The 65,339-nt window shown below is 34.2% G+C and overlaps 6 protein-coding genes across 10 annotated transcripts; 3 read left to right on the forward strand and 3 right to left on the reverse strand.

The window, feature by feature from the left end:
* The first annotated feature begins 7,354 nt into the window (after positions 1-7,354).
* On the forward strand, positions 7,355-8,791 carry LOC114293472 (putative histone H2A.1). The gene is made up of 2 exons (XM_028237547.2): positions 7,355-7,872; positions 8,356-8,791. Exons 1-2 carry the CDS (start codon positions 7,684-7,686, stop codon positions 8,569-8,571), a joined length of 405 nt encoding a protein of 134 aa, XP_028093348.1. The 5' UTR covers positions 7,355-7,683; the 3' UTR covers positions 8,572-8,791.
* A 985-nt stretch (positions 8,792-9,776) lies between these two features.
* Positions 9,777-19,329, reverse strand: LOC114293465 (formin-like protein 5). Of its 3 annotated transcripts, none has more exons than XM_082880085.1 (7): positions 18,475-19,329; positions 14,953-15,568; positions 14,141-14,846; positions 13,841-14,043; positions 11,947-12,182; positions 10,461-11,324; positions 9,777-10,322 (listed from the first exon to the last, which is right to left on the reverse strand). In XM_082880085.1, the coding sequence occupies exons 1-6, from the start codon at positions 18,622-18,624 to the stop codon at positions 10,476-10,478; spliced, it is 2,760 nt and encodes a 919-aa protein (XP_082736211.1). In that variant the 5' UTR covers positions 18,625-19,329; the 3' UTR covers positions 9,777-10,322; positions 10,461-10,475. The 3 variants fall into 3 exon arrangements, with proteins under 3 accessions (XP_082736211.1, XP_082736210.1, XP_028093342.2); XM_082880084.1 differs by having other exon boundaries at positions 14,941-15,568; XM_028237541.2 differs by having other exon boundaries at positions 14,935-15,568; positions 18,475-19,326.
* Positions 19,330-22,957: 3,628 nt separating this feature from the next.
* On the forward strand, positions 22,958-24,850 carry LOC114293471 (21.7 kDa class VI heat shock protein). The gene is made up of 2 exons (XM_028237545.2): positions 22,958-24,003; positions 24,373-24,850. Exons 1-2 carry the CDS (start codon positions 23,697-23,699, stop codon positions 24,651-24,653), a joined length of 588 nt encoding a protein of 195 aa, XP_028093346.2. The 5' UTR covers positions 22,958-23,696; the 3' UTR covers positions 24,654-24,850.
* A 6,916-nt stretch (positions 24,851-31,766) lies between these two features.
* Positions 31,767-44,926, forward strand: LOC114293454 (kinesin-like protein KIN-14N). Of its 3 annotated transcripts, none has more exons than XM_082880086.1 (18): positions 31,990-32,394; positions 32,499-32,750; positions 32,928-33,072; positions 33,163-33,272; positions 33,380-33,499; positions 33,634-33,837; positions 34,079-34,288; positions 34,372-34,446; positions 34,618-34,764; positions 34,875-35,013; positions 35,132-35,250; positions 42,574-42,735; positions 42,845-43,062; positions 43,193-43,274; positions 43,457-43,561; positions 43,655-43,759; positions 43,851-44,046; positions 44,449-44,926. In XM_082880086.1, exons 1-17 carry the CDS (start codon positions 32,329-32,331, stop codon positions 44,028-44,030), a joined length of 2,439 nt encoding a protein of 812 aa, XP_082736212.1. In that variant the 5' UTR covers positions 31,990-32,328; the 3' UTR covers positions 44,031-44,046; positions 44,449-44,926. The 3 variants fall into 3 exon arrangements, with proteins under 3 accessions (XP_082736214.1, XP_082736212.1, XP_082736213.1); XM_082880087.1 differs by lacking the exon at positions 44,449-44,926 and adding an exon at positions 44,156-44,287; XM_082880088.1 differs by lacking the exon at positions 44,449-44,926 and having other exon boundaries at positions 31,767-32,399; positions 43,851-44,287.
* LOC145795494 (uncharacterized) lies at positions 39,323-40,614 on the reverse strand. Its single transcript, XM_082880089.1, has 2 exons — positions 39,678-40,614; positions 39,323-39,570 (listed from the first exon to the last, which is right to left on the reverse strand). The coding sequence occupies exons 1-2, from the start codon at positions 40,483-40,485 to the stop codon at positions 39,542-39,544; spliced, it is 837 nt and encodes a 278-aa protein (XP_082736215.1). The 5' UTR covers positions 40,486-40,614; the 3' UTR covers positions 39,323-39,541.
* PNSL3 (PsbQ-like 1) lies at positions 44,319-46,407 on the reverse strand. The gene is made up of 3 exons (XM_028241493.2): positions 45,569-46,407; positions 44,601-44,887; positions 44,319-44,517 (listed from the first exon to the last, which is right to left on the reverse strand). Exons 1-3 carry the CDS (start codon positions 45,846-45,848, stop codon positions 44,419-44,421), a joined length of 666 nt encoding a protein of 221 aa, XP_028097294.1. The 5' UTR covers positions 45,849-46,407; the 3' UTR covers positions 44,319-44,418.
* Positions 46,408-65,339: the final 18,932 nt, after the last annotated feature.

The raw sequence follows: 65,339 nt of genomic DNA on the forward strand, positions 1-65,339 counted from the left end.
TTCATATTCGCATGTCCTCCAAATCTAAGGTGCTTTATCCGTATCCTTGTTCTTGCCATCTATGCTCAATAGTGTCCCAACCAGATTGTCACATATATTTTTCTCTATCTGCATGACATCAAGGTTGTGTTGAAGCTTCAGCGTTTTCCAATAGGGTAGGTCGAACATAATGCTTTTTTTTTTGTCTAATTGTAAGTTGGATTTTCATTCCTTTGTCTTTTTCGGTTGTATGGATGCTTTCCATACGGCCTGTATGTCTCGGAATCAATTTGCTGCAGTATTTGTTCTCCCGATAACTCCACAGGTTTGGAACGATTCTCAATTTGACTATTAAAGAGCTTACTCCTTTGCCAAGGATAGTTCTCGAGCAAGTAGCGGTGGGTACCCATATACCCTATCTTACTTTGCAAACTCTGAGATAATGCATCCATGTTATAATTAGGGCAAGCCAAGTAACCTTTGTAGTCCAACCAGACATGGTACCATATGCGGGGAAGTCATTGATGGTCTACATGACTGCTGCTTGCATTGTAAATATTTGACTGTTTGAGGCATCATATGTTTACACATCATTCTTCCACAAATTCATTAACTCCTCTACTAATGGTAACAAGTAAACATCGATGTCTCTTCCAGGTGCGGATGGACCGAGAGTAAGCAATGACATCATCATAAATGGCTCTTTCATACATTTCCACGGGAGAAGATTGTAAGGCATTAAGATTACGAGCTACATGCTGTACGGCGTGCTCATATTTCCAAACGGATTGAAACCATCTGTGGCAAGCCCTAACCTTACATTCCGAGGTTTCATAGAAAACGTAGGATGCTGCATATCAAAGTCCTTTCATGCCTGACTATCGGTTGGATGCCTTAATATTCCATTATCTACACGCTTGTCTTTGTGCCATCTCATATTTGCGGCGATTGTTTTCGACATGTACAATCTTTTTAACCTCGGTGTCAAAAGAAAGTACCTCAATATTTTGTGAGGAATCTTTTTACCACTCTCATTGTTCAACTTGTATCTAGACTCCTTACATGTGCGGCAATTCTCCAGTTTTGCGTTGTCTTTCCAAAATAAAATACAATCATTCTTGTATGCATGAATGTTCTCGTATCTTAAACCCAATGCACGTAAGAACTTTTTCACTTCATAAAGGGTCCATGGAATAGTTTCATCACATTTTGGTAGAATGTCTTTGAAAACTTGCATAACCATATCGAAAGATTTGTTCCTCCATTTATTGTACACCTTAACGTGACGTATCTTAATAACGAAGGATAACACGGAGAACTTTTCACACTCCGGGTAAACTTTGCGTCGAGAATCATCAAACAACCTAATGAACTTCAATAAGTCCTCTCTCTCCGAGCTATTAGGTTCTTTGTCGATATGATCATCCATGAAGCCACTCATGTAAATCTCTTCCAGCATAATAGGCAACTCACCCAAATTATCGTCATTGTCAAAATTTGCAGTCTATCTCTTTGACCATCATCGTTTGACACACTCGGTTGAGCATGACACATTGGAACATGTTCCCCGTGGTGCACACAAGTTTTATAAGAACGCGCAATTCTTCTTCGAATCAAGTACAATCATATAACTTGTCGACTATGTTTTGTGCCATTCAAGCAATTGACACACGGACAACGAATGTCATCGCGTGGGCCTAAATTCCACATAGCAAAATCAATAAATGACTTAACACCTTGTTGATACTTTTTACTTTTCAACCTATCTTTTATCATCATCAAACTCTTGCCTATCTTTTGAACCCTACAAATCAAGCAAAGATTAACATAGAAATGGACAACAAATAAACAAAAATACTACTAGCATCATTGGAACTCCTCTCTACTTGAATCAGCCTACTTTTAAAAAAAGCAAACTTACTTTTGTTATAGTATGTATTGAAATGCCAACAAATAGAAAAAAATCTTGAGTCTTCCAAAATATATGTACAGATTATAGTGATTCGTATGAGATTAGAGTTAAGGTAAAATCCTAAGTCTTCAAAAATAAATCTAGATTATGGTGATACATATGAGATTAGAGTTGAGGTTCCATGGAAACCACAAAAGTGTGATGTTTGCAAGGGTTTGATCTCATAAGCAAAAGACATTTAATCCTCTCTCTTATACAAGCCATAGTGGAGAGTGAAGAAGACTAAAACACAAAATCCAACAAAGTAGAAAGTGGTGAAGAAGAAAAAGAGGAAAGCTGGTATGCAAGTTTCTTTAACAAGTATAAACGAGGAAAGGGCACAAGGTCCTTCGCCACTTCGTAGAGAGGTGAAGAGACAAAATCCGACAAAGTGGGAAGTGGTGAAGGAAAAAAAAAACAAAAACAAAGAGATAATGTGCAAGTTTCAATAACTGATATTAACTAAGATAGGGGGACAAGATCCTCCACTTCTTCTATATCTATTGTCTTTGAAGTCCTCAAATCTTGTGAAATGAGAGATTTTGGTAATAGCAAATTCACTTCTAATCAAGAGTTGCCATGCCAAAAGAATGTTCTAAATTATTTTCAAAAAATAATAGAGGGAGCTGCTCTGTAAGTGAGATGGTGGAGAAGGTTGATACCACTAATAAAGGGAGGGCTACTAAGAAGGGAAATAGAAGAAATCTAAAAGAGACATTTCAAAATCTGACAAAAGCTAAAGAAAAACATGATTGAATCCTTCTTTTTATCAACTAACCTATGAAGTTGTGAGAGATTTTTATTTGTTCACCAAAAAAAGGTGCCAAATAAAGTATTAAAAAAATTTAACTGAAACCTATAGTCAATAAATTGTTCTCCAAATTACACTCATATGTCAAAGTCCATTCTATATCACCAAAGCCAAATCCGGAAAAGAAACTAACGAAATAGCATTTTCAATGCTTTATCATTCTAATTTTTTTAGTAGTCAACCAAGCAAAAATAAGAGCGTGATTGTTAAGAGTGTAATATGAAGTTTGGTTGTAGAGGTGATGGACTACGAATCTGTTGCAAGTTTATCAAAGAAAACCCAAGACTAAGAATGATTAACACGATTATTCTCTTCTTTATTTTTTACTAAATACTACAAATACTTAAAACCACCCCTAAAAATGCAAGTAAAGAAAAACAAAAGTCAATAGAATTAAAACCAACAATAGATGCAATTAAGTTGCCCACAATAGATGCAATATTGTCTTCATGATAAAAAAAAACACAAAAAACCAGATATAAACAAAAGTATTAGTTTAAAAAATGAACAATAAGAGAACGAATTTAGAATGCATAATAAAATTACTGAAGAAAGAAGATGAAAACTAGCCCTTAATATAAAATAAATAAACAATAACCTGCTATGTAGCAATCAAATTAACGCAAGGCAAAATTGGGAACATGACATTGAGAAGAAAATCTACAACTCAAGGCTAGGAATTTTATAATTTGAAAAGTATCCATAGAAATTGAGCTACATCAAATCTTTTGGTTGTATAGTTCTGATGTTTGCACAATCCACTAATGTCATAATTCTAGGAAACATTCAAAATTTTGTAATTATTGTAAAATCAAGTCGAATTCATATTTTAGCAACTGGGTAAACACCAATCATACTATACAATTTTATGCAACAAAGCAACATCAAGCATTTATATCCAATGATCACACTGGGGGTAGCATCACATAAGTTAATAGTTATTTGCCATCACCAAACCTATAAAAGAGCATAAAAAGATAATAAATAATATTAAAACAAAATATACCCACTTCATAAAAAATTTCAAGATACAACCTCGGTACCTTATGTAGTGTAGATTGAATGATCCACCTGCTGTTGAGTGACAATAATTATAGTGCTTGATTCACCTGCATATGTAGACAGAGCATTATACACACACTGGAGCTCCCTTGCGACAAGTATGTAGTATGGCTGATAGGCTAGTTGGAGAAAGGATTGGGGGAGTTCCAATAGTTATTCTTTTGGGCATGGACATTGTGGGTAGGTGAGAAAAACATTCTTAACATAGAAACGGAAAGAGGCTTGGCGAGGCATTTTGTAGTGGTAAACAATAAACTCACACCAACCATACAAGGCCTTCCTATTAGTTAAAAAAACCCGATGTGAATGGTGTGAGTGGGGGGCTCTGTATTAATATTACCAACGCCTCCCCTCTCGCTGATCTGGGCCGTCTATTGTTGTACTTATGGACACGTATATGGATGGAGTTAAAAGGAAGTCACACCCGAGCCCAAGTGTGAGTGGTGTAAGTACTTTTGATTCCCTTGCTAGATAATGCTACACATACATATTAAACATCATCTTTGAAATTTTTAATAAATTACAGCCACATACATTAAATTTTGAATAAATCCTAAACAATAATGTCAAAAAAGAGGGAAATAGAGAGAGAGAGAGAGAGAGAGAGAGAGAGAGAGGCCTGTAATACGTGTACAAAGCATTATATATACACCTCCACACACATATATTAAACATCATCTTTGAAATTTTTAATAAATTATAGGCACATACATTAAAATTTCAATAAACCCTAAACCAACAATGCTAGAAAAAGGGGAAACAGAGAGAGAGAGAGAGAACCTGTGATGTGCGGCTATGACGGTGTTGATTTGTGCCGATGGCTGTGGTAGTCGCAATGTCGTCCATACGGTAGGCTACGGTGAGGGGGACGATTTTTGTGAGGTTTAGTGAAGGATGGTGTGTATGTGATGTAAAAGTGTGCAGGTGTGTTGTCTAACAGAGAGAGGGCCGCGCGCGAAAATAAGGGAATTGGCGCGCGTTGAAAATTCAACCTTCAGCGACTAATTTCTTTATTTGTCAGTAAAGGAATATATATGCCGACTAAATCCTTTTGTAGCCAAATATAAGTCAACAACGACAAATATTTTTGTTGCCAAAAGTCCTATTTTGCGACTAATTTTCATTTTAGTCAGGAAAAAACAATATTGCCAATTAATTTTATTTTTTGTAGCCTAAAATGTGGACTAACAGTGACCAATATCCTTTTTAGTCGCTAAAAGTGGAATTTTGCCGACTAAATTTAAGTTTAGGCCCCAATAAGTAATAGTTATCGATTAAAATATTTTAGTAGCTATATCTTGAACCAACGCCAACAAAGTTAATTTTTAGTCACCAAAAATTGTACTGTCGGTGACTAAATAATTTTTAGTTGTCCAAAGTGTGATTTGTTGTAGTGCAAAGGGAACCCACTGAAAATCCAACCACTATTCGCACCTCCCAGGATTTGAACCTAGGTCACATCTGTGGAGAGAACTGCTTTCTCTACTAAACCACTACCCCAAGTAGTTAATTAAATCCCTTTTGGACCATTTTACCGTTGATTTTTTTTTTCAATTTCTTAATGAATCTTAGCAATTGAATTAAATTGATACGAGGTTGAAATTTATAGGACAAAATTGAAACTACATTAATCAAAATGAGAAACACAGATGCAATTTCTAGATTCTTGCTGTCTTCATGTTCTTCATTTGGGTTGCAACAGAGTTTCCACTTCTGTGTCGTACAATCAAAGCCCATTACCTCTTAAAAGCCCATCCCCGCGTGATTTAGAAACCCATTCAAACCAGCCCAAGAAAGTGTATGAAAAGGAGACCATTATTATGGACAGGGAGACCAACGAGCCCAAGAAGGTGAAGTGGATCATAATTGGTTTGGCCTAACCAATTACCCAATTCCACCTCAAAAAAAAAAAAAGAGAAGTTAAAAACCCATTCAAACCAGCCCAAAAAAGTGAAATTGGTCATAATCGGGTAGCCTGAACCAAACTCCCAATTCCAACTATAAGAAGTCACCCATCCAAATTTTTAAGTACATGAAATCCAATTACAGAATCAAATACAATTCTTTTACTTGAATTTAAAATTGTATCCGTTTCTTATTGGGTGGTGTGAATCCAAATAAGGATTGGACACTAATCACATGACCTGAATTTTGGAATTAGGCTATTTTTTTATATTTATGTATTTGTGATCTGAATTCTAAAGTAAGAATAATTTTTATTTTATTTTATTTTATTTTTTTGCACTTGCATCATTTTTTCTTAATTTTTTGTGCATTTATAATTGAAAGAACTATGTCTTGTAACTTGTTTTTGTAGTAAATTTCTACAATTGCCACTATCCGAAAATGAAAGAAAAGATATGTTACTAGGTGTCCTCAATAGGTCTCTTTCCCTTTTATCTAGTTGTAACGGATCTTCTTTTCTTCTTGTTTTAGTAGGAAAAATTCATGTTTCCTTGAGCTAATTTTGATTATTACCAAGATGGGAAAATTTATTTCTATCACAATTCCTTTTTAATCTTTTGCTACTTTAAGAACATATCTTAAAAAGGGCACCAATGGGGGTTGGTCCAAATGGAAAGGGATTTGGGTCGCTTAAGCAAAGGTCTCGAGTTCGAGCATTTGTGGATGCAGCAAATCCCCTTGGGAGAGGACCCCGCATATGCGCCCGGTAACTTCCTCGGCGGATTAGTCCTGGATCCAAAAAAACCTGGGGATACCGTGGGAGACCTAAAAAAAATTCTTAAAAAGAGTCAAATTATTATAGTAAAAGTAAATATGTCCTAAAACACAACACTAATATAAAGTCATTTGCTCATCAGTGTATAACATATTTATAGAGAGATGGGTTATAGTGAGTTTATCCCTTTTTTTTTTTTTTTTTTTTTTCAAAAATAATTCTTCCACACTTTTACCATGCATTTCACTACATCAAAGTACACCCTCTTCACAATCCGAGGATAAAAGGGTGAGAAAGAGAGATTGCAATGGAAGGGATGGGTAAAGTAAGAATTGAGGGCGAGGATAAAAGGGTGAGAAAGAGAGATTGCAATGGAAGGGATGGGTAAAGTAAGAATTGAGGGCGAGTGAGGGGTTATGATGGTAGGTAAGGGATGGTGAGAGAGAGATGTGAAGAAAGGCATGGCTAAAAGTGAGACAGTTGGCCGACAGTAGTCGTGACTGTTAGAGTTGCAAAAAATGAAAAGAGAAGAGAAAGAGGAAGAGGAAAAATGGTATTTCTAGCTTATTAATTAATGCTGCCTTTTTAATCACTATCATCTTTCTCCAATTTCCCTCTATGTTTTCTTGTATGGAAAATTGTAAATTAATGGTGACTTTACAAAATATTTATAAATTTTAATTATTGAAATTAATAAAATTTATTATCAATTTAAATATGTTTTTCCAAACTTTCATTGAAATGCAACTTTTCTTTTCAATGAGAAATATTACGATTTCAAAAAATATACCTAAAATTTATTTAAAATATTAATATTTAATTCAAATTCATTTTATACATAAATTCACGATACATAATTTTGATCTCTACCATATAATCTATTATTGGCCAAAATGTGGGTCCTTCACATTCTCTGTTTGTCAATTGGATGTAAAACAGACCTCGATTCCCTCGTCCCACACTTCGATCAAGCACTGACACAGATCCAAACCACTAATATATCCTCAATCCAACGGCTTACAACTTCGATCCGCGTACTTCTTCGTAATTGGTCGAATTTCAAAACCTCCAACTACTATATATACACACAGAGACCGACTCTCTCTGCTCCAGCACCCACCTCTCTCTCTGTCTCTCTAAAGTTCCGATCTTTATCTCTCTACAAATACAAATCCCTATTCTTTGAAACCATCATCATCAATGGCCGGCCGAGGCAAAACCCTAGGATCTGGAGCCGCCAAGAAGGCCACATCGAGGAGCAGCAAGGCCGGTCTGCAATTCCCGGTCGGCCGTATCGCCAGGTTCTTGAAAGCCGGCAAGTACGCCGAGCGAGTCGGCGCCGGAGCTCCGGTATACCTCGCCGCCGTCCTCGAGTACCTCGCCGCTGAGGTACGCCCTCTCTCTCTCACATCTTCTAATAGGTTTGGATTTCACAACTGAAGCTAGGGTTTCGAATTTCGGTCTCATTTTTCTCTCTTTTTATGATTGAATTGAGGTAGGGTTTGCAATTATATGGTTTCGAATTTGGGTCTCATTTAATTTGTTTAATTAAAATCAGGGTTTTTAATTCTAGGGTTTCGAATTTGGGTCTCATGTAGTTTTTTAATTAAAGCCAGTGTTTTTCAATTCTAGGGTTTCGAATTTGGGTCTCATTTCTCTCTCTATTATCTTCTAATCGGCTTGAAATTCAGCTAGGGTTTCGTATTTGGGTCTCACTTTTCTCTCTTTTATCTTCTAATCGGTTTGAATTTGAGCTAGAGTTTTTAATTGTAGGTTTTGAATTTGGGTCTCATTTAATTTCTTAATTAAAGCTAGGGTTTTCAATTCTTGGGTTTCGAATTTAGGTCTAATTGGTTAATTGTGTGTTTATAGGTGCTTGAATTGGCTGGAAATGCTGCGAGGGACAACAAGAAGACTCGGATTGTGCCTCGGCACATCCAGCTTGCTGTGAGGAATGACGAAGAACTCAGTAAGCTTCTTGGAGATGTGACCATTGCGAATGGTGGTGTTATGCCAAACATTCACAACCTTTTGCTTCCGAAGAAGACTGGTGGGTCGTCGAAGCCCTCTGCTGATGATGACAGTTGAATTGTGAAGAACTGGGTTGGGTTTGATTCAGAGTTTCCCACAGTCTTTATTAGTATTTTAGGTTTAAATTAGGGTTTGAGATGTATTGTTGTTTTAGTGGTTAGTAGGTAGTAGCGTTTGGTAATGTGAATATCAATCAACCTTCTGTTTTCTCAACAGATGGAATTACATTGATGGATTATTGAATGAATGAATGTCAACTGTGGTTCACTTCTCTTGATCCTTTGTTTATGATTTGAAATTTGAAAATTGGGTTTCAATGATCTTGTTGCTTGAAATTTGAAAATTGGGTTGCAATGATCTTCTTGTTTGAAGAGTTTGTTGGCTGTGAAATTGGTTGTTGAGGAATGGGTATTTCTTGATTGCTCAATTGATGCTGTGTAGGTTGAGTAAGGGACAGGCTTGTGTTGAAATTGCTGTTGATTTTATACTAAGTTTCAACTCTGGTGACTTTCTATTGGTACTATCTAGGGATGGATGCTTTTGGTAATTTTTTGGATTGATACCAATTCAAAACTTGTTGGTACTCTGTGTGGGATTGATCTTTTAGGTTATTTATGGTTTAGTAATATTGGATTGGCTTTCTTCATCTGTTGAGTCATTGAAAATGACTTTTTTTGGTGGAGCTTGTTTGATGTGTTGTTGGGTTGTCTCTTCGGTAGGGGATGTTTGCCTAGCATTATGAGTTGTGGGAAAATGCTTTCAACCTCACCAAAGACTGACAAAGATAGGTGAGAATCTTACCCCCAAGAATCCTCGTCTCTCTTTTGTAGAAATTTGTAATTGGGGAAATTTTAATAGAGTACTATATACTGTATGTTCTAGTTATGAATAATATATTTTGTGGTCATATTTATGAATTATGTGGGATTTATAATAATGTTATGGTAATTATAGTAACAAGTGGTGAGAGTTGCTACATTAGTAGTAAACATTGACATATAAGATGGTGAACAAATTGTGGTAAGAAAAAATGTTTTATCTTAAGATTATTGCGTGTTTGATTGTGATTGTCATATTTGTGGTAAACTTGATTGTGTTTTTTTTTTTTTTAATTGTTGAGTTATTTGATGTTGTTGGGTTTCTTTTCTTTGATGGTTGAGTTCTTTGTTTTGTTGTTGGTTTCTTTTTCTTTTCACTACATAAATTTCAATAAAAATTTAAGAAGATTGTTCTTCCATACTATCAAACGTGACAATAAAAAATGATAACATTCTGCTCAACGTAGATACCATAGAAGGCATTTTATTAAGAACCAAAAGAATCAGCCACTTTACATAACAACAGAAATTTGATAGTTTTCTCTAAACATAACAATGACGACAAGATAGTAATCCCTATACTTTGAAAGAATTTACTAACTACACCTTTAATTCACAACCATTTAAAAAATTATTAACAAAATTGCAAATATACAGGTATGAACATGAATAAAAAATACACACAAGACATTCTAACCCATCATGCACTGGTGGAGCTCTGCGAAGGCAGAATCAACATTCAAAGCACAGAACATATGTCCAGTTGGGCCTCCATATAACACCAAAGGTTGAAGTGTCAAATAATATCGTGTTGTTAGCTTCTTCAATTGGGTGTATATTCACTGAAATTTGCCAGAAAAGTGCGAACACTGCCACAGGTTCAACAGCCTTCTAACCGATCTTGTAGCTTGGAGCAACTACAGATTATACTGACAGAGGAATCAACATTGTATCAATCTCGTTGGCGCATCCATTGAAACTCTGAGCCACCTGAGTACATTTCCAAGACGGGAAAAGTAATTTTATTAGATTTACTTCTTTTAACCAAATACTTAAAGGGTAACGGGAAAAACCACACACACCAAAAAAAGAAAAAGAAAGAAAAGTTTCTTCACAAGTCAGCTATACCTGTTCCTAACAAATCTACAAGTCATCATCTGAACTAGAATAATCCATTCGTCGGTCTTTGATAGCTGGGAATAAGCGCTGACGAAGATCAGGAGATTGGTGGGGATCTGGAGAAGGTGGTACTGTCGAGCCCTCCCTCTTTGGTGTCCTATTTGGCTTCTTTGGCAAATCTTTAATGTCTTTACACGCCTTATCTAACATTATCAGAAAATCCCGAACAATAATAAACAATCGCAAACCCTCATCCTTCCCTGCATTCCCATGGAAGTAATCTGCTGTGCTCTGGACCAGTGTCATTATTCTATTCTCATCCTCGAGCAAAGACATGATATCAATCTCTGCGTTCTGCACAAAATTCTTTAGAACTTGGTTGAATCCACTTCCTTCGTCTATGTTTTTCATATCTGAGTTCAAAAAATCCCGGGCTTTCACAAGTTGATGACCGAGTTTCGCAACATTTCCTGTTAAGATATCGCCATCCAAAACTGCAGCTTTCTTGACATTCTTGAGCTCGCTGCTCAAGCCTGAAATCACTTGAAGACCGAGGCTACGGAATTCATCTTCTGAATTGTGTAAAGCATCCTCGAGGAGATCCTCAGACCTGATGCTGGACATACTCTGGCTCTCTCTGGCAACACGGGCAGCCCTTACACCTTCTGATCGGATTATTTCCTGCACAACAAAGTGCAGAAGAGTAGTTTTTCCATCTGTTCCTTTCACATCTGATAATTTCAAAAGCGTGTCGAGTTTAAATGCATGTGCACCGCCACGGAATGTTCCATCATTCATGCGATTGCCAGTTTTAAGAACGGCTTCGAGGAGCTTGAGGAATAACCGACTCTTCTTAAGTTCTGTGCAAGCAGCCTGCAGTGTAAAACAGATATACCACCTAAATTAGACATCTTTATGTATAATTCATACACATGAACGAGAAAACACATCAACATGACAAGTGGACATCTTTTCAAACTATTCAATCTTAATTTTATTTATTAATACATTCCTAAGCGCACACGCACACGCACATATTTATATATACATATATGTACATGCATATATGGAAAAAGGAAAAAAGAGATAATTTACTCCATTCCACTATGCTAGTTCTATTTATCAGTGATGGTTTAAATAGATATCCAACTAGTAATATAATCTACCCAGTACAGAGAATTTGACTATTAAGCGTAGTGTTATTTATTCATCACATCACAACAAGGGAACCAACTTAATCAAGTCCTAGGTCCAACACTTAACAAACATATGATTCCTTTAGAGCCAAAAATTAATCACAATCCAAATTTTCCAATTCCCAACTGACCTTGCGATACAAATCAAGAAATGTATACTTTTCCTCAAAATTTTCATTGAAAGGTCAAATTATATTGCTCTGGACAGTCAAACTACCATTACGTACCTGAAAAAATTGAGGAAAACACTACAACCAGAGAGATGTAGAAACAAATAAATGATGCATTCCTGATCTCACCTCAAAGGTTGTAAAGGACTCTTTAATTATTGTAGCATCCTCCTGAAGGGTACACATAAAAAGCAAAGTTTCCAGCCTTCTAAACGCAAATGGGACGTCGACCAAGGCTTTTAGGAACCGGTCAGCAGGTCCAAGTCGAGAAAGTTCACCACTGAAAAGCCTAAGTTTCAGTTCTTCTTCTGATGTTGGTGCCATCTTTAACAAAGTCTGAAGGAGCTCTGACGGAAGCTCATTTCCTGATTAAACTAACAAGGTTAGACATTGTTGTTGATGTACTAAAATATGCACACAAGTGTGAATGAAATCCATATATATATATATATATATGGGTCTTCCTAACAAATGTCCCTGGGGCACAAGAAAAGACAAAAAAAAAAGAACATTAGGCGCTTTTTTTCATTTAATTTAAAACACTTTTCTTTAACTTCATAATTTTTTTAACCTTTTCACTTAATTCCAAAGTACTTTTTCCAATATTAAGCAATGCCCCAGGACAATTGTTAGCATTTGCTTTTATAAATATATATATATATATATATATAAATTTGAAATTGAAATGGTATGCCACCATTTAAGCATATTCAATTCAGTAATGCATATTGACAAGTTTAAGTTAGGAATGGGGCCCAACAATGATATCAAGTTCTCCAACAATATCATATCTACCCACTATCTATCCTACAACGCATTTCCTGAGGTCTGACTATAGGATGTAGAGGTAGTTGGGATACCCCCATTGAACCAAGGGGATCAAGCCACTTATCCTAGGCTGTGCTAGCCTCCCCATGGTTCAGTGACCACTAGAAGGAAGCCTCCATGCACGCAGTGAAGAAATCTCATCTGAGCCTCCTACTCCTCCGACTATACACAAAGTTACCACCCTCTCTCTCCTAAGATTGCCGTCGGTCTTTCCTCCACCTCTAGTGGTCTCCAACTAGCTTAGTGCTTACATCTTTCCAAAGGGCTCCCCTCAGCCACATCACCATCCACCATCCACAAAGGGTAAATTGGTCATCTATGAAGCATGGGCACTTCGAAAAACATGTCGTACCCGTACCGGGTACTTACCGCTGTATGGTACTTCTGCATACATACCGGGTACACGAAACACGTACTCAAATTTTTTCTTTTTAATTTTTGACGTACTCAAACGTACCAAGTATATACCCAAGTTGTACTTCAGTCGAAATAATTTTTTTTTTTACTACAGAGATAAAATTCCTTTAACTAGACTTCTTTTTTATTTTTAGTTTTATACTTAGCATGATTTTAAAATTAAGCTATAGTTTGTAAGTTATTTAATATAATGACATTTAATTTTAGTTTATACCTTTACTTTTAGCACTACAAGTTAATTGCAGGTTGGATCTTAATAAATTGAACCATTTAATCAATTTTTACATTAAACAAATATTTTTTTACAAACGTACCAAGATGTACCCGTACCATACTTTTTTTAAATTTTACCGTATCGACGTACCCGTATCGTACCAGTACCAGTAGTCATACCCGTGCTTCATAGTTGGTCATTTAATGAAATATACTGTATGACATTAGCAAAATTTGTTTCTTTACTGACAGCTATTTAACGGCATGGGCCAACTTGTTATGCAAATTTAAAAACTTCATGGAGGCTGGTGTAATTTTGTCAAACTAAGGAGGCACAAATTGAAATCCTTGGGAGGCCAGTGACAAAAAATCACCACAGTTATGATACGTTCAGTACATAAAAATATCCAGCCAATTTACACAAGGCAACCCTTGTTAAGTTCTCAATTTCTCAAATTCATTATCATGATCCATTTATGCTTTACAAGTTATGATCTATTATGCTAAATACACAACATATTTTTAACTGATGCGTCAAAAGCAAAAAAAAAGAGAAGAAAATTACCTTCTTGAAGTGCATCACAAACTTCTTCTGTTGTCACATTCAAGGCTCGTAAAAGAATTGATAAATTTTGAGCCTTCTTTGATTCAATAAGTTGAATATACTGCATTGCAGGGTGTTTGGATGATGCCTCTTTCTTGGGATCGTTTTTGTTTTTCTCAGGAGGGGCATACCCAAATAGAGTTTCTATCATCTCTTCATTGAACCTGTAAGTTAGTAGAAACATATTTACTGCATTTTCGGCAGCTACAAATATTTACGAATACGTAAGTAAACATCAAAGAAGTACCGAAATCGACTTACTGGAATGACCCTGATTTAAGCTCATGCCAAACCATTGAATGATCGGGGTTGGTTAGAACCTTGTCCCAGAAGAATGGCTTTAGCTTAGTTTTGGTAGAATCAGCTTCACCTCCTTCACCAGCAGTACCTGATGGATGATTTGATCCAAGAGGCGAAAGCTTTAAGCCGATGGTGGGTGGCCGAGGAGGAGGGACACCACTTTTTGGAGGTGGCGGTGGGCGAGGACCAGTCTTTATGCCAGAGGGTATAGGTGGAGGTGGTGGTGGTCGAGGGCCAATCTTTATGCTAGAAGGTATAGGTGGAGGTGGTGGTCCTGTAGGAGGAGGAGCCTGTGGACTACCAGGAGGCGGCTGCAAGGGAGGAGCTGCCTTGCCAGGAGGAGGCTTCAGAGGAGGTGGTTCGGGAGTCGAGTGATCCACCCTGCCAGGTGGAGGCTTTAGAGGAGGTAGTCCAGGAGGGGGCTTAGGAGAAGAAGGTGAGATATGTGCAGAAGCCTCTGCCGATATTTTCGCAGCATCAGCTATGGTTCCCAATGACTGGGTATCAGCTTTTGAAGCATTGAGAATATCAGACTCTAAAACATAAAATTTGTCATCCAGAGATGAAGCCATTTTATTGTTGTTTAAGCTGGTATTGAATGACTGATTATTGAGCTCTCCTTTGTTAATAGAACTCCCAAAAGCAGATGATGATTTATGCGAAGAACCTGAAAAGCCAAAGTTCAAAATTACGTCAGCACATCAAAATGCAATTGAAGTTTTTACAATAACAAGACAAAGAAACTGTGAATCTACTGCCACCAGAATAGTCACTTAAGCTTAAGCTGAGAAGAGGCTTTTCATTGTTCCTTCCAAGTCCAGAGTGACTCCTATAATAGCAGGAAAAGACCAATGCAGCGAAAACAAATGTCACTGCTGCAGTTACAACAACAGCAATAACAACTGCTTGGTGGATGCTATCTTGCTTATTTGACTGTGTAATTGTAGCAGAATTGAGAGTTGCAGAAGAACGCACAGAATCAGGAACCTTAGATATTGAAGATACTGGTTTAAGTTTAGGAGATTCAACGGTTGGGGCTGAAGCAGGGGCTGGTGCAAAACTCTGAAGCAATTGACGTTGTCTATGAGCATCGGTTCTAGCAAACAAGAACTCCAGATACTTGGTGTACCAATTCTTTGTGTGACTCTCTTCTCCAGAAACAAGGTACGGGATATTATTCTTTCTTAAACAATCCAAAAGAGTTCGCTTTCCCTGAGGATGCAAAACGAGGATAGCCTTCTGTATGTCTTCTTTTGCCAACAATGTACTGCTTGAAATGATTCCATTATTGATACCATACTTTTCCTCTGGTACATATAATTCAAGATCTTCAACAGCTTCCTCTGCATTGAGCAGCTCTACCTTGCAATGGACCCATAATTGCACTGCCTGCAGTAACATAATTTCATCTGATATCAGCATCTGCTTACACATTTGAAGTGGAATGAGTACAAATACAACCAATACTTTAAAATCCATGCAAGGCTTGACTTCCTTAGAGCCTAAAAGCACAAGCTACATTACTAGAAAAAAGACGCATAAACACCAATAATAATTGACAAGTATATAAATATACTCGATCTATGGTATGTGACTATAACAAATATGTGGTCAATGATTTCTTTCTTGGTACTGGAAGGGAATACCAGTCATGATATCTGCATTCCTTTCTTTTTTTCTTAAAAAGCTTACAAGGAAAAGAAAGAAAAAATACGTGGTCAAATTAACTATAATATTACAATGGGCACACGCCCATATTTTGTATAAGGATTGATTGTAAGCATGTCGAAGGAAACGTATTAGACTAGCCCAACTCAACATGCCCCAACATGTATGTACTACAAATGATTCTAAAAGACAAGAAGAAAGCCTAGTTCCAATAAAGTAAGAAAATAATTTATAAATTCACATACAAGTGGTAATAAAACTTGAAAACAGTAAAAAAAGCAGTGCAATAGTAACCTCTATTGACAAAGGAATTATTTCACTAGACTTGGAGAAGGAAAAATGCAGGAGCTGTATGAGGACTCCTTTTCACTGTATGAGGACTTCTTGTCCTCCAAACTTTCTTCTTTAATAAATTTTGTTGTTGATTTTCAAAAAATAAAAAAATGCAGGAGCACAGCATTATAGTAGCCAGCCTAGTTTTTTGGGTTAATAGCACTTTATTCCTGTGGTTTGCCCCAAAAACAAATTATCACCTTATAGTTTAGAAATGTACACATAAACCTCTGTAGTCTGGAGTGAAGTGGAAAACAGACAGATTCTGACAGATTTAACCATTGCATGAGCCACACATGTTGTTTTAAGCATGTATGTGTTGTTGGAACAAATGCTTTGGCAAAAATGGGCCGGGCAATGGCCATGTTGCCCCTTTAGTGCCCAATAACACCACCACCAACCTTTCTCTTTTACCTCTTTGCCTAAAAAACACACAGCACACTTCTCCCAGCTAAAGAAAAACGCAACAAAGGCGACGGCATCCTCGCAAGGCTCCCACTATGTTACTATGGCCATAGATCTCCGGTGAGAACAGCTTGAACAAATGCAAACATGGGAAGCTATTCCACAGTAATCCCTCAACCCCTTTGCCTTTCTCCTTTGTAGTAGCATGGTTTGTTGCACCCCTTTGAATGATCTCAGATCCCATTATCCTTGATGCCACGCATCATCTTCTTCCATTGCACTATCATTCCCCCTAATTTCCATTGTAGCTTCAGCATAAGATGCAGCTAGTACTGAAGGTGTTTAATGACCAATTAGCGATATTTTTGGACCAACTATGACGTCTTCATTTGGACCCAAGACCCATGGGGGCTCATAACCTTTCTCTACATATAAAGGTACAACATATCCATTACATCCCTGTCTATTAATCTTTCTAAGAACATTATCCAACATTTCCCCCCAGAATACTGTAATGCAAATGGCTAGTATAGGGATAACCATGCTCGATGTACAAATTTTGTATGTCAAAGAAACCTACCCCATTTGGGTCACAATAGTGGAATACTCTGATCTACCTAAAAGAAAAAGAGGGTATGCCTACTGTTGGTTTGCTTATCCACAAACATTTTGTCACCTTCTGATCTACCTATAATGCATTTTCTGATTGCACACATTCAGCTTCTTGCATGGTTCCATTCAAATTCATGTACATACGTCTACTTAAAAAAGCATGTTTATATTCTAGCTAAAGCTTCAATAATACATTGTGTTCATATGTGCATTCCACTATTCCCCTGATCATATCATTTGATCACATATGTCGAATATTTCTTAATCATCTTGCTTAGTTGAGTATAAGAACCATTCTGAATCTTTTCGGAATTTACTTTGTGTTCATGTATGCTCAAGAAAATCTTCTGTATGCAGTGATATTTTACAAGAATCTGTTGTTAGATGTCCTGTTTGGGATGCTGGCTTTTTGGCTAAAAAAAGTCAAACAGCCAAAAAGCCAAAATGTGTTTGGCATTCACCCAAAAAAGCTAGGGAAACTTTGAACCAGTTTGCAAAGATCAAATTACCCTCATAAGTGCATAGGTGTTTTTACACCTTTGGAAGGGTAAAACGGGAAATTCAAGCAAAAAACAAAACTATGACATCATCCATTCACATTTTCCCATACAACTAAAAGAGCCATTCCCAAAAACATTATAAAAAAATTCTCCTAAAAAAAACAAAAAATCCACTAAAAAAGCTAATCAAACACCCACTAAACATTAAATCCAGCAACTACCAGAAATAAGAGATGACAAACTACCAACATACTACACGAGTCAGATAAAAAAAAAATGTATCACATTAAGAAATTATGTTTAATGTTTGTTATACATAATTATTTTTATTGTTCCCTAAGGGCATGCCTGTTGACCTCCTTTTGAGGCATTAACAACTGAGCCCCTCACTAAAATAAAGCAATAAGCATTCACAAGAAAGAATGCCCTTCCAACAGTTTATGAACTCAAAATCCTTGGGAAATTTAAGTAGCAATAAAATTGAAAACTAAGGGGAAATTGCGAGAGCAACTATATTAGTACTTGTTGAAAATGTGCATTATTGTTTTGCAGCAAATTTCATGGTATTTTAACACACCAATAAGAACTAAGGGAAGCACTCAGCCAATCTTCATACAACTTACCTGACTAAGCAACAATATTGCTATAGTGCGATCAAACATGCATTTCATGTAAAACACAAGCATAGGAGAAAAAAGAAACACAAACATATATGGGAAATGAAGCAAGTGGGATAAGTAAATAATTAACAGTGATTTAGAAGCAATAGTGTACTACCAGGTCATCATTTAACCCGCCAAAAGCCGAGTAGAGTTGATTGTCCAATGACAGTTCTTCTTCCCCTCTCTTGCCTTCTGAATCAACTGCTGCGAAAGCAAAAAACAGAAGGGCAAATACAATGAAACAAAGCACTCCTTTGACACCCATTTGTTCCTGAATCAACAATCCAAACACAAACTATCCTCTCATCTCATCATCATCATCCCCCAAAAAGAGAAACCAAAAACCTCTTTTATGTTGGTGTTCCTTCAAATCTCCCTCCTAAAGCCTATAAAAAGATGTAAACTTTCCAGCATTTATCTTCAAACCAATGTAGGTTTTCTTCTAGAAAACCCTTCAACCAATGTCCTTGGTGAAACACACACAAAATTTCAGCAAAAACACAGAAACTCTCAAACTAGCCAAAACCCAGAATTTGCTATTCAAGAAACGCCAAAATATTGAACCCAATGAAATACCCACGAGACAAAATCAAGCTATGGAGCTCCAATGAACTTTAACAATTCGAATCAATGCCTCAAAGCCCAAATAACATTCCCAAATTCCAGACCCAAAAGAAGGAATCTACAAGGAAAGTCCTTCACTTGGGTCTTTCTGTTTATACCCAGATTGTCCAAAAAAGAAGCAAGCAATGTACAACAGGTGTAAAACAAAAAATGGATATTGGTTGACCACCAGGAAAATTGATACAATGGGGTAAAATTTTTCCCGGAAAGTTGTCGTCTGAAAGCTGCCAAATAAATGGAGCTTTCCGTGTTGGGTTGTATTGTATGATTTTCAGACTGCGTAGAAATTTGGAATATTTGTTCATTTCGATTTCTTGAATTTCGTTTCCTTCAAAACATTAATAATGCGAGAATGACGCTGACAAGGGCCGTCTTTAGAGCATCTTAAGATTTTGGACTTAATGGGAAATTTGGAAAAGTTGAAGGGCCTATGATTAACCACTCAAAGAATTTGGGTATTAGTTCAAAAAATATATTTAGGCCTAGTTTGAAAATAGGTTTTTTTTTAGTAACTTTTTAATTTTTTAGTTAAAATGTGATGTAAAAAAATTAGTATGTTTGAGGTGATTTTTTGACTTTTACCAAAAGATGTGCAAAAAGTAGAGAGAAAAGAGAATTTTTGACTTTTTAGTATGAATTATTGACTTTTTGATTTTTTTTAGTAACTTTTTGACTTTTTGGCTAAAAGGAGCACTTGCCAAACGAGGCCGTAGGCGTCGTTTGAGAAGTGGGGTTGGCTTTTTGATTCTTTAGGTTTTTTAGCTATTTTAGTATGGGATTAAAAAGTTTAGTTTGGAAAGGATTTTTGATTTTTTTGTGATAGAAAGAACGTAATGATTATGGATTTGATGTGATACTAAAAAACCTATTTTATTTTTTGTGACTATTTTAACAAAAAAAAAAAAAAAAAAACCCCAAAACCCATTTGCCAACACATATTTTAATATAATTCTACTGAGCTCTTTTAATATTTTTATTCACATAACATTTCAATCACCATTTTATCAATAATTTGTATAGATGAAAAAATGATAAGATAAATTATGAACTCCCTTAAATTATAACTCATTTTGTCTCCTTAAATTCAAAACATAACCGTTAATCATCTCGAGTTATTAGCTTGTTATAGTTAGAATTTTGTTCTAAAAATTTAATAAATATGTATCTAGTGTAGAAAAAAATTCTTGATTTTTTGTTTTATTTATTTTAAATATTATTAGTTAGCCCATCAACCAATAAAATTTATAATTTATAATTGCCAACTCTATCACATAATTTATGGTTTGCTCCTCGGAGGGATTTAGTCTCCTCGGATATGATACCCTTACAGCTAGGGCTGGGCAACAAACCCACCCGCCCGCACAAACCGCCCGACCCTACCCTACCCGCAGTGCTTTGGGCGGTTTCGATGTAGGTAGGCGGGCGGGTGCGGGTCAAGAAATTGGCAAAAGATCGGGTTCAGGTCGAACCCGACCCGCCCGCATCCCGCATCTCTTTTTTCTTTTTTCTTTTTTTAAAGAAAAAATAACTAGTTATTATTATTATTTTTTGCATTTTGGATGGATGGAGATAACTAGTTATTATTTTTATTTTTACATTTTGGATGAAAGTAAAATTTATTATATGGACACTTATATACATTATTATGATCTAATGATATTTAAATTAGTGTTACTAGTTTGACTTTTATTTATATATATAAAAAAAAAATCATTATATTCCATTAGTCTAGTAGACACAGTTAAATATGATATTTTGAATTGTCATTCTATTAATAGCATATTAAAAACTAAACAGTGAAGATTAATCCACTATTAAAATTAGTGTTACTAGTTTGACTTTTAAGGGTTTGTTTTTGCATATTTAAATTAGTGTTACTAGTTTGACTTTTAAGGGTTTGTTTTTGCAAGCTAAGGAGGAAGATTAATTACGATCCTCAAGCATGGTTGCATATCATCTTATCTAACATGTGGACTATTTATTATGATCATGAATTGTATATCTTGTAATTTAATTTATAACTCTTCTAAAAAAAAAAAAAGTGTTTAGAAAGTAACAAAAAATGTCAAATTTGCTTAAGTTAAAAAAAAAAAAAAAAAAAAAAAAAAAAAAAAAAAACACACTAAACCGCAAACCAAACCGCACCCACCCGCACAAACCGCGAACCGCATCGCGGGAGGTTGCGGGTCCATTTTTCTCCAACCGCATAAGTGCGGGTCGGGTCGGTTTTAACCCGCACCCGGCCAAAACCGACCTGCGAGCAGCCCTACTTACAGTTCGGACTCCCGCGATTTTGAATTTGGTTTCACAAGTGCAATGTAAAACGGAGAAACACAAAAGAATCCAAATGCAACAAACTTTTTTAGAAAATTAATTTTGAATCACATGTGTTTATATATTATTTGATTTGCTCAAATTTCTAACAAAAGGGGTTAACTATAACTAAAATAAGGGAAACAAAAAGGATTTTGTTTAAATTTCTAACAAAATCGTAACATAAGGGTTTTGTTGTAAGAAGATAATACTTTGATGTGGTTAATTGTTGAGTTTTGAAGTTTAGGGGCAAAATACAAATGAGTCATAGTATAAGGGGGTTTACTTTAATTTATCTAAAATGATATTGCCATATCTTTTATATTGAAATATATATGTTATTTTATCTATCTGTGTATCTTTACATTATCTGCAGTAGTTTCAATATCTTTCGTCTTACTAAAAAAAAATCAATGTTAATTATGAAAAATTATAAAACCTAATGTATTTTTTACAAATATCAGGGAATGTTAGTGTAATTTATCCAAAGAATTTTAACATTCACAAAGAAGATTATTGTATTCAATGTAATTATGTTAAATTTGTAAGATTTATTATATTTTTTTCCAAATCTAAGTGAAAGATTAGTGTAATTTATCCAAAACTAATTTATCATCCATAATTAAATATAAAAAAAAAATGTCAAAAGTGACTAATTAACATAGAAAGGATTTTTGCCAGATGGATTGCATAAAATGGTTAGTTAAAATAGGAAACATCTGTATTTTTGCTATCTAAAATAGTTGATAAGAGTTGAAGATGTTCAAAAAGGAATATTTGCTACGTCGACAACTGTTCTCATGTTTTTGCTATCTAAAATAGTTGATAGAGTCGAAGATGCCCCTAAAAGGGAAGATTGTTATCTCTACAACTGCTATTGTTGCATTAAGGAAAGTGTTTCTACATATCTCAAAAAGGAGGTATATGTATGCATCTAAAATTTAAGTCACAATGGTTTAGAATTTTTTTTCTTATAATTTAAGTCATAAAAACCAATTTAATTCCTAAAAAAAAGAAAATAACAAAAAAACCCACAATCAATGCTTGTTCATAGCAAAACATCTGAAAACCTCATAATCAAAGTCAGTTCAATCCACAACCAAACAACACCAAAGTCTAACAACTAATAACAATTTAAATTATAACCAAAAATACCATAAAAATTGCATAATCAACAGTAGCGAAGTGTCATAACTAGGTTTATCACAAATTTAATCACCACAAAATTTCATAATTAAGCATCAACATGATTCATAACTACTACAAATTTTCACCACAAAACATCTGAAAACCTTCTCCTAGACCCTCTACCTATAGTGGCACAGTATTCTCATGGCTAGAAATTCAAACATCCACCAAACTGATACCAATTTTGCTTTTTGAAAAAGTAAATATATGGAGATGCCAAAACCAAAACCATATATCCAAAATTTAGAAAATACAAAAAGATCATGAGAGGACATTCTTGATGAAAATAGACATCTGCTACATTGATAGTATTCCTTTCACACATATTGCAATAGATTTTTGCTTACGTAATGAAGATTACTAAAAGAGTTTTATAACAACCTCACTAGCTAGATCAACTGTGAACTAGGCGTATTAGATGTGAATTAGCTTGTGAATTGGTTATAAACCAATATGTATCGGACGCAGTTGATATGCATGTGATTTTCATTCTCATCAGGATATCAGGGTGTACTAGTATCAGAAGAAAAAATACATGATACATATTGGTTAATACATTATGTATCCAAAGTGGCACTAATTAGCGATTTTTTTGTGCCTCAGTGTGGCCCCGGCTCTTATGGGCAAGAAGCACACCGCTAGGGATCCTCAAGTGCGCATGCAGATGTCAATCTGGTGATTCTCTCAACTCCAAATGACACGAAAAACTAGATGCTCAGAAGTGACACTAATTAGTGACACTTTTGCGCATCCAGGAAGCGTGGGAACCCCAAGTGCACGCCCCGATGTCATTTGGTGATTCTATCGCCTCAAAATGGTAACAACTTATAGAGAAATAAGAGTAACAACTCTAAACTCATGTTTGTGCAATCTTACACAAAATTACTCAGAGAGAGAGAGAGTGATTAATGGAATAAAGTACCCAAATGGACAGACTTTGCATCCGTTGACAAGAAAATTGCACATCTTTTGCCACATTTTCTACAGATATAGAAGAAGAAAGCCACTTATTTGCCATGGGTTACACAAGGAATCTACCAATGCCTAATCAACCTGCCACAAGTCCTTCTTACCAATAAGCAACATCCATAAAAGAATTATTCCTTTAGCTTTTACAGTCCAATAATTCCAAGAGAATTTGTTCTCTACTTTTCCAAAAGGCAACACTCACACTATAAGAATCATAAACATCTTTGAAAATTTTAACCCACAATGAGTGGTTGCAGGCAGCTTGAAGTTCGATCAGAAGATCGAACTCCACAGAAATGGTGTGTTCCAATGACCGAAGACGTTTTTGGAACCTTGATTTCCAAAGGTAGTCCAATGGCACATACTGTTTTTGGGGATGGATCGTTGTTCAGTCCATTGTTGTTTGGAAAATTCTTCGATCCATCTGATGCCTTCCCACTATGGGAATTTGAGTCTTCTGTTTTATTATCTAGACTCCGAAGCTCCAATCAAAGCACGGTTGATTGGTCCCAAACAGATGTTGATTATGTTCTAAAAGCAGAACTACCAGGTAAGTATTTGAATAATTTTGAGACTTTTCATTCTAGGTTTCCAATGGACTTCTTCAGTTGGATCTCATGTTCATGAACCAAGGAAAAAACAATAAATATGTTCTCACACCGCAGGATTCAAACCTGTGGAGTTAGAGGCATTATTCCTCGACTCATTATTTCACAGGTAATCAAAGGGAGACCCGGAATCAAATTTTTTGTTGGGCTCCATGGAATTTGAAATATATATAGATATATATTTGCTAACTTAAATGGGCTTATATTGGAAGAGTTGGGGATAAAGCCAAAACTCCAGAGGTTTTTTTATTTCAGAAAGTACTTTAGCAGAGATGGTGCATTTTTTTTACACCAATGATTTGTTAAAACAGGAGTTGGGAAAAGTAGCGTTCAAATCTATGTCGAAGATGGGAAGGTTGTGGAGATAAGTGGGCAATGGAAGCAACAAAACGAGTCGAAAACAAAGGATTGGAGAAGCGGCCACTGGTGGGAACATGGGTATGTTCGAAGGCTTGAGCTGCCAGACAACGCAGATTGGAGGAAAGTGGAAGCATATGTGAAGAACGAAATAGCTCTAGAGGTTAGGATTCCCAAGAAGCCTTTGGATTGTGGTAAAACTCAAGGACATGATGGGGCAACCGTAGAGGATTAGGAGTAACACATATTACAAGGACATGTTTATTTTAACTTAATGTGCTTGTGATTCAAGTATGTAAGATTGCCAATTTGACGAAGTGTATGATTGTATCGAGCCCTTTGGCAATCAGACAACAGGATAGGCCTGATGAAGAATATGAAAATGTATCCAAGTGCTGCATAAAAAGAATGGATCAAACTGTTTGTACTAAAGACGGGTCATGAATCAAACAGTAAATGGAATTTGCGGTCAATGCAACTGGTACAAGAATGAACAAAAAATTGATTTGGCGAAATGGGAAACCATCCCTGAAGGTGAAGGCAACAAAAATTATGTCTACTAAACGCAAAGTTTGGATGATTAGCTGTTCTTAGGCCCTAAGTAGAGTTTTGACACACCAAAAGCTTTCTTAATTTTTTTGAAGAACTACAAGTAGTCTTTGATACAAAATTGCAGCTTTCAACAACCAAAACCATAATATAGCAATTAGAATTAACAATGAAGATAATGCCAACAACACTCGATCTGAACAAGCAAGCACGATCAAACTCAAAACAAGAGCATTCCTTCTTGGTGCTACAAACTTAATGGAAAGCAGAATGATTATCATGAATAACTATGAAAGCCTACAAAAAGAAATTGAGAAACTATCATTAACTATAATTTTACTCCTTAGTTAGTGGAGAATAATCACATAATGCTCAAGAACATCTTCATCAATCACTGATCATATGGGTAATATCATCTTTACTCTCCTCACACACACAAACACAACCCAACATAATTACACTAGTCAAGCTTAACTATGTGATTATGTTGCATCTCAATAGCACTAATATCTATTCCTTCCACCAATCAAAGTTTTAAAATGGTTCTCAAATCCAAAATGATGCAACTATGATTTCAATATGAAAATTATAAACAAAAATTATGTATGTACCATACACAAATCACATTCCACAAGATCATTTGCATTCTTTTATATATGCCAAGTGGGCATACCTGTTAGTAAATGTATCCTCAGGTAGTATCCATGGAAGTTGAATCAGCTGGCAAGAACTACACTTGATAGCCTAACAAATTATTCAAAACAAACAAAACAACCAATAAAAGATCTAGTTGTCTACGATTCCAAATGTTGAATGCGAAATTAGCCTATATATGCATGAAAATGTTACAAACATAGACTAAATTCCAAAATATCAATTTCTGTGACTTCAACACCATCTATTGAAAAAATTTCCCATTGGCATCTTGTCAAGCATCTCAAAGTCTAAACAAGTACGTCACAAACCCATGTATCCATCAAATCCTGACAAAATTTATTGAAGTAGATCAGACATAGCTTTAGTTCATAACTTGCACCAAAAGATTAAATATAATTGACTCAAGACTATATACATACAATACATTTTTTGTTCATTATCTACGTTACGATTACATTCATAATTGTTGTACATATCTAGTGCTATGCAATTTTATTTTATTTTATTTTTTTATAGTTTTGTCTCAACGAATTTCCAAGTACATATCTACAATATATTTTTAACACTTTTGAACTGGATTTTTTTTCAAGTCACTCAAAACTCAGTTTTTGAAATTCTCTCTTACAGTCAAAGAATCCCACACCTTGATTGACTAAGATCTCTACCCACAATGTTGATTATGAATGGATAGGTCATTGTGGTGGTGTCCTTATAAATTTCCTAAGCTTTTTAATAAGAGTCACGCTAGCAAATGCTTAATAAAAAGGAAAAAAAAAAAACCACAAATAAAGAAAAGCAACTATTTGTAAATTTGTTAATTTGTTTGTTGATTTTTGGTTTTCTTAGATTTTTTCTATTTTTAAAATAATTTTATTCAAATTTTATTATTAAATAATGCCCAATAATGACTCGTTAGCGTTTGCCATTTTATAAATTTCACAGATAGTTTTTTTTTTTTTAAACAAAACTTAGCAGATAGTTGGTAACAATTTTTAGTCACATTTGTTTCTCATTTCCTTTGTTTTTAATGAAAATTTTCTAAAACTTGTAAGAATTTTTTAAACAATGACTCTAAAACTTAAAAATAAATTCACTGAAAATCTAAATTAATAAATAAATCAATAAGTAAATCATAAAAGGCCAAGAAAGAAACCCTCCTGCTACCACCACGTGGTGCTAGCTTAAAAAATAGTTGCTTGCAAGTTGCAACAATATTTTAAGTGGAGGTTTGACAAATATTTTTATTATTTCTTTTAGTCAATGTAAAAAAAATCTCAAACTGTTTTAATTTTAATTCCTAGATTAGATCATCTTAGAAAATAAAAAGCAAAATTTGGACACAATATAAAATAAAAGGTTTAGAAAGAAAAAAAATCCATATATTTGAAAACTTCGTCCATTTTTAAAATTTTAGGATGGTTTAGTTTAAGGAAGAGTTGTACCTCCAGATGGGAGGATTCAATTTATTGTTTTTAGGCCCATTTTGAGTGTGACTTGGTGATTTGAATTGTTCAAATTTTAGTGTCTTTTGAATAGATCATTCAAGCGAAAAATCAATTTGATCAAATATCGATAAGCACATATTTGAATTTTATTTGTTTAAAAAATGGATAATTTTTTATTGATATCATAGTTGCCATCCATTTTTTATATTTTTCAAAAAATATTATTTAAACATATGATTACTAATATTTAATTAACCTAATTTTTTATATTAATAATCTACTCAAGAAGTACAAAAGTTGAATGGCTGTTATTACTGAAATTTTCACATGAACCAGATCCAAAATGGGCCTAAAGTGTAAATTGGACCCGCCAGTCTATTTAATGATCTCCATTTAAATAAGAACTAGAAAGTTAAGATTTTTGACAGTAAAAAATTAAAAAAAAAAAACTAATAAAATATTTGCCGAACCACATTTAAATATTATTTTGCAAGCAAATATTTTTTAAGGCAGCACCACGTGTCAGTGGGTGGTTTGGCAACATAAATAAACAAGCTCTATTGCATGTAATTATTTCAATTTAAGTGAGGAGTATACAAATAAAAAATTTATACATAATGATATGGCTCATTGTGAACTTTTTACTTTAAAAACAAAATATCATTACAGATGAATTTATTTGCAATACTAACATTGTCACATCATTCATTCTTATTAAATTTTTTGTATAAATTTTATGTATATTTAAAAATTTTCATACTTGAAATGAAATCAGAGTTTAGTGGTTTAAATAATCTATTAAACCTATTATTTAGCAGGCCAATCCAATCAAAAAGGGCTTCAAATCCAAGTAGATTCAATTCCCCTCTCAACCTGCCATTTGTTGTGATTTAGCCCTTTCTTTCAAATCCATTAGTCTCTAATGGTGATCACTTTGATAAAGTGGTGGTTTACAACTTCCTCTAATTATATATATATATATATATATATATATTGGGGGTGTGAAGGGCCTGACCTTCATCATTTAAACTCACATATAAAGCTTGGGATAAATAGCACTTAAGTCCAAAACTTTTAATCCCAATGAGATTATACAAAATATATTTAAATCAATTTCTAAAATAGTAATAAAATTATAAAAAGTAATTGAATTATTGATTCAACTAAATAAATCACACTACCACCTTTAATTTTGTTTTTAAACTGGAGTGTCTAAATTTTGTTCAGATTAATCATGGAATAAATATTGTCTACTACCATTATATATGTATAAGAAAATAATCAGGTAATAAATTTAATTTAAAATTTTTTGGGACTAGTCTATTCTTTTAGGGCCAAAAGAACAAAATAATTTGAAAAAGAAATTATTCCGACCTATCTATCGATTTGTCCATGTCACCTATTGGTCTACTTATCGTTCAAGTGCCGTCTATCTCTCGACTTATTTGTGCACGTGTCATCTCACTATTAATGTATTACCTAATCTATCTATCTACCCATATCACCACCACTACCAATTGCTGCCACCACCCACTTTTTCAGTGACTTTTCTGGCAATGGCAATGGTCCAACAGCCGATCATTGGTGGTTCGGCAGTAGTCTGATGGTGATCTAGCAGCAATAGGTTAAAAATGGGAACATAAAGTCTTTCAAAACAATAATGTGAACTTCTCACTAAATAATTTTATTATTATGTCCTTATTTTCATAAAAAAACCAAATTTTGAATCTAATACCATATCACCATAAAATTGTACTTATAAATGATAAACACTAAAAATAATTGCACTAACAAAAGTGTCGGTGTATGCTAAGAATTAAAAGACATAAGCAACGTGTAGGACAAACTTTTATCACAAAAGAATATGGAATTTTTGAACTTTCATTTTATTTAAATCCTAACCATCAAAACCTAACAACACTTCAGTTTCAAGATGTATGAAAAAAGTAGTATTGAAGAGTTATGGGCCTAATGTGAGAGACCTTGTATTAACTTTTACGTTTGCATCAGATCAAAGCACTCTACAATGCTTGATAATGAGGCAATTGCTACCAAAGTACTTTTGTTATATCAAACTATTGACTTTTACACTGCCTGTTGATTGTTAAATAGTGCATTTTCATCATCAAATGCCATTAGTTTTCTTTGACTTCTCTTTAAAAAAATAATAAGAATTGGTGGTTATATAGGCTCATTCAACTCTTCCTATGTTGCATGCAACGAACCTAAATTCATTCATAACAACCAAACTCAATTATATACTACTCCTACTCTCTTGCTAACAACCCATCAGCAACTCTTATCTAATCTAAGTCACCCCCTTAATGCTCCATTCAATTGATGGGAATGGGAAAAAGGAAAAAAAATGTGGATCCCAATTGCAAATATAAATAAGAAATGGAGAAATTAATTATAATTATAAAATCAATAGAGTACAAATTGAGAACGGTAACTTGGAACATGAGTCATTTGTAAACTGTTGATTTACAATTAAGTCATTTGTAAACTATTGATTTACAATTATTTCAGTGTGTTAACAGTAACCAACGTTTTAATATAAGGCAGAGGAGAGAGAGAGAAAAATAGAGAAATTTGGTAGTGATAGGGATTATCCATTGTACTTTTATATCCTATCATTTTATTTTCTTTACATATATACCTAAGTGAACTCCATTTTCACTTAACACATATCTTACATTACCGTTTTCATTGGAACACCTATTCACTCACTAAATTAATTGAGTTAAACTTTTTTCACTTTCTATCAGTTAATACACGCCAATTTTAACACTTCTAATGGAGATGCTCTTGCACCATCATAGGCTTCCAATTCACATTAAGGTGTAGAAGGTGCTTGATGACTGTTTAGTAATCAACATCAACTAAAGTTACAAGAATCTAATAAGCAATTAATTACTGTCTACCTTAAAATGGCAAGCAATGAACATCGACAGCTTTGAAAGAAGTTGAGTATTTGTTTTGATTAGGTAAATTTGGATCAATGATATTGGATTAGAAAGCATTATTAATATTACTATTTGATTATCTTATTAAGGTATGTGTTAGTGTCACACGTTTAGCATATAATATATATATAGAGATAGAGAGAGAGAGAGAGAGAGAGAGAGAGAGAGAGAGAGAGAGAGAGAGAGAGAGAGAGAGAGAGAGAGAGAGAGAGAGAGAGAGGATGGCTGAAGAAGAAGCCAACAAAAAAGGGTAGAGAAAAAGACCAGAAAGGAATGCAACCAAGCACCAAGAAACGAATAGAAATACCAACAACTGCCACACACCATATGAGATGGCTACTTTTTTTTGTTTTTTGTTTTTTGTTTTTTATATTTATATTTATTTTGTTAGTCTATTGAAAAAGAGAGTGGGTGATAAATTAAAGTGAAAATTCTTGACGCCATTTGGAAGCAAGGGAAAGCATTTAATTATTTGTAAAGAAGTGGGAAAATTGGGACCTCATTGTTCACTTGTTTGGGTTGAGAGAGAGATAGAGAACTCTCTCAATTTAATGAATGAAGGACTTTTTTTTCCGCCCTAATATTAATTGGTAGGTGAACATTTACTAGGAAAATTTTAATGAATATGTGTAAAATAATTAACGAAAATTTGTGATAGTGCACAAAAATATTTAAAAGACTTTGGTAATTCATAAAAAATATATTGATATTTTAATTATTTTGACATTATCTTCACCTTAATAAATTATCGTTAGCATTACCATATTTACGAATATTATTAGATTTATATCAAATTAGATATTCAACTATGTAACAAAAATTAAATAAAACATTAATTATTACATACATAAAAAAGTACAAATTCAATAATCACACAATAAGAAAGACAAAAAATAAATACGAGGAAAAAAATATCAAAATGTGTAGTTACGAAAAGTCAAATAGTGAGGGATGAAGAATAGGAAATGGAGATAGGTGGCGATAGCGAGGAATGAGGTTAAAAGAGGCAGAGACAACAATGAGGAAAAGGAGAAGAGGGAAAATGAAAGGGAGAGATGAGGGCAAATACATAAAAAAATTGAGAATTCACAATTTTGCAATGATTTTTGTACGTTTCATTTTGAGTGTAATTGAAAAACAACAATTTTATTAGAAAAAATTAGAAAAACATCAATCTCTAACTTTGGATAGTAGGAAAGGTTCAATACGTTTTTTTTCTTATTAATTAAGGTTTCTCAATAATATTATCAAGGAAATTTCAACTCATTATAGAGAAAATTCATTTATTCTCTTTGAAGAGTTGAAAATTCTTTGTGAAGAGCTGAAAACTCTGTGAAAATATTGAGGGACTCTAACTATTATGAAAATATTGTATGTCCTTTGTATTATAAAATCTTAATGTTAAGACCTTAAACTAGAAATCCCATTCTCTTGACTAGACCAAAGTTGGCAAATTTTTATCCAGAATTAGAATTTTTTTTTTTTTGAACTGTATCCAGAATTAGATTGAGTAGTAAAAAGTGAATTAGTGTAGCATAAGTTATATATATAGAATGAATTTGAATTATAAATTGATTTTTTTGAATAAAATTATGAGTAAATAATCTGATTTGTAGTGATGATGATGATTAAAAAAATTTATCTAATTTTTGTTTTTGTTTTTTTTTGTAATGTTTTACCCTAAGCTATTTTTGGTTAATTTAACTAAAAAAAATTGATAGAATAATTTCTAACGAACTGGAGAAAAAGATAGGAAAAAAATAGAAGAAGAAGAAGAAAGAATTGCCGAATTGGAAATGTTATTTGGTAATGGGGACATACTAGTCATTATGATTTTCTAACGAATTTCTCTCGAAATACCGCCTGATTCCATTTCAAAAAAACAATTCTGAACTATTCTCAGCTAAGCTCAAAAAAAAAACTATTCTCACCTCTCTGCAAACCCTAACTCACTGAGTCAACCCTAGCTTCATTAGATAGAGAGAGAGAGAGAGAGAGAGAGAGAGACTGGTGAGAGAAGCTTCAGAGAGAGACAAAACATCGAAAATTAAAAAAAGAAAAGAAAACCCAGAGAGACAATTTATTAATCTTTTTCTTTTTTTTTTTCTTTAATTTTGTTTTTGGTATTGAAGAATTGATTTCTTGTCCAAGTTAATTTTTCTTTCGATGATGAGTTCCTGCAAATTAAAGCAACGGCTGTGATATCTTTGATTGCAATCCAAGGTCCCACCAGTAACAGACCCAACTTACCCCCCCTAACTCTCTCTCTAAAGCTCTCTCTCACATTCTTCAAATGGATTCCAAGAACCAGAACAAGCCTCCATCACCCAACACTTCCACTCTTGCAAGCCCCTCTAATGTAAGGTTTGATTTATTCTCAAATTCCTCTGCTTTTCATTTCTTTTGATCTGTTTTTGGACTAGAGATTGTGGGTTTTGAGTTTTTTTTTGTATCGATTTGTAGAAAAAATATTTAGTTGACGAAATTTTGGAAGATAGGCGGCCAAAGACCGGACTTTCCAAGATGATGGGGCCGGCGAATGGCAGTAGAACGCGGCAAGCCTTCACCATTGTGAATGGCGGTCGAGATCTTGGTCTGGTTGGTGGGCTGGCGAGCAATGGTAGTTCTGATTGCAGCATTATTGAGTTTACAAATGAGGATGTTGAGTCATTATTGAATGAGAAGATGAGAACAAAGAACAAATTCAATTTTAAGGTTGGTGGGTTTTTGAGTGTTTAAGTTAATTTCATTAAACAATCACGAGGATTGAATTTTTTAGTGTGTTTATGTGTTCAATTACCGACCCCATTTAATGGAGTGTAAAGCTTGGCTTGGTTTGGTTTGGTTTATGTGTTCAATTACTTGTTTTTTTTTTAAACTTTTTTTTTATAGGAGAAATGTGATCAAATGATGGAGTATATTAGGAGACTTAGGCTTTGTATTAAATGGTTCCAAGAGCTTGAAGGGAGCTATCTGTTGGAGCAAGAGAAGCTTAATAGTTTGTTGGAAATGTCAGAGAAGAAATGCACTGATATGGGTATGATTGGTTTCTTTCTGTTTTCCTGTTTGAGTCCCTAGAAAATTTGAACTGTTCATTTACGTGGGTTGTGATTTGCTTTGCTCTTAGAGTTGCTAATGAAGGAAAAGGAAGAAGAATTTAATTCAATTATAATGGAATTGAAGAGAAACTGTGCATCTTTACAAGAGATATCCACAAAGGCAGAATCAGATAAGTTGGTAAGTTTGATGGAAAACTTATATTGATTTTTGAAGTAGTGGCTTATGGAATTCTACTTTGTTAATCGATTTTTGGGAAGAATTGATATGTTGAACACAACGATTAGGCTGCAGTGGATGCTCTTGCAAAAGAGAAAGAGGCTAAAGCTACTGCAGAGAGACTGCAAGCTTCTCTTTCGGAAGAGCTCCGAAGTGCTCAACGAGAGAACACAAGTGCTAATCAGAAGGTAATACAAAAACTTGCAATTTAAATTTAAAAAAAAAACAAAAAAAGAAGAAAAAAAAAGATCATTTTTTCATTTATCTGCAAGAAATCACTTCACTTCATTACATCCTCATCTGGGTTTGTTGGATTCTGCAGATTTCATCGCTGAACGATATGTACAAGCGATTGCAGGAGTACAACACAAGTTTGCAACATTACAACAGTAAACTTCAGTCAGAACTTGCTACAAATAATGAAACCCTTAAGCGCGTGGAGAAAGAGAAAGCTGCTGTAGTGGAGAATCTCAGCACCATAAGGGGTCACTATACTATGTTGCAGGAACAGCTAATTTCATCTCGAGTGAGTTCCTTCTTTTCTGTGCTATTCATTAGCAACACAAACGTTGAAATTATATATTGATTTCTTGGTACATCATTAATGCAGAACAGAGAGGGTGTTTATGCATATGCCAATTCTATACAATGAAACATTCCCGAGTGTGATTGGTTGTTTCAAGTTGCATTGCTGGAATCAAATTGTGATCCTTTATTTCATTGTTTGATCTCTGATTGAGTGTTTTATTCATAAATAATTTTGTTAGGGTTTACAAGATGAGGCTATGAATCAGAAAGAAGCTCTTATGAGTGAAGTTGGATCCCTTAGGGGAGATCTGCAGCAAGTGAGAGAAGATCGTGATCGCCAATTGTTACAAGTGCAGGCGTTAACAGATGAAATTGTGAAATATAAAGAACGTAGTGGAAAATCCTTCGCTGAGTTGGACTCTCTAACATTAAAGTCCAATGAATTGGAGGTCTATTCATGTTTCTCTACTTTTTTTCTCAAAAAGAGATTAGGCCTTCATTAATAAATCTTCAAGATCTGTTTGTTAAACAGGAAAGATGTCTGTCTCAAAGTGAGCAGATAAGAACATTGCAAGATCAACTTCTTGCTGCAGACAATAAATTACAGGTATCATAATCTTTTTGGATTTCCAAGATGATGAATTGGTAGTTTAAAGACATATTTTGAATTGATGTTATATGATAGTTATACTGTTTATCTGTTTGATGGATAGATAGTTTACTATTAACCCTTACTATTTTGTGAATTTAATGTTTATGTTGGATATCCTGTTTTCAGATGTCTGATTTATCTGCATTGGAGACAAGAACAGAATTTGAAGAGCAAAAGAAACTTATTCACGACTTACAATGTCGTCTTGCTGTCGCAGAAGTGAAAATTATTGAAGGAGAGAATCTACGTAAAAAATTACACAATACAATATTGGTAAAGATTTTATACAATACTTAACCTGTCCAAAAAAAAAAATAAAAATTATATCACACTTTTTGGATGGTACATAAAGATTTTCACTACTTAATGCTTTTCCACTGCAGGAACTAAAGGGGAACATCCGCGTTTTCTGTAGAGTACGACCTTTGTTGCCTGATGATGGCGTAGGTACAGAAGCAAAAGTTTTTTCTTATCCCACATCAACTGAAGCACTTGGGCGAGGCATTGACTTGTTACAAAATGGTATATCTTTATTTCTTTTCTTTGAAAATCTTAATAAAGTTCATTTGTAGTGTGCCTAGATATTTTATGCGTGCTTTATGTGTACTCTGATCTCACGCCATGTTTCTGTTGTCATCAGGAGATTCAGGACAAAAACATTCTTTCACGTTCGATAAAGTATTCATGCCTGATGCCTCACAAGAGGATGTTTTTGTGGAAATCTCACAACTTGTACAGAGTGCTCTTGATGGTTATAAGGTAAACTGTTGCCTAGTGGACTGCAATTTTTAGTTACTTCGATTAAACAATTTGAATCGAGTCATGCCATGTATTTATTATATCAACATAGGCCACAGTTATATATACTTCTACATATTGTAAACATAAATTTCAGAACATAAACCTTACACTTTGGATCATTTACCATGTGTATTATCAAGAAATCAAGACAAAATGACATACCTGAATCCATTGATGAACGGTTAAACGGAAGCGTGATTATCAATGAACTCTTTGTTATTGATTATGTTATTGCCTTCTAATCCTTTCCCCTTTGGTGCCTTATGTTTCTCCTTGAGAGGATTTAGAAAAAAATGGCAGTGTTCTTATTTTTCCACTTGGGAAGGAATAGGGACCATAACCTTTTAAAGGTTGTAATTGGTTTTCAAAACTGTAAGGTTGTGGAAGTTCAAAAGGAATGAAAACCAACTTTAACCATTATTGGTTTTAATTTCTATTTATTGGTTTTCAAAACTGAAAGGTTGTGGAAGTTCAAAAGGAATGAAAACCAACTTTAACCAATATGTTTTAATTTCTATTTCTGCCCCTCATAGAAATAGAAATTATACAACTAGTATCTACACATTAGGTCCATAACACATATACCCTTAAGCCTATTAACTAAATTGAATCACTTAAATTGTAGGCTTCTTATAAATGATAACACCACATTTAATTATGTGGTCCCATTGAGACATTATCTAACAATCTCCCACTGGACCACATATGTATCCTGAAAAATGTGCTTAACTTTAGTGAGCTCAGAAATTTGTTATCATAACTTGAGGGTATCCAAACAATCTTGTCCATTAACTATATTAATATAGGATCAAAGCGGTCTTCGTTACATCAATTGTAACTCGACCCACCAATGGTCACGTATACTAATACAGCTAAATGACATAGATCAATCATGGATGCGTAGCATGGAAATTACATGTGATGTGATCCATACATGCCTATTTCCAACTGGTCCTACTTAACTTTATTGAGATCAATACTTCACAATACGTAACAGAGCGTAATAAACTGAATATTTCATTTCTGCAGAAATTAATCTAATTACATAGATAAAACTCAAGGCTAACATAAAGCAGTAATATAAATACAAACTCCCACTAAACCAGAATGTTCTCAAATAGAACAACACCCATCTGAGCAGTGTGCTCATGAAAGACCTTGGGTGGTAGTCCCTTCGTAAGTGGATCCACTATCATGGAGTTTGTCCCAATGTGCTCTATGGAAATCTGTCCACTCTACACTCTTTCTTTTACAACTAGGAACTTGATATCAATATGCTTTGATTTTGTCGAGCTCCTGTTGTTATTGGAGTATAAAACTGCAGACTTATTGTCACAATATAACTTAAGTGGTCTTGCAGTGCCTTCCAAAATACGCAACCTAGTGACAAAATTCCGCAGCCATATCCCTTGGTTTGATGCCTCATAACATGCTACAAATTCTGCGGCCATGGTGGATGAAGCTATGAGCGTCTGCTTTGCAGACCTCCAAGAAATTGCTCCGCCAGCTAACAGATAAATATAGCCTGATGTGGATTTCCTACTGTCTTGGCATCCAGCAAAATCGGAGTCGGAATATCCAATGACCTCTAACTTATCCGATCTCCTATATGTGAGCATATATTCCTTTGTTCTCTGTAAATATCGCATAACACGCTTGACTGCTTTCCAATGATCCATGCTAGGATTACTTAAATATCTGCCTAACATGCCAACTATAAACGCAATATCCGGACGCGTACATACTTGAGCATACATTAGACTCCCTACAGCCGAGGCATAAGGAATCTTCTGCATTTCTTGAATTTCAAGACTGTTCTTCGGGCATTGGCTGAGACTAAACTTGTCTCCCTTAGCAACCGGGGTTTCACCTGATTTACAATTTTGCATGCCAAATCTATTGAGTACTTTTTCGATATAGCTCATTTGTGATAATCCCAGAATACCCCGAGAACGATCTCGGAGTATTTCGATTCCTAATACAAAGGAAGCATCACCAAGATTTTTCATTTCAAAATTCTTAAATAGAAATCTCTTGGTGTCACGCAATAAGTTTATATCGTTTGTGGCAAGCAATATGTCGTCAACATATAAAACCAAAAATGTGTTTACTCCCACTGAACTTGTGATACACACATTCATCAACAACATTAGTTTCAAAACCATACGAAGTGAGAACTTGATGAAATTTGAAGTACCACTGACGAGAAGCTTGTTTGAGTCCATAGATGGATTTAGTCAATTTGCAAACCATATTCTTTGGGTCTCCTGACACAAAGTTTTCTGGCTGCACCATATAAATTGTTTCTTTAATGTCACCATTAAGAAAAGCTGTTTTGACATCCATCTGATGCAACTCAAGATCAAAATATGCAACAAGCGCCATAATTGTCCTAAAAGAATCTTTCGAAGAAACTGGAGAGAAAGTTTCTTTAAAGTCAATTCCTTCTTTTTGAGTAAAACCTTTGGCTAAAAGACGTGCCTTATACCTCTCCACATTACCATTTGAATCCCTTTTGGTTTTAAATATCCATTTACAACCTACGGGCTTCGCACCAACTGGTAATGAGACAAGTTCCCAAACTTTATTGTCTTGCATAGACTTATATTCTTCATTCATGGCTTCTATCCACTTATGAGAGTTGGAACTTTCCATGACTTGACGAAAGTTGATTGGATCATCTTTCGACATTCCATTTTCTACCTCATGTTCCTGGAGATATACAATATAATCATCTGAAAATGCAAATCTCCTTTCTCTGGTGGATCGCCTTAATGGCATAGATTCTTGAGGTTGAGGTTGTAGAGTTTGTTCCTCAGGAACAATTACCTCATCTTGAATGGGGGTTTGAACTATATTATCTTGAACAACATTGTCTGGTTGAGGATCCGAAATTACTTCTCGAGCAATGACAGGTATAGGAACCTGTGATTGGTCAAAAGTAGTAGTAGGAAGTGGGATTACTCCTGCTTCCTCCTCAAAGACAATGTCTCTAACTGGATTTTTCCCCCCAAACTCAACATCCTCAAAAAATGTTGCAATTCTCGTCTCAAATATTGACCTATTTGTGGGATCATAAAACTTGTAACCCCGTGATCGTTCGGCATAGCCAATAAAGTAGCTGCTAATGGTTTTAGAGTCCAATTTTCGTTCATGAGGTTTATAAGGCCTCGCCTCAGCAGGACACCCCCACACATGCAAATGTTTTAGACTAGGCTTTCGCCCAACCCAAAGCTCATAAGGTGTTTTTACAACTGCTTTAGTTGGCACCCGATTTAAGATATAAGTTGCTGTCTTTAGAGCCTCACCCCAGAGGGACTCTGGTAAAGTAGAATGACTGATCATACTTCTTACCATATCCTTAAGAGTCCGGTTTCGTCTCTCAGATACACCATTCATGCTAGGTGATCCTGGCATGGTGTATTGTGGGACGATTCCACATTCCTCCAGGTATTTTGCAAACGGTCCTGGACGTTGTTCACCTGATCCATCATATCTGCCATAGTATTCACCACCACGGTCAGACCTGACATTTTTAATCCGTTTGTTGAGTTGTAACTCAACTTCGGCCTTAAATTTTTTGAATACGTCCAAAGACTGTGATTTCTCATGGATAAGAAATAGATACCCATATCTGGAATAGTCGTCTATGAATGTGATAAAATATTGTTGACCATTCCAAGACGCCATAGGGAATGGGCCACAAATGTCCGTATGAATTAATTCTAAGACATCTGTAGTCCTATGGGCACCATATTTCTTTATTTTGGTCTATTTTCCCTTGATACACTCAACACAGACATCAAAATCTGAAAAATCAAGAGAGTCCAAAATTCCATCAGACACAAGGCGCTCAACTCTAGATTTACAGATGTGACCTAGGTGTTTGTGCCATAATGAGGCTGAATTTTCCTTAGTTAATTTACGCTTTGTACCTCGTGATTCCACGTTCAAGGTTGCATTATAAGATGCAATAGTTTCAAGCAAATATAGATTATCAAACACATTAAGTAAACCAGTACCAATAACATTGGAATTAATAGACATACTAAACTTCATATTTCCAAAAGAACAATAATATCCCAATTTGTCCAATACAGAAACAGAAATTAAATTCCGTCTAAAGGACGGTACAACAAAAGTGTCTAATAAATCCAAATAATAACCAGTTTTCAGTAATAATCTAAAGTGCGCTATTGCCTGCACTTCTATTGACTTGCCATCACCCACAAAGATGTATCTTTCAGCATCAGTTGGCTTTCGGTAGTTCAGGCAACCCTGCATAGAAACACATATGTGAGTAGTAGCACCAGAATCTACCCACCAAGTGTTTCTTGGTACTGAAGCTAAATTTATTTCAGAACAGACCAAAACATGAAATGTACCTTTCTTTACACGCCAGGCGACGTATTTGGCACAATCCTTCTTTCTGTGTCCGGGCTTGTCACAAAAGAAACAACCATCTTGCACTTTCTGTTTCTTTGGTTCCGGACCCTGAGGAATAGCAACTTCCTTTCCCTTATGCTTTCTTTTGCCCGTATGCTTGGAGGTGCTTGCCAGATGAGCACTTTCAGTCCTTTCTTGCTTCAATCTCTCTTCCTCTTGCACACAAAATGAAATGAGCTCATTGAGAGTCCATTTCTCCTTCTGGCAGTTATAACTGACCTTAAATTGGTTAAATTGTGCAGGAAGAGAGATGAGAACTAAATGCACGAGCAAATCATCAGATAGGTCGAGCTTTAGTGCCTTAAGTTTTGAAGCAAGATGAGACATTTCCATGATGTACTCGCGAACATTACCCTTGCCTTTATACTTTATTGAAATCAAGCTTGCTAAAAGCGTGCTTGTTTCAGCCTTATCGTTTTTAGCAAAACGCTTTTGAATTTCTGAAAGAAATTCGCCGGTAACGGTAACATCCTCTGTTATTGCACCCCGAAAAACTTCTGAAATCCCACGCTTCATGATCATAAGACTTAGCCTGTTAGAAAGATCCCACTTTTCAAAGTACACAGTTTCCTCAGGAGTACTTTGTGCAGTGAGAGCATTCGGTTTTGGCATCCTTAATGCCAAGTTTATGTCCATGCAGCCGAGAACAATCAATATGTTCTCTTTCCAGTCCTTAAAGTTTGTTCTATTTAACATATTTAACATTGGAACATTGTTCATGTTGGCAGAGATTGAAGTAGTCGACATTAAAGCTGAATAGAAAAGAAAATAAAAGGAATAAACAATTATGCTCACATTAAGTTACCAAACAGATAACCTCTAAATAAATTAATTTAATGACAACATCTCAAGATACCTAGCACAACATTAATACCAAGCCTTTAGGTAGTGATATTAACTGTAAGTGGTATTCTTGTTGTAATGATCAAACATTGACAATAAGTTATGTCAAATAACAAATCTATCTTTTGATGGATTTATTATTCACATTAGGTTTTCTTGACAATTGGCACATGTTTATCACCACAAAATGTGTGTGTAATTCTGCCAAGTCTTAATCATGTCTTTGGACCGATAAATACCCGCATGAGATACATAGACATGAACTTCAAAACATTCCATATAAAACAATCTAGACAAGAGAGATCACTTTTGTGACATCTTGTTTGAATTGACTTATATTGAGAATGTTAGAAAATTAAAATTCTGTAGACGTTGTATGAAATTACATTAAATTTAAAGATTTCTAAATTTGTGACCCCGTATATGTTATATAATCTGCAGCAATTCCAATTATATATATACATATATAAATAGAATTGACGGGTCCAAAAACAAATAGTTTTTTTTTTTTTATGATGTTCAAAATTAAACCGATCAAATCGCAAGATATATCTATATATATATAAATACATGATGTTCATCCATTTGAGAGAAAAAAAAAACTGCCTACCGAATCATTTTACAATTCCAGAAAACAGATTGCCATTTTCACAGAACAAAACAGGGAAAAACAGAATTTACATCTATAAGAAAATTCAGAATCTGATTCCAGAAAACTAAATAGAATGAATAAAGCATATCAATTCTGATAAGACACATGATATGCATGCTCTGATACCAATTATAAACATAAATTTCAGAACATAAATCTTACACTTTGGATCATTTACCATGTATATTATCAAGAAATCAAGACAAAATGACATACCTGAATCCATTGATGAACGGTTAAACGGAAGCGTGATTATCAATGAACTCTTTGTTATTGATTATGTTATTGCCTTCTAATCCTTTCCACTTTGGTGCCTTATGTTTCTCCTTGAGAGGATTTAGAAAAAAATGGCAGTGTTATTATTTTTCCACTTGGGAAGGAATAGGGACCATAACCTTTTAAAGGTTGTAATTGGTTTTCAAAACTGTAAGGTTGTGGAAGTTCAAAAGGAATGAAAACCAACTTTAACCATTATTGGTTTTAATTTCTATTTATTGGTTTTCAAAACTGAAAGGTTGTGGAAGTTCAAAAGGAATGAAAACCAACTTTAACCAATATGTTTTAATTTCTATTTCTGCCCCTCATAGAAATAGAAATTATACAACTAGTATCTACACATTAGGTCCATAACACATATTCCTTAAGCCTATTAACTAAATTGAATCACTTAAATTGTAGGCTTCTTATAAATGATAACACCATATTTAATTGTGTGGTCCCATTGAGACATTATCTAACACATATAACTACTGGTGAGTGATGCTTTCATTATTTTCCAAATTGTCATATTCTTGGATACGATTGAAGATCTAATCACTTGAATATATAATTATGAGAAATTTCAAGGCCTCAAGAGAGGATTTTTTTTTTTTTTTTTTTTGTGGAAATCTTACAATACATGATACATTTACAAAAAACTATTGGTGATACACAATAGCCCATTCTTTTATTGTTTTTTCAAAATGTAATTTTCCCCACTACCATTAAAGATCTCATCATTTGTATCTGTGATTACAAGAAATCTTTCAAGGCCATTTTTGTCTCTACTCATTCTTGGTTCTTGATTTTTCTTGTCAACTCAATATGCGGGCACTTTTTTGTCGTTATTATTAGTATTTTCATTGTTTGCCCTATCATTTATTTTTTATTTTTTTAAATAGTTCTTGCAATTGGTGTCCAAGTGTTGGACAGTTAAAGTTACCTAAATATATACATGTTTAAGATTTAAGTAGGGACAATTAAAATTAGGCAAGATTTTGTGATTGTCCTGCGTACCAATAGACTTGTAGACTATAGCAGCATTCAAGCTCCTGGAGAATGATAACAGTTTTTCGCTTCAGGTTTGCATCTTTGCTTATGGCCAAACGGGTTCTGGTAAAACCTATACTATGATGGGCAGGCCCGGAAACCCATTTCAGAAAGGACTGATACCACGCTCATTAGAACAGATTTTTCAGACTAGGCAATCTCTTCAATCCCAAGGATGGAAATACGAAATGCAGGTATGTAATAAAACTCGCTTCTTGATTTTCCCTCTTTCGTTGCTTTATATATATTGATGTGCTTAATTATCACGGTTACTGAATATCAATTCCAAAAAAACATTTGTAGGTGTCAATGTTGGAAATATACAATGAAACGATACGTGATTTGTTATCAGTGAATCGACCCTGTTCAGACGTATTACGAACAGAGAATGTTGTTTTAGGAAAGCAGTATGCAATCAAACATGATGCAAATGGCAACACTCATGTCTCTGACCTGACCATTGTGGATGTTCGCAGTAGTAGAGAGGTTTCATTTCTTTTAGATCAGGCTGCACAAAGCAGGTATTATATGCTCCTTCCAATACCACTTTTTGTTTATTTTTATTTTTATTTTTTGTGTTTAAATTTGATAAAATGTCTCTTGGAAAATATTGATTGTGTTAATGAGGGAAAACTTTTCGTTTTCATTTAGGTCGGTAGGCAAGACCCAGATGAATGAGCATTCTTCGAGAAGTCATTTCGTCTTCACTCTCCGAATATCAGGTGTTAATGAGGTATGAATAATAATAGGAATTGGCCCCCTTCGAGTGTGTTAATATATTAAATATACTATGATTCTCTCTCTCTCTCTCTCTCTCACACACACACACACACACATGCACACACACAGGTACACGAACATGCACAAACACCACACGAATATATGCATCTTGATTAACCTCATTCTATTTTTAAGAGCACTGAGCAACAAGTACAAGGCGTTTTGAATCTTATTGACCTTGCTGGAAGTGAGCGTCTCTCTAAGAGCGGCTCTACTGGCGACCGGCTGAAAGAAACACAAGTACTGATCAAAACCATGATAACTTAATTTTGTAATCTTGTTTTCAAAATCAATTTTACCTAATTAAACTGTTTGTTGTATCATTGTATGCAGGCCATTAATAAGAGTTTGTCATCTCTAAGCGATGTTATATTTGCCTTGGCAAAGAAGGAGGACCACGTGCCATTTAGGCACTCAAAGCTTACATATCTTCTCCAGGTAAATGTTTCAACTTAGAACAATGCAATTTTTTTTTGTCGATGATTTATTAATTTTTTAGATATCTTCTGACCAATCGACGGTTAATCAGCCTTGCCTAGGTGGGGACTCGAAGACCTTGATGTTTGTGAATATTTCTCCCGATCCTTCCTCTATGGGTGAATCACTTTGTTCACTTAGGTTTGCAGCAAGGGTTAATGCTTGTGAGATTGGGATTCCTCGGCGTCAGACCAACATGCGGTCTTCAGAGGCTCGCTTGAGCTATGGTTGATTTTGATAGAAAAAAGGTTTATGATTTTGTTTTGAGAAAATCCTGTGTTCTTTATCTGCATATCATCTAATTATTAACTAAAAAATGAAATAAGTTCTAACATAGTTTTCTTGTAATTTGTATAGTGAAAAAAGAATATTGGGCTTGCATCAGTGATAGTAAGTAGGGTTTGCCCATTTGAGTCATTAAATTTGTATTTGTGAAGATTCTACCAAGAGTTATTGAAATGGATCAGAACCACGATGCGTTTTCGCTTATCCTTTGTATGATTTAACTGAAAATGGAGACGAAAAAAGAATACATAACACTGCTCTTTTCGAATTTATGAACAATTGTGATGTTTTGCACAGTCCACAATAGAGAAATCAGATTGATATGTTGTGCTGATTTATGCCATTCGAATCATGACCTCTTGCAGAATAGTTGTAGTGTCTTGATAACACGATTCTGTCCGAGGAAGGTCATGCTTTATCACAGCGTCTAAAAGCTGCCAAAAAACATTGAAAACACAGAAATGTTTCTCAGAACTCCAGACGGGAAATGCAGGCTTCAAAAGGTAAGTGGCTTTACCTTTTCAAAACTGTTGAACAATCTGTTGGCGAGGTCAGTGAGAGGTTGCTTATCATTTGCTGGTGCTGCTGAGATTAGTTTGTCGAAATCATAGTACATGAAGGTCGACTTGAGGCGCAGGTATCTCCGAACGAAACTCCAGGCATCTTGGGCTATTAAATCTCCCATTGCTAGGAGATCAAATGCATATTTCCTTAGCCTGAGTGTGCTTCCCTTTGTCCCAATGTTTGCAATGTAAATTCCTTTTTTGAGGAAAGAACGAGTCCCGGTCTCCTCGTTTGCAATCTCTTGAATCATAAAAAAGCCATGGAAGAGTTCAAAAGAAAGTTTGGTTGCTTGTTTTAGATGCATTTTTAACATTTCATTTGAACCAAAGAGCTTAATATTATTCAATAGTCCTGGAATACTAATTCAACACGTTGATATGGTGCTCTCACTGGTCAATAAGAGCAATAGTCTTGGGATGGGAGTAGGAATGCTAATGGGATAGGGTCGGGTTTGTGGTATCCCATTCTGCCCATTTTTTGTGGGGAGGCAGCAGGGGTCGGGCAGGAGAGGGGAATTATTGGGGTAATTTATCACCCTTAGGAGGGAGATGATACTAAAAAGAGAGATGGTACAACATATGAATGACAAGATTGATGAGTAATGAAAAGTAAAAAGATTAAAGATGAAAGATATAGAGGTGGAAAAAAAACAGAAGATTTATATAATTATTTTGGTGCTTCACTTGCATTATGTTTAACAGATTAAATACAATATAGATATATACATACAAAATTTATGTAATTAATATAATCAGAATGGAGGTAGAAAAAGCAAATCCCGCCCCCTCCCCATTTCCAATTGGGATATGGAAAACCCATGAAGAACAGGGCGGGGCAAACTGCCATTCCTAGATAGGGAGTTTTGAGAAAAATCAACAGAATGGCAAAACTGAAATTTGTATGAGAAAAGTGAATACTTACTGTTGTTGACAGTGGGTACAGGTAGAGGACTAGTGAGCCAAAACCCATTGTCCTCTGCAAGAGATTTTCCAATGCTGGCATTTCCAAACAGTGCAATTGAGGCAATCCCAATTGCTATCCTTCTTGTTGTTTGGATGAGTGGTTGGTCTTGAAATTCCTGTGTTTGGTTGCCATGAAATCCAAGTATTGATGTCCTCTTCTGGGTCCTTTGGAGGTTTGGAAGCTTAGGAATGGGTAGTAAAGTTTCAGAGATTCCATTCAAGTTTGCTAAGTGAGCCATGGTGAAGTGTTTGAGTGAGGATGGTATTGTTGGAAGTGTATGAGAGAGAAGTTGTGTATGTGATTTGATTTCAGTTATATCTGTTTGTAGAGTTTGCCGATTGCTGACCACTAAAATGATATCCTCATAGAGGGTGGTTTGGTCATTTAAGTTGAGAGTAATTTTGGATTTTCAAAGTGTAAATTGGAATCATGGACATTGGGCTTTCTTTCTAAAGAGAATGGAGGATTTTGTTACACAAGTGATGGGCAGCCAGTAGCGCAAAGGGCTCTACAACTTACACTTCCATCATCTTTAGTGGCGAAAGTGATAGCTTGTCTGAAGTCAATTCAATGGGCAAGGGAACAAAATTTCCAAAAATTATGTATATGGACGGACTCACAGATTTTGTTGGATGTCTTATGTAATCGAGTCAGTCTTTTTGGTCTTCTTTCACTCTAATAGCAAATATTATGTCACTTTTGATTATCTTTGTTTTTGTAAGATAAAGCGTACGAATGTTAAACCTGCTCATGATTTGGCGCATTCTGTAAACAATTTCCCGGTATGATATTATGCTTTCTGTTGTGCTTTCTTTCTCAAAAAAAAAAAAACAAAGAGAGAGAGAGAGAGAGAGAGAGAGAGAGAGAGAGAGAGAGAGAGAATGGAGGGTTGGATTAAGGTTATGTTTGGATGAAAGGAATAATGATTGATTAGTTATTAACAATTTCATTACTATAGTATGATTCTTGTATCAATGTAATTTAGTGTTTGATTTGGTTAGAATTTTTTGTAATAAAAAATAATAAAATTTTAGATTTTGTGAGTCGATCTACTAGTTTATATTTTTTTAGGGTAATGTGGGAATAAGATTACTCATTCGGCCTTAAAAAAGTTAATTCGGAAAGAAAAATAAAACTTGGATGAGATTCTTTCTATGCATTTTTGTTCATGCCATCCAAACATAGCCTACTCATTAAACAAAAATCATAAAACTTCTGAAAAAAGGCCCAAAAAAAAAAAAAATAAATAAAGAAAGAAAAAAAAAGAAAAAGGGAGAAAATGTAAAAAGAAGCAAAGATCCAAAATAGTTTTCAATGGTGCTGTGGTAATTAGTTTTGAAAATTTTCTCCTCATAAAAGGATACGGGAATTTCTATCTTGGAATTTATCTATCTTTTAATTTAAATACATTTTAAATTGTTGTATCATATTTTAAAATTTTAGAGAAATTTTTATATATTCTAATAATTAAGGATATTAATTTAAAAAAATAGAGAAATTTTAAGATGGAGAATCATTGCCTATAAAAATGATAAATTTGGTGGGGAATATGATCAATAAATCAAATGCAATATTATTTTGGCTCCCTACAGTCTCATGGCAACAAACTTTGGAAAAATGTTATGGATCCCAAATAAATTATTAAATTTTTTATCAAACCTCTCATGTGAAAGTGAGGCCCACACAAATCACATGTGTGTCATGTGAAAGGTTTAGTAAAAAATTTGATAATTTATTTGGAGTCCCTAACATAACTCCAAACTTTGAACTATTTTGAAAGTTACCAAAAGTTGTCTTTTCACTTTTAACTTATTTAAAGTTATATAATCTCATATTTTTGACACATTTTTTTAAAAATAAAATTAAAAAATCAAAATATTAACTTTTGACTATTAAATAACCGTTTAAACCAATGAATGGGACATGCTATCTCGGGAAAAAAAAAAGAAAAATCCGTGCACACCATAAATAGATTATTGCAATATTTGAAAGTATCCTAACAATCCCTTGTTTTCTAGATTGAGAAATTTTCCTTGATCCTTTGCAAATCCACCTTGAAGATTCACTCCACGGGTCTACATCAATAATTGATACTTCAATAGAAGAAGACAAAATCCGTAGAAGATAAGGCTTCTCTTCAATTATCAGAGAAATACACGCCAAGAAACGACAAAAAATTCTGTAAATATTTGTGTCTGTAATTATTTGCATCTGTTAGTGATAAGACTTTTCCTTCACTCACTATTTTAATAGAGCAGATGACCCCATCCTGCTCCATTAAAGAAAAGCTGTGAAAATCCTTACACGTGTCTTTAATAAATTATAGTGTCAAAATTTTATCAAAAAGGGAGGATTGAATGATATGCGATGGGGCCCAAAGTAGTACCCGATATTATTATCCTAATATTTTATTGATAAAATTTTATCCATATCTAGAATAGTAATTTAAGTCAAAATCTATGCATTTATGGCATAGAAATTGTTGTAAAAGTCAATGGCCTAAACTAGAGTAGTCTTTTAGATTTTTAAGTCCAAACTTTTGACATATAGTTTTTCTTTGGATTGTTTGTAATCTTTGGACTTGTATGTATCTATCAACCATGTGTATAAATTGGCATTCATGCCAACGGAAGAAGCAGAATAAAAAAAATTTCCCTTCACTCCACTTTGTAAAAACTTCCAACCCCTCTCAAAAATTCTAGGTGTTCCAAGTCTTCCAGAAAGTCAGCGTCTGTAACATAATCTTTGTAAGTATACTAATTAATATGAAGTGTGAGTAGTCTTCATTTTTCCTTAAATATTTCAAAAGGGTAACTCTTCTATTTTAAAAATTTATTTTCTTTTTGGAAAAACTAAATTTATGGAATGCTTGTTTGCTCATTAATATTACATGCTTTGCACCTTCGTAATATCTGTTGTTTTCTATTTTATTACTAAGTGACTTTAGCTGAAGAGCCCGTGTGAGCCGTGGTTAGGCGTTTGAGGGCAAATTGTAGGCAGAAGGGGAAAGGTAAAAAATAGAAAATAAAAATATACTACGTTGAACGAAGTTTAGCTTTAAGGTGGGAGTACATGTAATGAAAACAAACATTGCCTAAAAATAGTTTTGCCAAAGAAAAAGAATTTTAGAATAAAAGGAGAGCAACCCGAGTAGAAATATTAAGGAAATATTGTCCATACAAGGAATTTAAAAATCAAAACTTTATGTCCTTAGAAGAAAAACTTAGGATTAAAATCAAAATCAGTACTGAACTTATACAAGAGTTAGAAGACCAAAAATTAAGATATCAATTTTTCTTATCATTAGCTTCTGACAGATCCCTAGAAAATTACAGTCTAAAAATCTCTTAAATAAATAGACAGATAATTGTAAAACAAGAAGCCTTAAAGCTAGCCATACAACAGCTTGAAGACTTATTAGCATAACTGTAGAATTAATGAGATAATTCTTAGCCCTATTTCAAAATAGTGGTAGACCACTAACTCATCCCCCAAAAAATTGGTATCAGAGCAGTGTTCAGTTTTAAGACAGTTTAAGTTAGTTTATGCATTTTACCTATGGAAATAGAGTAATTTTTATTTTTGGACAATTTAGTTATAAATTTCATATTATAGTAGCTTGTAATAATTTTAAAGTAGGAGTTAATTTTGTGTATGAAAAGAATAGATTATTTAGATTTAGAACTCAGCAATCAATAACAATCGACTTAATATAGATAAAAATAAATTCCATTGTAATTTTGAAGATACTCTTACACATCAGCTTCATAATGAACATAATCCTCAGTTAAATAGTATTGTAGATTATCGGATTAATTTTGCAGAAAATATTAAAAAGGATATAGATAAAATTAGTAATCTTTTTATTTCATCTATAGATCATCTCCGTAATAATCGTAGTATAATTAAAGATCAAGATAAAAAATTAAATTATATCCAAGACCAGTGTAGTTCAATTTTACAAAAACGAACAGATTTAAATTTAGAAAAATTTCCTACTAAGCTAAAATAGAAACTCTTATTTCAGCTATAAATAATAGCAGTTCAAAGCAAATAGAGTTAGAATTAAAGCAACTAATTGAAAAAATTCATACTCAGATAAATCGAATAGCTAAACAAAAAGAACAAATCAACCAAATTCAAGATAATTTAAAACAGAAATTAAAAATTTTAGAACAACTAATAAGGTCTTAGTTTATGAGTAGTGATAAAAAAGCTAATAGGGACTACCAGATTATTTAAAAAAAAGCAGATGGAAGCTATGCAGTAAGATTTACTCAATATACGTATGTAGCACCAGAAAAATCTGAAGATGATGAATTTAGCAGTATAGATAGGGAAGAAAATCAAGATAATCATAGTGACATAAATTAGCTTTATGTAATGACAGAGGAAAAAACCATATCACCAAATAAGATATAAAATATTGATGAGATAGATTTAGAAAATTTCACCCTAGGCGACATGAATAAAATATTAGATACTAGATATTATGAATACTTAGCTAGATGGGATACCCATGATGAAGCAGTGTCATTTTTAGACCAAGAATTTCATACTGATTATGTAGATGATATCATAGAAGATAAAATACATCATAGCAAAAGACCTTATTAGTTGTTCTAACTGTAGAAGATCCCATAGAACCAATGCATTATGCGGTAGGAGAAAGAAGACCATTAGCTAGTTTAGGACGAAGTAAGGCAGACTCAAGAAAAAGTTATAGGTTTCATGGAAAGCGTAGACAACCAGATATGAGTATACAATTACAGCCAACCAATAACTAAGGAACCCTTTTAGATTTAGCCAGATTCGACCATCAGATATGGCAAAAAGTAATAGAAAAATGGGAAAAAGATGTGGTAAAAGCATGGATGAGTAATCCCTTTGAATCAACTGATATGTGGGAATATATGGAAACACTTTCAGGAGATTCAGCTTTTAATATTTATTTAACCTTTAAAGGAAAATATGAGGAGACAATTAAACAACTTAAAGGATTAGGAGATAACCCATGGAATTTTACTAGTTTTATAAAAGAAATACTTATAGGATATGACCCTTCTAGGAGAAATGATTATACTCAAAGCATAACATTAACTGAGTTAGATCAAATAATATTAGGAAGTTGGAAATATATTGTACCCTTTAGTAAAGAATACTTAGCCATAGCAGCTAGAACTGGAAAAAGTTTTGATGAAGAAATAGGAAATAAATATTTTAGAAAACTACCCGGAGAGCTAAGAAGAGAGATAGAAAATAAATGGTCAATTTATTATGCACATTTACCAGCAAAAATAGCCTCAAGAGAAATAAAAATAAGAGGAACCTTAGGATTAGGACCTAGAATAGTTTATACATTTCATAAGCTCAGAGAAAAATGTATAGAAGTAAAAATACAGAAAAATTTGAAAAAACAAAGTTATGATTTTTGTAGCAGTGTAATATATATTCCTCAACAATATGAAGATAAATATAATAGGAAAAAATAAAAAAAATATGGAAAATATAGAAAAGAAAAATATTGGAAGAAAAAATATAGAACACCATGGAAAAAAATCAGAAATTCATTAGAAAAAGTAGAACTTTTAATAGGGTAAATTATAAGCTACTACCCAAAGAAGAAAAAGATAAAAGAAAACAAAGATGTGTTAAAAAACCCAACAGTAAAAAACACAATTGTTTTATATGTAGAGAACCCAATCATTTTGCAAAAGCCTGCCCAAAAAGACAAAGGCCTAATACTAATAAACAGATAGAAAGACTACATATAATAGAAGACTTAGAAGAAGATATAGTTAGCATAAATAGTGATGATTCAGAAGTGTATAGCATAGTCAGTGACTATGAATATCAAATAGAAACCATAAGTTCAGATAGTGATTCAGAAAGTGATACAAACGTAGATAATCTTTTAGAACAACTTAACCAATAAATCGGAATACCCTCTTCTCATGATACTTTCTTTATGATGGAATGCAATGCAGATACTGAATGTCAGCATAATTTTCAAATAGGACTAGGATTTGATACCACTATATGCAGTTATTGTAATTGGTTTCCAACTAAAGATAAGAGAGCTCAGTGTTTATTATGTAGTAGAACCTTTTGTGTAATCTGTCTAGAAAAATTAAACATGACACACAAGATAGCATTAGGAAATAACAACGAGATGCTAGAAGACCGTAGTTTAGAAAGCAGAGAATTACATCTAACAATTAGAGAATTAGAAATACAAGTAAGAGAACTTAAGTTACAAGTACGAGAGGTAGAAACTAAAGCCAATTTTGACATAGAATGTTTAGAAGTAGAAAATAGACAGCTTAAACAGCAGCTAGAACAATTTCATATTAAGTACCCTTTAAAAGATAAACTCGTTGAAGAACATATGAATTCTTTAGAATTAGTCAATCTAGTTGATTCTCAACCCTTTAGTCAGTATTCCCAAACACAGTCAGATAATGCTTACTTACCATTTAATTACCCTGTTATACCCAAACCAATTTTAGTTGAGATCTCTTGCGTAATTAAATTTGTAGAAAAAACCCTTAGTATAGATGCCATGATAGATACAAGAGGCAGTAAATCATACATTGAACAACACATAGTTCCACCAGGATGGAGCACAGCTTTAACAACCCCAGCTTTAGTCAGTATAGCTGATGGAACTAAACAGACATATACACATTGCATCAACGGAGCACAGATTAGTTTTCATCACCTAGGTTCTCAAGATCAACATATAGAATGGTTCCCTTTACCTCAAGTTTGGATTGCAAATACTCGACAAAATCATTCTTTCATCTTAGGACTTAACTTTATACTTAGTTTACAGGGCGGCATGTTTATCAACCAAAACAACATTAGTTTCTTCAAACGAACTGTACATACACCCACAACATATGCCCTTAGCACCATAGCCCATTCATTAGAGTTGCGTGCGAAGTGTGGTGGTACCATAGGAGTAGATTCAGTTCCCGCTAGTTTTTTATTTCCTAGTAGAAATATTTTTCCCGAGCTAGCCCAAAAGTATATACCTGATAAGATAGCAAATACTTCTTTAGAAAATTTAGACATAGAAAATTTAGAATATTTAGAAGAGTTTGATTTCGAAGAAAATAGCGACTATTGGAACCTAGAAGATTTTCAACAAATTGTTAACCTAGAATTGATCTTCGCAAAAATAGAAAAATTAAAGAAAAAACCAGCATACAAAAGAACAGAAAATGATTTAGATGAAATAATAAGATTAGTTGAAACAACAGAAATATTACGAGAACAACCCATGAAATATTGGGAAAGAAATAAAGTTTTAGCCAGTTTAGATATAAAAAATAAAGATTATAGGATTACATCAGCACAAATAAATCATACACCAACAGATACAGAAGAATTTAGAACACAGATTAAGGGGTTACTAGATTTAGGAGTAATTAGACCCAGTAATAGCCCGCATAGGAGCGCCGCATTTATGGTTAGAAATCATGCAGAAATATAGAGAGGAAAAGCTAGAATGGTTATAAATTATAAAAGATTAAATGATAATACAGAAGATGATAAATATAACATACCCGATAAAGATCAATTCATAAATAGAAGATCGACAGCAAAAATATTTAGCAAATTTGATTGCAAGTCAAAATTTTGGCAGATAAAAATGGAAAAGGAAAGCATACCATGGACAGTCTCTTGTTGCCCACAAGGTGTCACGACCCGAACCCGCCCCTAGAGGTTTAGCATCGTAGCCGGCCAGTAATCCTCGGATTACCAAAGGCCTCTTAGCAAATTAGCAAGTATTAAAGGGCTGCGGAAGCAACTAGACAAAATAAAAAAAGTCCAATGAGCTGTGATGACGTACATGGGACAGAGTAAGTCAAATTTATTTATGATCATAAGCATGCTAGTCAAGGGACACCAATATTTACAATATTATTTACAGACTGTAGTTCCCAGGTCCTGACTTTACAAACAGACGGAGACTAGCATAACTACAAAAACAGCCATGGCAATTGACTTCAACTGGAACCTCCTCGGGAGGCGCAACGGTTGGCTGACAAAACTAGGGTGCAGGTCATCAACCCCGGGCCTGATCTCGGACTTGCTCACCTACATACATAATATAAGGAGTGAGCTAAAGCCCAGTGAATAATAACAGCGTAAAGGGGGTTTAATGAATAATGACTATATTGAATGCAGAAATCAGAAAATTAATCTCTTATCAGATCGGAAACGTAGGCATATTCATATTCATATTCGTATCAGAAAAGAACTACAGTCATATCCATATTCAAATCATGTGTGGTACACTTCCCTTAGCATAACATATCATGTTGGTTAAGCATAGTAAGTCCCATAATGGAACCTCCGGTACCAGGTAATATATCTATGCCACGGTATTGTTTTCCCCAGGTGAGGGCCTGTGCCACTGTATTCTTTCCCCCGGGCAAGGGCCTGTGCCATGGTATTTTTTCCCCCGAGCGAGGGCCTCATGACCATGTGCCTCAGTATTGTGTCCCCTGGGCGAGGGCCTCGGCTAGGGATACCGCGTTTACATTCCAAGGAAAATTGGACTATCATTCATTCATTCAAACATAGTATTTCAGAAATTATCATCTCATGTCATTGGAAAATAATTAAAGTTAAACATAACTTTACAGAGTTATTACTTACAACAATTGGTCGGCTCACTAGATGGTCAAATGGCTCTTCACTTGTCCTGAGGTGCGTGACCTACACGAACACGCATACAATTACACGCTTGAAACACACGCTCGAGTTAGACGTAATGCACTTCGTTATTCTTAGTGTGTGTTTAACTATTAATCTCATTATGGAGTCTTAAACATGGCCTAGGAATGCCCAGGATGGAATGAAGATGCAAAAATGCCTTAGAAAATATTTTTCATAATTTTCAGAAAACAGGGGTCTCGCTCGAGCGTGGGATTCCCCGCTCGAGCTGACATGCAACCTAAAGTCCCCGCTCGAGCGGTCTGCAAAACATGACAAAAGTATTGGATGGGTGAAAATCACGCTCGACGGGCGCCCGACCCACGCTCGAGCGTGTGACTCAGGTCCCCCATCGAGCGTGAATTACCCCGCTCGAGCGAACTGTAAAACAGTGCAAAGTACTGGATGGTCGAATTCCACGCTCGAGCGCCACTTTTCCTGCTCGAGCGTGAGTCCAAATTCTGGAAATTCCAGATTGGACCTTCAAGCTCAAAACCAAGTTTTAATGCATCAAATTCGATCCTCTTAGGCTAATTTTCTGAAAAACACTTGTAAACTCATAGTATAACATGTTTCAAAGCTCAATTTGAGAAATCAAAGCCCAAGGGTAGTTCAATAAAACACAAATTCAAACCAAAGTTCAAGAACACACTTCAAATGTGACATGCATGAGTTTAAACCAAATCAAAGCGTTAATTACTTGCTCAAATGAGCCAATCCTTTCAAAACAAGATGAAATCATGGACTATACTCAAGATATGAACATGCATGTAGCAATTCTCATGAAACAACCTCAAAACTTCAATGTAAGAACATGCATGCAAGATTTAAGCTTCAATTCAACACTTTTAAGCAAATTCTTGACTTAGATCACTAATTAACCATGGGCCATGCAAGAACTAACTTGAATACATAAATGAGAGGATGAATCTTCTACCTTAAGTCTTGAATGCAAGGTAGGGGAGCTCAATTAAGCAAATTACTCTTCAATTCTTATAATTTCAAGCCAAAAATCTTGTTGAATCAAGCTAACTCCTACCTCTCCCTCTCTAGTCAGTTGGCCTTAGAAAAATAGCTGAAGGAATGATATGAGATGTATATAAATCACACTCCAAACAATGGTTCTAAAGTGGCCCACTAATGGCAAAGTGGCAATTAAGTCCAACTCTTGTAATTTAGCTTTGTTTAATCTAATTTAATCGTACCAAATCACATTTCAGATAAATACACCATAAAATCACATAAATTCTAACTAGTACATAACACTAATCAATTTCGAAATCGGGCACCGATAAGGCTTTCAATTCGCAGTTTAAGGTCGTATCCTGAACAGATCATTTCACACCGAACAGATAGAAACACATAAATAATGCAATACATATGCAATTTAATCTTAGATTCCTTCTAAATTATTGTTAAGCATAATTAATCATGTTTTAGCATTAATCTGAGGTCGGGGTTATTACACAAGGACATTACGAGTGGCTAGTCATGCCTTTTGGAATAAAAAATGCACCTTCCATATTTCAGTGTAAGAATGATAACATATTTAATAAATATAGTTTTATACTGGTATATATAGATGACGTATTAGTATTTAGTCCAGATAAAAATAGTCACATAGATCATTTATATATAGCATTAGAAGAATTCATAAATAATGGAATAATAATTAGCAAGAAAAGGATGGTATTAAATAAACCTCATATAGAATTTTTAGGAATGGAGTTAGGAGATGGAAAAATTAGGTTACAACCTCACATAGTTAAGAAAATTTTAGATTATGTAGATAAATTAGAAGACACAAAACAACTTCAATCGTTTTTAGAAATTTTAAATTATGCACGGATGTATATTCCTAATCTTAATAAGATAATAGGACCCCTATATAGTAAGACCACACCCATAGGACAAAAATATTTCAATCAACAAGATATAGCTCTAGTTAGAAAAATTAAAGGCATTTGTAGAAATTTACCAGACTTACAACTTCCCTTAGAATCAGAATATATAGTCGTAGAGACGTCAATTAGGATGGGGAACAATATTATTAGCTAAACCTAGTAAGTATGATAGTAAAAATAAAGAACGCATTTGTAGATATAGTTCTGAAAAATTTAAAGAAAAAGACACGACCATGACCAGCCTAGATTTTGAAATATTAGGAGTAGTATATGCAATAAACAAATTTAGATTATTTTTGCACAAATCCTTTACAATTAGGACAGACTGTGAAGCTATAGTTAGATTTCATAGTAAACTTAACGAGGGCAAATTAAGTACCAGAAGATGGGCAAAATTTTTAGACTGTATAGTAGGACAAGGATATAAAGTAGAATTTGAACATATTAAGGGGAGTGATAATAGTTTAACATATTGGTTAAGTAGGAAAATTTATTTAGAAAAAGAAAATAACTAGTTTAATTTTTGTGCAGATAATGGAGAATAGCAAAACTATGAACTTTGGGGGATTCGCTTTTCCCATTCATGAAGGCAGAAACAAGTTCAGACCATTAACAGGAATTGGGCTAGACCTAGTTCAACAGTGTCTTCTAGATAACCTTTGGAACAGTCATAACCACCCAGCTAAACGTCTGTCAGCCTTAAACTCTCTTAATATATATATTTCAAAAATCCAAAATAAACCTTTGTCTAAAAGTTTTTCTTTCTATGTAGTAGCTAAATGAACCAAGCTTGGTATTTACCATGACTGGATAAAAGTTGAACCCTTAGTTAAAAATTTCCTACACTTCAGTATAAAGGATTTTATGATTTCAAGTCAGCCAGTACCTATGCCCGAAGACAAATAGGAACCAGTTACTTTATCAGCCAGATAGCTAAAGATTACCTGGACACATTGGGCAAGATGCAGTCAACCATTCTTGCTACTAGTGGAGTTCCAGTTAGTCAAATAATTGGAAGCAGTAGTACGAGAAGTAGTAGTAATAGTCTTCAGATAGATTCTCAAAATTCTCTCCAAATGTGCAGACATTGTGAAGGCCTTACCAAAAATTTCAAGAAAATTATGGATAAAGGCAAAAAGGTCAGTGAAGAGCTAGACCAGCTCTGAGACGAAGAAAAGCAATTGAGAGCAACTATTCGAACCCTAACCAACCAGCTTAAAAAATTAGCTCCAGGAAAAGCTACTGCCCCCTTTCCTAACCTAGAAATCAGACAACTCACCAGTGAGGAATTTGAACAATCGAGTGCTAGAATGTATTTCATCAGGCATTCTATCATTCGATCTTTTTGTGAGAAAAGCCAAGAAATAGAGGACCTCAAACCCCATATATACACCTTAGTCGAAGAAAGCAGAAATAGTGAGTTAGTCACTATACAACAATTTCTTCAGGACCTCTCCATAGCAGGAGTTCACTGCCCTGGCATAGCTTATCAATGGACTTATCTCCACGAAGATGAAGAGCAGCCCTGCTTAGAAGAGGAAAGATGTATGGATAGGCCAGAACATTTTGGTCGATGCTAGTGTAATTTAGATTTCAGCATCTGCCTTTGCCAGATAATTCTAGCAACGTTCGAACCACTGGAGATAGAGATTAGACGCAAAACGCGTTATCTAATGACCTCACAATTGTTAAATTATGGCTTTGTCTTTAGAATAATTTTTTCAGATCTAGATCAGATAGATAGCTTTGGAAATAAACTTGCTCATTCAGCACTTTGCGTAATGGAAGAGCATCATCCATGTGTAGAAGCATTAATTGATAGCATGCTACCAGAGTGGAAAGAAATAAGGTGCATCCCAGCCAAGCATAAAATGTACCTCAGAGGAACCTCAACATTTCCGGGATACCCAAGACTTCTCAATCGGAGACCCTGGCCATGCAGAAAATTTTCACTTAGAGATCAGCTCAATAAATGGAGGAAATTCGCTAATAATCCTCTATTAGCATATAATGGAAATTATGGACATCTAGTTTGCGAAGATAGAAATCAAAAGATATACTGTAACCTAGCTATCCCAAGATATCCCTTTAGCAAAGAAACATTCGTTGATGAAAGTCAGTATCCTAACTATCAGCATAGCGTCTCTCATGAGTCACCACTAATAGGAGAAGATGACTAAGATAATCAATGGGAAGATGAACCAGCCCTGGGGGATGACCAAGATCTCTTATAGCGTCTCTCATGGTTTTTTTTTTTTATATATATATATCCATACATTCTATCTGAGAGATCGTTCAGGTCTGCCGTTGAAAGTTGGTCGTAAAAATCATCCCCAATGGCTGGTTCATCTTCCCATTGATTATCTTGGTCATCTTCTCCCATTAGTGGTGACTCATGAGAGACGCTATGCTGACAGTTAGGATACTGACTTTCATTAATGAATGTTTCTTTGCTGAAGGGATATCCTGGGATAGCTAGGTTACAGTATATCTTCTGATTTCTATCTTCGCAAACTAGATGTCCATAATTTCCATTATATGGTAATAGAGAATTATTAGCAAATTTCCTCCATTTATTGAGCAAATCTCTGAGCGAAAATTTTCTGCATGGCCAGGGTCTCCGATTGAGAAGTCCTGGGTATCCCAGAAATGTTAAGGTTCCTCTGAGGTACGTTTTATGCTTGGCTAGGATGCACCTTATTTCTTTCCACTCTAGTAGCCTGCTATCAATTAATGCTTCTACATATGGATGATGCTCTTCCATTACGCAAAGTACTGAATGAGCAAGTTTATTTCCAAAGCTATCTGTCTGATCTGGATCTGAAAAAATTATTCTAGAGACAAAGCCGTAATCTAACAATTGTGAGGTCGTTAGATAACGTGTTTTGCCTCTAATCTCTATCTCCAATGGTTCGAACGTTGCTAGATTTATCTGGCAAAGGCAGATGCTGAACTCTAAATTACACTGGCATTGACCAAAATGTTTTGGCCTATCCACACATCTTTCCTCTTCTAAGCAGGGTTGCTCTTCATCTTCGTAGAGATAAGTCCATTGATAAGCTATGCCAGGGCAGTGAACTCCAGCTATGGAGAGGTCCTGAAGAAACTGTTGTATAGTGACTAACTCACTATTTCTGCTTTCTTCAGCTAAGGTATATATATGGGGTTTGAGGTCCTCTATTTCTTGGCTTTTCTCACAAAAAGATCGAATGATAGAATGCCTGATGAAATACATTCTAGCACTCGATTGTTCAAATTCCTCACTAATGAGTTGTCTAATTTTGGGTTAGGAAAAAGGGCAGTAGCTTTTCCTGGAGCTAATTGTTTAAGCTGGTTGGTTAGGGTTCGAATAGTTGCTCTCAATTGTTTGCCTTCGTCTCGGAGCTGGTCTAGCTCTTTACTGACCTTTTTGCCTTTATCCATAATTTTCTTGAAATTTCTAGTAAGGCCTTCACAATGTCTGCACATTTAGAGAGAATTTTGAGAATCTATCTGAAGACTATTACTACTACTTCTCGTACTACTGCTTCCAATTATCTGGCTAACTGGAACTCCACTAGTAGCAAGCATGATTGACTGCATCTTGCCCAATGTGTCCAGGTAATCTTTAGCTATCTGGCTGATAAAGTAACTGGTTCCTATTTGTCTTCGGGCATAGGTACTGGCTGACTCGAAATCATAAAATCCTTTATACTGAGGTGTGGGAAATTTTTTAACTAAGGGTTCAACTTCTATCTAGTCATGGTAAATACCAGGCTTGGTTCCTTTAGCTACTACATAGAAAGAAAAAATTTTAGACAAGGTTTATTTTGGATTTTTGAAAAACATATACTAAGAGAGTTTAAGGCTGATAGACGTTTAGCTGGATGGTTATAACTGTTCCAAAGGTTATCTAGAAGACACTGTTGAACTGAGTCTAACTCAATTCCTGTTAATGATCTGAACTTGTTTCTGCCTTCATGAATGGAAAGAGCGAATCCCCCAAAGTTCATGGTTTTGCTATTCTCCAATATCTATACAAAAATTAAACTGGTTATTTTCTTTTTCTAAATAAATTTTCCTACTTAACCAATCTGTTAAACTATTATCATTCCCCTTAATATGTTCAAATTCTACTTTATATCCTTGTCCTACTATACAGTCTAAAAATTTTGCCAATCTTCTGGTACTTAATTTGCGCTCGTTAAGTTTATTATGAAATCTATCTATAGCTTCACAGTCTGTCCTAATTGTAAAGGGTTTGTGCAAAAATAATCTAAATTTGTTTATTGCATATACTACTCATAATATTTCAAAATCTAGGCTGGTCATGGTCGTGTCTTTTTCTTTAAATTTTCCAGAATTGTATCTACAAATGCGTTCTTTATTTTTACTATCATACTTACTAGGTTTAACTAATAATATTGTTCCCCATCCTAATTGACTTGCGTTTGTCGCTACAACTATATATTCTGATTCTAAGGGAAGTTGTAGGTCTGGTAAATTTCTACAAATGTCTTTAATTTTTCTAACTAGAGTTATATCTTGTTGATTAAAATATTTTTGTCTTGTGGATGTGGTCTTACTATATAGGGGTCCAATTATCTTACTAAGGTTAGGAATATACATCCGTGTATAATTTAAAATTCCTAAAAATGATTGAAGTTGTTTTGTATCTACTAATTTATCTGGATAATCTAAAATTTTCTTAACTATGTGAGGTTGTAACCTAATTTTTCCATCTCCTAACTCCATTCCTAAAAATTCTATATGAAGCTTATTTAATACCATCTTTTTCTTGCTAATTATTATTCCATTATTTATGAATTCTTCTAATGCTATATATAAATGATCTACGTGACTATTTTTATCTGGACTAAATACGAATACGTCATCTATATATACCAGTATAAAACTATATTTATTAAATATGTTATCCATCTTATGCTGAAATATGGAAGGTGCATTTTTTAGTCCAAAAGGCATGACTAGCCACTCATAATGTCCTTGTGGGCAACAAAAGGTTGTCCATGGTATGCTTTCCTTTTCCATTTTTATCTGTCAAAATCCTGACTTGCAATCAAATTTGCTAAATATTTTTGCTATCTGTATTCTATTTATGAGTTGATCTTTATCTGGTATATTATATTTATCATCTTCTGTATTGTCATTTAATCTTTTATAATTTATAACCATTCTAGCTTTTCCTCTCTTTATTTCTACATGATTTCTAACCATAAATGCGGCGCTCCTATGCGGGCTATTACTAGGTCTAATTACTCCTAAATCTAGTAACTCTTTAATCTGTGTTCTAAATTCTTCTGTATCTGCTGGCGTATGATCTATTTGTGCTAATGTAATCCTATAATCTTTATTTTTTATATCTAAACTGGCTAAAACTCTATTTCTTTCCCAATATTTCATGGGTTGTTCTCCTAATATTTCTGTTGTTTCAATTAATCTTATTATTTCATCTAAATCATTTTCTGTTCTTTTGTGTACTGGTTTTTTCTTTAATTTTCCTATTTTTACGAAGATTAATTCTAGGTTAACAATTTGTTGAAAATCTTCTAGGTTCCAATAGTCGCTATTTTCTTCGAAATCAAACCCTTCTAAATCTTCTAAATTTTCTATGTCTAAATTTTCTAAAGAAGTATTTGCTATCTCATTAGATATATACTTTTGGGCTAGCTCGGGAAAAATATTTCTACTAGGAAATAAAAAACTAGGGTGTTAAGGGCTATGGTGTTAAGGGCATATGTTGTGGGTGTATATACAATTCGTTTGAAGAAACTAATGTTGTTTTGGCTGATAAACATGCCGCCCTGTAAACTAAGTATGAAGTTAAGTCCTCAGATGAAAGGATGATTTTGTCGAGTATTTCCAATCCAAACTTGAGGCAAAAGGAACCATTCTATATGTTGATCTTGAGAACCTAGGTGATGAAAACTAATCTGTGCTCCGTTGATACAATGTGTATATGTTTGTTTAGTTCCATTGGCTCTACTGACTAAAGCTGGAGTTGTTAATACTGTGTTCCATCTTGGTGGAACTATGTGTTGTTCAATGTTTGATTTATTGCCTCCTGTATCTATCATGGCATCTATACTAAGGGTTTTTTCTACAAATTTAATTACACAAGAGATCTCAACTAAATTTGGTTTGGGTATAACAGGGTAATTAAATGGTAAGTAAGCATTGCCTGACTGTGTTTGGGAGTACTGACTAAAGGGTTGAGAATCAACTAGGTTGACTAATTCTAAAGAATTCATATGTTCTTCAACGAGTTTATCTTTTAAAGGGTACTTAATATGAAATTGTTCTAGCTGCTTGTTTAAGCTGTCTATTTTCTACTTCTAAACATTCTATGTCAAATTGGCTTTAGTTTCTACCTCTCGTATTTGTAACTTAAGTTCTCTTACTTGTATTTCTAATTCTCTAATTGTTAGATATAATTCTCTTCTTTTTAAACTACGGTCTTCTAGCATCTCGTTGTTATTTCCTAATGTTATCTTGTGTGTCATGTTTAATTTTTCTAGACAGATTACACAATAGGTTGTATTGCATAATAAACACTGAGCTCTCTTATCTTTAGCTGGAAACCAATTACAATAACTGCATCTAGTGGTATCAAATCTTAGTCCTATTTGAAAATTATGCTGACATTCAGTATCTGCATTGCATTCCATCATGAAGAAAGTATCATGAGAAGAGGGTATTCCGATTTCTTGGTTAAATTGCCCTAAAAGATTATCTATGTCTGTATCACTTTCTGAATCACTATCTGAACTTATGACTTCTATTTGATATTCATAGTCACTGACTATGCTATACACTTCTAAATCATCACTATTTATGCTAACTATATCTTCTTCTAAGTCTTCTATTATATGTAGTCTTTTTATCTGTTTATTAGTATTAGGCCTTTGTCTTTTTGGGCAGGCTTTTGCAAAATGATTAGGTTCTCTACATATAAAACAATTGCATTTTTTATTGTTGGGTTTTCTAACACATCTTTGTTTTCTTTTATCTTTTTCTTCTTTGTTTAATCGCTTATAATTTATCCTATTAAAAGCTCTATTTTTTCTAATGAATTTCTGTTTTTTCCATGGTTTTCTATATTTTTTCTTCCAATATTTTCCATATTTTTTGTATTTTTTCCTATTATATTTATCTTCATATTACTGAGGAGTATATATTACACTGCTACAAAAACCATAACTTTGTTTTTTCAAATCTTTCTGTATTTTAACTTCTATACATTTTTCTCTGAGCTTGTGAAATGTATAAACTATTCTAGGTCCTATTCTTAAGGTTCCTCTTATTTTTACTTCTCCTGAGGCTATTTTTGCTAGTAAATTTGCATAATAAATTGACTATTTATTTTCTACCTCTCTTCTTAGCTCTTCGAGTAGTTTTCTAAAATATTTATTTCCTATTTCTTCATCAAAAATTTTTTCAGTTCTAGCGGCTATGGCTAAGTATTATTTACTAAAGGGTACAATATATTTCCAACTTCCTAATGTTATCTGATCTAACTCAGTTAACGCTATGCTTTGAGTATAATCATTTCTCCTAGAAGGGTCATATCCTATAAGTATTTATTTTATATAACTAGTAAAATTCCATGAGTTATCTCCTAGTCCTTTAAGCTGTCTAATTGTCTCCTCATATTTTCCTTTAAAGGTAAATAAATATTAAAAGCTGAATCTCCTAAAAGTGTTTCCATATATTCCCACATATCAGTTGATTCAAAGGGATTACTCATCCATGCTTTTACCACATCTTTTTCCCATTTTTCTATTACTTATTACCATATCTAAGGGTCGAATCTGGCTAAATCTAAAAAGGTTCCTTGGTTATTGGTTGGCTGTGATTGTATACTCATATCTGGTTGTCGACGCTTTTCATGAAACCTATAACTTTTACTTGCGTCTGCCTTACTTCGCCCTGAACTAGCTAATGGTCTTCTTCCTCTTACCGCATAATGCATTGGTTCTACGGGATCTTCTACAGTTGGTTGTGGGTTACTAGTTCCTATGCTTTCTGTATTCATATAAAAAGTGTTTTCTAAATTAGATTGTTTTGGCATTCTAAATATTTTGCTAGGATATATTTTATCTTCTATGATATCATCTACATATTTAGTATGAAATTCTTGGTCTAAAAATGACACTGCTTCATCATGGGTATCCCCTCTAGCTAAGTGTTCATAATATCTAGTATCTAATATTTTATTCATGTCGCCTAGGGTGAAATTTTCTAAATCTATCTCATCAATATTATATATTTTATTTGGTGATATGATTTTTTCCTCTGTCATTACATAAAGCTGATTTATGTCATTATGATTATCTTGATTTTCTTTCCTATTTATACTGCTAAATTCATCATCTTCAGATTTTTCTGGTGCTACATACGTATTTTGAGTAAATCTTACTGCATAGCTTCCATCTGCTTTTTTTAAAATAATCTAGTAGTCCCTATTAGCTTTTTTATCACTACTCATAAACTAAGACCTTATTAGTTGTTCTAAAATTTTTAATTTCTGTTTTAAATTATCTTGAATTTGGTTGATTTGTTCTATTTGTTTAGCTATTTGATTTATCTGAGTATGAATTTTTTCAATTAGTTGCTTAAATTCTAACTCTTTTTGCTTTGAACCGCTATTATTTATAGCTGAAATTAGAGTTTCTATTTTTAGCTTAGTGGGAAATATTTCTAAATTTAAATCTGTTCGTTTTTGTAAAATTGAACTGTACTGGTCTTGGATATAATCTAATTTTTTATCTTGATCTTTAATTATACTACGATTATTACGGAGATGATCTATAGATGAAATAAAAAGATTACTAATTTTATCTATGTCCTTTTTAATATTTTCTTCAAAATTAATCTGATAATCTACAATACTATTTAATTGAGGATTATGTTCATTATGAAGTTGATGTGTAAAAGTATCTTCAAAATTACAATGGAATTTATTTTTATCTATATTAAGTCGATTGTTATGATTGCTGAGTTCTAAATCTAAATAATCTACTCTTTTCATACGCAAAATTAACTCCTACTTTAAAATTATTACAAGCTACTATAATATGAAATTTATAACTAAATTG

The sequence above is a fragment of the Camellia sinensis genome, chromosome 7 (assembly GCF_055761805.1).
Source record: "Camellia sinensis isolate YWXY chromosome 7, ASM5576180v1, whole genome shotgun sequence".
Lineage (NCBI taxonomy): Eukaryota > Viridiplantae > Streptophyta > Magnoliopsida > Ericales > Theaceae > Camellia > Camellia sinensis.

Coding starts and splice junctions, on each gene's coding strand:
- LOC114293472 (XM_028237547.2), top strand. CDS start 7,684: ATGGCCGGCCGAGGCAAAACCCTAGGATCTGGAGCCGCCAAGAAGGCC. Junction 7,873..8,355: donor TCGAGTACCTCGCCGCTGAG/GTACGCCCTCTC, acceptor GTGTGTTTATAG/GTGCTTGAATTGGCTGGAAA.
- LOC114293465 (XM_028237541.2), bottom strand. CDS start 18,624: ATGGGTGTCAAAGGAGTGCTTTGTTTCATTGTATTTGCCCTTCTGTTT. Junction 15,569..18,474: donor GCGGGTTAAATGATGACCTG/GTAGTACACTAT, acceptor ATGTTACTGCAG/GCAGTGCAATTATGGGTCCA. Junction 11,325..11,946: donor AGTCCTTTACAACCTTTGAG/GTGAGATCAGGA, acceptor TTTACACTGCAG/GCTGCTTGCACAGAACTTAA.
- LOC114293471 (XM_028237545.2), top strand. CDS start 23,697: ATGAGTGGTTGCAGGCAGCTTGAAGTTCGATCAGAAGATCGAACTCCA. Junction 24,004..24,372: donor TCTAAAAGCAGAACTACCAG/GTAAGTATTTGA, acceptor TTGTTAAAACAG/GAGTTGGGAAAAGTAGCGTT.
- LOC114293454 (XM_082880086.1), top strand. CDS start 32,329: ATGGATTCCAAGAACCAGAACAAGCCTCCATCACCCAACACTTCCACT. Junction 34,765..34,874: donor AATTACACAATACAATATTG/GTAAAGATTTTA, acceptor TTTCCACTGCAG/GAACTAAAGGGGAACATCCG. Junction 35,014..35,131: donor CATTGACTTGTTACAAAATG/GTATATCTTTAT, acceptor TGTTGTCATCAG/GAGATTCAGGACAAAAACAT.
- LOC145795494 (XM_082880089.1), bottom strand. CDS start 40,485: ATGTCGACTACTTCAATCTCTGCCAACATGAACAATGTTCCAATGTTA. Junction 39,571..39,677: donor CGCCTGGCGTGTAAAGAAAG/GTACATTTCATG, acceptor GTTTCTATGCAG/GGTTGCCTGAACTACCGAAA.
- PNSL3 (XM_028241493.2), bottom strand. CDS start 45,848: ATGGCTCACTTAGCAAACTTGAATGGAATCTCTGAAACTTTACTACCC. Junction 44,888..45,568: donor TGTACCCACTGTCAACAACA/GTAAGTATTCAC, acceptor TTATGATTCAAG/AGATTGCAAACGAGGAGACC. Junction 44,518..44,600: donor TGTTCAACAGTTTTGAAAAG/GTAAAGCCACTT, acceptor GTTTTTTGGCAG/CTTTTAGACGCTGTGATAAA.